Genomic DNA, 72,089 nt, shown 5'->3' with positions numbered 1-72,089 from the left:
GTATTTTTCCCTTCATATGTATCTTTATAATGATACAAACATTGCAAATAAACATTATAATGGCCCTTGGAAGATTTCAATGGTAAATGTCTGCTTTATGTAGTTTGGTATACTTTGAATCCATCTTATTTTTTGAGTCATGCCCTTGGAAGATTTCAATGGTAAATGTCTGCTTTATGTAGTTTGGTATACTTTGAATCCATCTTATTTTTTGAGTCATGCCATAAAGTGATGTGGCGAAAATAAGGTAAATTGACCATATTGGCCTTGATGTTTGGTCTACTTCACTTTGAATTTATCTTATTTTATGCCATAAAGTTTGCCATGTCACGTGAGTGGCAGCTGGGCTGAATAAGATAGATAAAAGCTAGACGCTGAACCTGAAAATATGCAATGCGTATGCTTTTTTATTTCTTTCAGTGGCAGTGGGCTTTCAACAAAGACGGTGTGAATATGGCCAAATGGATAAACGTTGCGCTTAAAAATTAAAACCCATACATCAGGTCAAAGACCCTGCCCGGAGCGGGTAGGGGCAACCCCAATCCGCGTTCAGCCAAAACTCATTCAATCATTTACTATTACTAGCAACGTAAGCAATCAACGGTTTTTTTTTTTTTCTTTGTTTCTATGGGCGCGGCTTCGGTGGATCCGGGGGTGAGATCCTTGACTGTGGAGTCCACCTTGATGTATTTTTCATAAATCCACGTCATCCAATTGTTTTGACAGATCATTTTAGGAAAGATCCATAAAATTAAGTATATCCAAATCTCGTTTAGATCACATCACAGGAAAAAGTGGTGAATGACAATCAAAAACTTCTTATGGGCCACGATAGTTTTGGATCAAGATTATATTAGTTTGGGACCTTCGTCCAGGTCTTTATGACCTTATCAAAAGGTTGGATGGAAAATAAACGTTTTGGTGGCCCCCAATATATATATATATATATATATATATATATATATATATATATATATATATATATATATATATATATATATATATTTTATGGTGGGGATTCAATCACCACTGTTTTCCTGTGGTGTGATCTATCTAAGATTTAAATCTGCTTAATTTTTTGTTTAAAACACTAAAATGAACTTTCAAAACAGATGGACAGCATGGATGTAAGTTATATAAATAAACATGTCCCCACAGTTGGGGATCCATCCAGGATCCACGCGCTCTATAGATAAGAAGAATCTACTCTGTATTTGCTTCCTCACTCTGGCCTTCCTGCATTCAGAAACTCTATAATGGAACTCCAGTCCATGAGCCTATGGGCATTCTGGTTGTTTCTCCTTCTCTCTTCCATGCACGTTCTACGCTTCTTCGGATCTGCTGCTAACTTCTCCAACGAAACAGATTATCTTGCTTTGCTACACTTCAAACATCTGACAACCGAAGACCCTCTCAATTCCTTGAGCTCATGGAATCATACTCTCCACTTCTGTCACTGGCAAGGAGTCACATGCGGTGGTCGCCTCCATCCTCAAAGGGTCACCGCCTTGAACCTCACAGGCCAGAAATTGGTGGGACCCATATCTCCCTTCATACGGAACCTTACCTTCCTCAGGAGAATCGAACTCGCGAATAACAGCTTCAACGGGCGGATTCCTGAAGAGATGGGTCAGTTGCTCCGCTTGCGGTTTCTCGGTCTGGACGATAACAAATTCACCGGAGAAATTCCAGCAAATCTGACCCGCTGTTCTGAACTCCAGCTCCTTTATCTTGTTCGGAATCAGCTTATAGGGAGTATTCCAACTGAGCTTGGCTCTCTATCAAAGCTCACCGTATTAGCCCTTGGTATCAACAATCTTATCGAAAACATCCCACCTTCACTTGGAAACCTTTCGTCTCTCACACTCCTTCTCTCAAGAAACCGTCTGGAGGGCAACATCCCAGACGATCTCAGTCAGTTGGTGAGGTTAAACATTCTTGGTATTCGTGAAAATGAACTTTCAGTACGATTCCGCCCTGGCTATTCAATCTCTCCTCAATTATCATTTTCGACGTGGGATTGAACAGATTGCATGGAACTCTTCCACCTAACTTAGGCCTCACTCTTCATAATCTCTAACAGCTTCTTTTCGGAGTAAACCAATTCACAAGACCCATACCAGTTTCATTATCCAATGCTTCTGGACTTGCACTTGTTAACCTTAATAACAATAGTTTTAGTGGATCGGTGCCTCTGGATTTTGGAAACCTCAAGAATCTCTCTAGGTTACGTTTGTGGGGAAATGAACTTGCAATTGGAAAAGGTAGTGACTTGGGTTTTCTTGATTCTTTGATCAATTGCATTAGTTTACAACTACCGGATGTAGGCATTAATAATCTCAGTGGTTTGTTGCCCAACTCCATAGGGAATCTTTCAACCCAGCTGAATGAACTATCGTTAGACAATAACATGATATTCGGAAGCATCCCATCTGGGATTCGGAATCTCATTTGCTTAACAGTAGTCAATTTGGGGTATAACTTTCTAACAGGTAGAATTCCCATTGGTGTTGGAATGCTTAACAAGGTGGAGCAACTTGAGCAGTAATGAATTATCAGGGCAAATTCCATCTTCCTTGGGCAACATCTCTCAATTATACTGACTCCGTTTATCTAGAAACAATCTAATGGGGAGCATACCTTCAAGTCTTGGAAATTGTAAAGACTTGAAGTTTCTATACCTCGAAAATAATAACTTTAGTGGTACCTTACCCAGACAACTTTTCAGCATTCCTTCTTTGATAGAATTCCATGTTCAGAATAACTCTTTTAACGGTTTTCTACCACAAGAAGCTGGTTACTTCAATGCTCTTGGAAGCTTCATTGTTTCTAATAATAAATTGTCGGGTGAATTCGTTTTGCGATTTTTCGCAGATTTCGTGTCGCAAGTCCTTTTGCAACTGGGATGCGGAAAAAGAGTTTCCTAAAACTTTAAATAGGAGGTACACAGGGCTTTCTAGGTAGGACAAGAGGGTTTCCTAACGCTTTACAAGGGATTTGTTAAAGGGTTTAGGGCTATCAAAGTTGAGAGAGAGAGAGAGAGGAAGAGAGAGAGGAAGCTTATAAAAGGGAGGTTATGCTCGTGGAGGTTATCTACTATGCAATCTATATCTCAACATCTCTATATCCTCGTAATTGGTTAGATCTCTCCGTTTTCTTTATTTCTCTTATTGTTTAGTCACTCCTGCGTCAGTGAAGAAGGTTGTAACGTTCTACTTCATAGTGGATTGTTGATCTGGACGAGGTCCCGTGGTTTTTACCTCTTTGAGGGTTTTCCACGTAAAAATCTCTTGTGTGGTGTGTGGTTTATGCTTTGATTTATTTCATTGCTTTATTATCCATAATTCTAGTTTGTTTCGGGAGGCTAGATCCTAAGGTTTTGTGCAAGGCATCCCAACAAAGTGGTATCAGAGCTAAGTTCATTGAACAGGTAGGATCAGTTTTTTGAATTATGGAAGGTGGCTCATCAAGGATGATCAGCCTCAATGGTCCTAATTGGACCATATGGAAGGCTAAGATGGAGGACTTGCTTTATTGCAAGGACCTATATTCTCCAATTTTAGGCATATCAGCAAAATCCAAGGATATGTCTGATGATGATTGGAAGAAGATGGACCGAAAGGCGGTAGGGTTTATTAGACAATGGTTGGATGATTCTGTGTTCCACCATGTGTCTACGGAAACCTCAGCCGCTAGCCTATGGCTGAAATTAGAAAGGCTGTATGAGAGGAAGACAGCCGGTAATAAAATTTTTCTGATAAGGCGACTTGTGAATCTCAAGTTCAAGGATGGTGGTTCTGTGGCCGAGCACATGAATGAGGTCAGCAATATAGTGAACCAACTCTCCTCTATGAAGATGGTCCTGGATGATGAATTGCAGGCTTTACTTTTGCTTAGTTCATTGCCTGACAGTTGGGAGACATTGGTGGTGTCTCTAAGTAACTCCGTGCCAGATGGAAAGATATCCATGGAACAGGTAACTAGCTGTCTCTTCAATGAAGAGACAAGGAAGAAGTCTCAGGGGTCTACTTAGCAAGAGACCCTTGTGATACAGGAAGGGCGGGAAGGCCCGAGATAAATCAATAGGCAAGTCGAGTAACAGAAAAGATGTTGATTGCTGGAATTGTGGCAAGAAGGGCTACTATAAGCATGAATGTCGTGGTAAGAAGAACGACAAAAAAGGAAAAGGAAAGGAGAAGGAAGATGAATCAGATTCCACTGCGATTGCTTCAGATGGCAACATTGTAGTTATTCTTTCAGCAGATCATAATATATGTTTCACGGCTACGAGTTAGGACATCGACTGGGTGATAGACTCAGGAGCCTCTTTTCATGCGGCTCCTTCATAAGCTACAAGTCAGGTAACTATGGGACCGTGAAGATGGAAAATTCTGGCGTATCGAAAATCGTGGGAGTCGGTGATATTTGTGTAAAGACCGATGTAGGTTGCACATTAGTTCTCAGGAATGTGAGGCATATCCCAGACCCTCGCTTCAACTTGATGTCGACGGGAAGGTTGGATGATGATGACTATGAAAGTCGGTTTGCTGGTGGACGATGTAAGCTCATCAAGGGTTCGTTGATCGTGGCCAAAGGAAAGAAGTGTTGCACCCTTTATAAGGCAAGTGTCAGTATGTGCAAGGGTAGGTTGAACACAGCGGAAGATTCAACTATTGTCATGTGGCACAAGCATCTAGGCCACATGAGTGAAAAAGGGCTTTAGGTACTAGCAAAGAAGCGACTCCTTCCAGACATGATAGGTATACCTCTCAAAACCTGTCTTGATTGTTTATCAGGAAAATAGCACAGAGTTTCATTCGTTAAATCTGCTTCTCATGTTAATAAAGTGCATACATTAGATTTGGTTTATTTTGATGTTTGTATCCTATGAAGACAAAAACCTTGGGTGAGACATTGTATTTTATCACTTTTATAAATGATACATCTAGGAGGGTTTGAGTTTATGCTTTGAAATCCAAGGACGAGGTCTTTGGTGTGTTTAAATTATTTCATGCTATGGTCGAGAGAGAGACAGGTAGATCATTAAAGTGCATTCGCACTGATAATGGTGGTGAATACATTAGCGACTTTCATGAGTATTGTAAGTCCCTGGGTATACGGCATGAACAGACGGTTCCCAAGACCCCCCAGTATAATGGTGTGCCTGAGCAAATGAATTGCACCATTGTAGAGAGAATCAAATGCATGTTATCCCATACGAAATTGCCCAAGATGTCCTGTAATGACTCGAAAAATTTCGTGCAAAGACCCGAATATTACCTCAAATTCTTTAGAAGTTAAATGTGGGTTAACTAGTGCTGAACTCGATTACTTGTGAAATTAGCACCAATCACTTTAAATTTGATCTGCAAGACCCAAAACCTGTAGAATCGTTAGCGCTATGTTACCCTGAAATCTAGGATTCAACGCTAAATCCAGTTGCTCTCGGAAGTACTTGGAAACTTTGTATCGGACCTGGACAGCGCGTCGAAAGTCCAATAGTGATGATCTTAGACAATTATGATCACCTTGTTGGGTTTGACAATCGCCTCAAAAATCAAGTCCAGATGATGTCCTTAGACGATTTGCTTGAGTCTGGAGTAAAGAGTGTGAGAAAGGTGAGAAATTAAATATGAATTTATGAAATCTGAGTCGTGTCGCTTGCGCGCAGATTTAAGCAATCTAACTGTTGGATTCTGACCCAAATTTACCCTCGGATCAGGGAAGATGGCCCAGACATGTCAAAGTGCCGGTGGACCCGATCGAGTTTCGGTGACTGTTGAATTGAAATTGGTCTGCCACGGCTGCTCTGTAAATTCGATCGGTACAAAAACTCAGCCTGACCTAGATCCATGGTCAGTGAGCTTAAGTCCGACCGCACGTGGAAAAAGGACCACCAGAAATGCTCTATTGGATCGAAATAGACCCGATTTGGTTATAACTTAAGTATACCTTGGCCCTGGGGCTATTTTCATCAATATTAGGCCTATATAAAGACCTTAAACCCTCACTCTCAAATTCCATACAAATTTTCTAAACCCTAGCTAAGAGAGAGAAAGTGAGAGAGAAGTTGGTAAATCATCTTGAGATTTTTCCCTGTTATTCTGTGTCCTTAAATCATCACTTCTGAATCATTATTCTGGCGATTCTAAGTTCATTCTTGAGTAATTCAATCAAACCCTAGCCTGTTTTGGAGCTTAGAATAGTCTAAGTGTTGATGTAGCTCATTTTTATTCATGCCTTAGGTTATCTAGTCGCCGTTAACGAAGACTTATCGTCTGAATCAGATCTGTTACACACTTCCTGGTTTAAGGTGCGGACTATATTCGTATAGGTTATGGTTTTCAAGGCTTTCAATGTCGGTTAATGGTTTATTATTGTTGTGGGTGCAATTTCACATGTCAAATACAATATTTATATTGTGTTCCTAATATATATGAGTTATATTGAGATTTGTGTATTCCTTGTATATGTAGAAAGTATCGTATACGTCTGAAATACGAACATGTGTTTGCCATGATTAATTGTCATGTATTTGTGCTAGTTGTATGTGTATCAACTCCTTGGCGAAAGGAATTGTCCAAATGTGTGTTATCACCAACATACGTCATGTATGTTGGAATATGTAGCCTAAGTGTTTGTAGAAATGTCTGAATGATCAAGTGTGTAATATATTATCCTGTTTACTGGCGTTGAGAAGAGATTCTCAACTATCTTATTGGTGTGTATGATTTCCTACATGCAATTTACATTCTTTGTTGTTTAAATTCAGGCACTACTTATGTGTAAATCCATGTTAAGTTGATATTTATCAAATGCTCACATACTGTATGATTAGAATTGTTGATCCATTACTGTTCTGAATTGCTGGTATGAATATCTGTTATACTTGAATGTGTTTGGGACTATGAAATAGTCCAGGGAATCGGTAATAAACCTTGAGTTCGTGGCCGAGGTTGTTTTCGCCACGTAGGACGTGTTTGACGAACCCGAGTCGTATTAGGGTTGTCGGCAGTGGTTTGGCCACACGGAGTGTTTGCGCACTCTATGTCATTCAACTCAACGTGCGCTCGTGCTAGTCGAGTTCGTCAAGTAACCCGATTGTCCCGGTGGATGTGCACCATGTATGGACGCTATTGTTTGAATCTAGGGTACCAAACTTACCAATGCAATCCCGTTAACCATTGTACCTTGATCCGCTAAGACTCATGAGCCGGGCATGGTGGTATGGGACACCGTGGTCGAGCTGTCGGCCTACGCTGGGGTGACGAGCCTCCCCGTAGTGACCAGTGAGCACACCAGACTCGTGAGCCGATTATGGTGGTATGGGACACTATATTCGCGCTGTCGGCCTACATTGATTGGTGACGAGCCCTTTGTAGTGACCTCGAGCATACCTTGATACTGCATTGAGGTGACGAGCCTTAGGGTAGTAACTAAGGTATGATAGGCATGCATTGATTGGTGACGAGCCCTTTGCAGCGACCTAGAACCATATGATCGTATGAGATTGTCTAGGACTGACGACCCTAGAATGGATCACCGTTTGAAAATTGATATGAGGAAGGTACCTTAGCTTCCCAATCCTGCTGTATGAAAAGGACTAATAACAACTTGGTAATCATGTTCATGCACCGCATTGCATGTGCTTTGGCGTCGTGGGCACTGCGGGAGGTTGTCATGCGTACCGTAAGATGAAGACGCTGAGGGAGTGCAGGCGAGAGCATGCATCATTTCTACATACATCCTTGCATTAACAAGAGTAATTAGGATGTGTTTGATTGTATTGCCTTATCATTACTGCTTGATTGATTTGATAATATGTTAACTTTTACTGTATAGTTCCACTGAGTTGATCACTCACTCCCACATTCTGGGACGGTGTTTCAACACCAACCAGACTCTGTCTTAGATGCAGATGATGATGCGACCCCCGAGGCAGAGCAGGAGTATGAGGATGACGAGGACGCGTTTTCTTTTATGCAGTTCTCAGGCGGGTTCATGTGAGCCGTGCCCTGAGCTACGGGGATTTTGAGTTTCTTTTGTAATGGATGATTTCATTTTGATACTGATATTTTGAAGCAAACACTTGTAATTATGACCTGGCAGAGCATACATATCTCAGGGACTTATATAGATGTACATATATGTTTCTTCAGTCTTCCGCTTGCAAATTTCACCTATCCCTGGATTATGTTTGCAGTTTGGCTTAATCTACTCCATGTTTTATGCACTCATACAAACAACATACAACCATCATTGCATATGTTGCATAAGTGATGTTTTGAAAACTCGGGAGCTGAGTTATGCTCGACCTCCGAATTTCAGGGCATTACAAGTTGGTATCAGAGCATGATTTGGATTAAACCGGACCTGGATTATGGTCACACAATGTACGCTTACGCCACCTTAGTGTAGGAGGGTGCGAGATTAATCGAGAATTTGTGTAGGTTTTTCAGTTGCTCTTATCGGCGAAAGTTAATTGAAAACGATCGCCGAGATCGAGTTCGTGCACACTCCTGATCACACACAGCGACCCCAAATCTCTTCTAGACTGTCCATTGATGGGTTTAGACTGTGTATCATCCCTTTCCAGCCATTAGGAAGTCGGTAAAAGTGTATATGTATTAGATTCTATTCAAAGTGACCCGATAAGCGTCGAATCGGACTAAGGGGCCAATCGGGGCATTTATAGGGGGACCCAGGGTGGGACCCACATCAAATGCTGACTTAGGGGGCAGGAGGACCTTGCCTAAATGGCGAGTCCTCGCCGAAGTGTCCAGATACCGGTGATGACCTTGCTGGTTCGGCGAGCCTTCGCCGCCCAACGGGCCAGGCTGGGCGGGCCGGCTCGGGCCGACGCATGTGGGGACTAGTGTGGCCCACTCCTCCACGGTTGCACGGTTTTAACCCCCCCCCCCCCCTCCAAAACTCTCCTTCCTTCACAAAGCTACCCTCCAAGCTTCCCTTTTCTTGAAATTTTTCTCAAAACCCCACAAAAATTGCTCCCCAAACCCTTTCTTCTTCTATTTTCGTGCATCCTCATTCTACCCATCTCAAAACCCACCTCCATTGTTGTTTTCCCTCTCTTTTCTTTCCATTTGAGTACTCAAATCCTTCCTTTGAGTCTCAAATTCGTAGGAGCCTCACCATTCCTTCAATTTTCCTTTTTTCTCTCATTTTTCATGGCCCTATTCGAGCTTATCACGGCCATATTTTCCATTTCTACCATTCTCTCTTTCATGGGAAAGAAAAGAGCTCCTGTTGATGAAGCCGGGCCTAGCCGCCCAACCCGTTCATGGAGGCCGAGAGGTGGCGCCGTGAGCTCAACTGCCACTCGAGAGTTTCAGACAAAGCGGGATCTCGATCCTCAGTCTCCCGTTGAAAGAACTTTGTTAGTGGAGCTATCTCATGGAATCTATGAGGGCCGTAGGGTCCTTTTTGAAGCTCATGTAGATCCGCGGCTATTTGGAGAATATCTCTTATTAGAGCGCCTGCAAGGGGCCGGTTGGTGTCCGCTATTCTAGGGTGAATACCGCGCCAATGTGGGTACTGTCTGAGCTTTCTATGCCCACATTCGAGAACCTTCGCTGGAGCCATTGCAGTTCAAGATCCCTTGCGAAAGAGATCGGGAGGCCACAATCAACGTCGCTTTGATATCCCGACTTCTGAACGTGCCACTTGGCGAGGTTCATGCAAGTGAGAAGAATCTGAGTAGTGCGTGCGAAAGGGATCGCCGCACGCGGTTCCTTTGTGGTCGTCTGGTTGAATGACAGCCTAACAGAAGCCTTTTAGCGACCAACATGACGGACAACTTCCGCTTGCTTCACCACATCTGCACATTCAATATTTATCCAAGGTGGAGCAACCACAATGAGTGTACGCACCTAATGGTAGATTTCCTATATCAGGTGGGGCAAAGAGAGAAGCTGTGTGTGCCAACGTACATCTTACGTTAGATTATCCTTATCGCTCGTTCGAATAGGAGGACCGAATCGCTCCCATTTGGCTGACTCATCTGTAAGCTTGCACATGAGTTTGGCTACAGACTCAGGGTGAAAAAGTCGGTACCTGTCCGTTACATTAATGTGACGACTCTTAATCAGATGGATATCGGGCCTCGTCGATGACAAGCCTTACTTGAAGAAAGTGAGGATGAGACTGAGAGCGATGAGGAAGAAAGTAATGGCGAAGGTGGAGCTAAAATAGAAGAAGAAGAAGAGCAGGATGAGGAAGAAGTGGAGGCCCAAGACACAAGTGAGAGTTCTTCTCCTGTGGCACCAGAGCAGGGCACAGATCAGGCCGCCAGGGACGCCGTATAGTTTGGCTTGAGGAGGGTCAGGCTGTCCTACGGTAGGACATTATAGACCTTCGAAGCCTCGTGAAACATAAGTTCAAGAAGGTGTCTCACACTCTGAAGTCCATCCTGTGTTGCCTGTAAGATAAGGGTGCCCCTCCTCCATCTCCTGATTCCGACGAGTAGTTGCAGATGTAGTCATCCCTTGCTCTGTTTTGTTGCTTGTTATTGTGTGTAGCCGTTATAGGCGTAGTAGTTTAGAAGTTATTTTGTGGTTTGAAGCTTAAGATGTATTAGCTCGCATGCTTTCTCTGTCGCGATCCATGTAATGTTGCACTTCTTGTATTGCGACAATTTTGTTAAATGAAATGCATGTTGTTTTTCCATGAGTTGTGATGTAAATGCTGTGTGGGTGGATTATGTGGATGTTGAAATCTCACAGGTTGCATCCTCTGTTGAATGTAGGGTATGCCTCCTAAGGGCTCGAAGACTTCGGCCTGTCTCTCTTTGGGCGAGTCGCTTGCCGGGGTTTTCCCCCTAGGCGATAGCCAGACGGATCCACAGTCGGGCCCGTCTCATTTTGGTGCTGGGCCGGACTCTCAGCCAGCTACTGGCCCCGCTGCTGGGCCGACTCCTGTGATACCACCCATGGCTCCTCCAGTCACGCCTTCGGTTCCTGAGCCGAACCGTGCATCTGCGTCGACGCCTTATGCATCTTCGTCCGCTCCGCCTCCTGATAGGCTTGAGCAGATGATGTTGTTGATGCAGCAGCAGCAGATCCAGCAGCAGCAGCACCAGCAGCAGTAGCAGCAACAGTTTTTGTCTTCCATGGCTGGCATCTTTGCTCAGTCGATGGGGGCGACTCCACCTGCTTCACCTATGCACCCATCTGGGAACACTAGTGCTAGCGGCACATTTAAGCGATTCTAACACTTACGACCTCCCACATTTGTGGGTTCTTATAGACCCGAGGAGGCCGAGTACTGGATTGATCGCATCTCAAAGATGCCGAGGATGCTTCATTGTTCTGAGGCTGAGCAGGTCGAGCTTGCCTCCTTCATGTTCGAGAAGGAGGCCAGTCTATGATGGGACAGTGTTCTCCGCACTGTTGCAGAGGGTTTTGAGTGGACGTGGCTGGCATTTGAGGCTCGCTTCCACGAGAAGTATTTTTCGGTCACTTACTGACACGAGAAGGAGAGTGAGTTCCTTCGCCTCCGTCAGGGAGGGATGTCGGTGACAGAGTATGAGAACCAATTTACTGAGCTAGGTCGGTATGCTCCATTGCTTCTAGGTGATCAGCCGATGCGGATGCGGCGTTTTTCTTAGGGGTTGAGGCCTGAGATTCGATCGAAGATGTGTTGTGCTAACATATCTTCTTATGTTGAGTTGGTGAGCATGTCCCTGCGAGCTGAGCAGGACGGGGACAGGTCGCCTCGTATGCGAGCACCTATGGTTCCTAGACCGTGACTTGACTTTCCGAGTACACCATTTCTCGGCAAGAGGCCGCGGGCAGATTCTCCTCCGAGACGTGTAGCGTCGCTGGCTTAGCCGATTCGTTCTGACTTGCACTGTTCATACTGTGGAAAGATTGGGCATTCGGATCGTAATTGCTTCACGCGAATGTGGGACAGTGGATTTACTCCGCCACAGAGTATCAGTCGTCCGATGCCTCAGGTCATATCAACTCCACCCCTTTGTTCAGCGTCAGCTCACCCATCCTTCAAACCTTCTGTACCTCACTTCAGGCCACCTCAGCGGCCCATGGTTCCACCACCGAATCACCCACAGCAGGCTCGAGTTCACACGCTTACAGCTGAAGCGCCTGGAGCTAATTTGGCACCGAGATCTTTTGAGGTTACAACTCACATCCAAGGTATTCCCGTTTCCTTGTTGGTGGATATCGGGTCCACTACCTCTATTATATCGTATGCGGCAGTTAAGCACCTGAGTTTGGGCACTGTTACTATGAAGGGAGTGACACTCACTACCGCTACAAGGACCTCATCTGATATTACCAAGATTTGTATGGGTTGTTTGATTGATCTAGGGAGCAGATCGATTCTAGTTAACCTGTTTGTCGCACCTCTATATCATTACGATGTTATTTTGGGCATGGATTGGCTCACGAAGATGCGAGCAGAGATTGATTGTGAAGCTAGGCTGGTGACAGTTCATGGACCTGAGGGCGAGACATTTACTTTCCCTATTCAGGTCAGTTACCCTTTCCGTTTTGGTTATTATACTTCTCTGTTGGAGAGTATTGTTGGTTCGGTGTTTGAAAGCACGCCAGTAGTTCAGGATTTTGAAGATGTGTTCGAGTCGATTCCTGGATTACCCCCTCAGCGCGAGATTGATTTTACTATCGATCTCATGCCTGGTGTGACACCTATTTCATTGCCCACCTATCGCATGCCTCCGAGTGAAATGGAGGAATTGAGGAAGCAGATAGATAGCATGTTGAATTTGGGCTTTGTTCTGTTTACCAAGAAGAAGGATAGTTCCTTGCGATTATGTATAGATTATCGCAGGTTAAATCAGGTGACAGTGAAGAACAAGTATCCTTTGCCCAGGATCGATGATCAATTTGATCAGTTGAAGGGGGCACGGTACTTTTCGAAGATTGATTTGCAGTCAGGGTATCATCAGTTGCGCGTCAAGGATGAGGACGTGTAGAAGACCGCATTCAGAACTAGTTTCAGCCATTATGAGTTCCTTGTGATGTCGTTCAGTTTTACGAACGCACCGGCCGTGTTCATGGATCTGATGAACAGGGTGTTTCGGCCATTTTTGTTCCAATTCGTCATTGGCTTTATCGATGACATTTTGATATACTCTATGAGTCGAGAAGAACACGAGGAGCACTTAAGAGCGGTCTTGGATGCTCTCAGGAAGAATTAGCTTTTTGCGCTGAAAAGTGTGATTTTTAGAAGGAGGAAGTCAAGTTCTTAGGACATGTTGTCTCCAAGGAAGGATAGCTGTGGACCTTACTAAGATAGCCGTAGTGCAGGACTGGGAGCAGCTTGGTTCGGTTACTGAAGTGAGGAGTTTTCTTAGCCTGGTAGGTTACTATCGTCGATTCATTTGAGATTTGTCCAAGATAGCCAGACCGTTGTCTCAGCTGAAGCGGAAAGATCTCAAGTTCGCCTGGAATGAGAAAGCAGAAGCAACTTTTCAAGAGCTGAAGGATAAGTTGACGTTCGCCCCTATGCTAGTATTTCTAGAGCAAGGGGTCAAGTATACTATATACACCGACACCTTTCGTGTGCGTTTGAGTTGTGTTCAGATGCAGAAGGACAAGGTTATTGCCCATGCATCGTGACAGTTGAGGAAACACGAGGAAAACTATCCTACACATGACCTAGAGTTAGTGGCCGTCATCTTTGCATTAAAGCTTTAGAAACATTACCTCTACGGAGAGGAGTTCGAGCTCTTTTGCGACCACAAGAGCTTTAAGTATATCTTCACACAATATGACTTGAATATGAGGCAATGCCGATGGATGGAAACATTGAAAGACTTTAAATTCGATGTCTCTTACCATTCGGGCAAGGCAAACCTTGTGGCAGATGCGTTGAGTCGCAAGAAGGCTGTAGAGTTTGCAACTCCGCTAATGATAGCAGAATGGGACATGATGGAGTTTGTGTGAGACTTTGAGCAGAAACTCACGGTGGAAGAGCCGTATGAGGTTATCGCACACATTCGAATACAGCCCCTCATTGACGAAAGGATCATTGTAGCTCAAGCAGATGATGAGCTATTAGCGAAGATGAGAGACCGGGTTCGTACAAATGAGGACTCCGAGTGGAGTGTTGGTTCAGATGGGGGCCTACGATATCATGGCCGGCTATGCATCCCAGACATTCCCAACTTGAGACGGGAGGTTCTCGAGTCAGCCCATAATTCTAAGCTTGCGATGTATCCAGGTAGCACGAAGATGTATCAAGATATGAGGAGATCCTACTGGTGGGACAACATGAAGGTTCACATTACTGAGTTCATATCTCGTTGTCTCACATGCCAGCAGGTCAAGGCAGAGCATCGCCGACCTCCTGGACTGTTTCAGGCCATACCCATAGCAGAATGGAAGTGAGACTTCATCTCTATGGATTTTATTTCAGGGCTACCGAGAACGAGGAAGGGATATGACTCTATTTGGGTGATCGTCGACCGATTGACGAAGTCAGTTCATTTCTTACCAATCAGAGTCACAAAATCTACAGATGAGTTGGCTAGGTTGTACATCAAGGAGATTATACGTCTGCACGGAGTTCCCTTGGAGATTGTGTCTGACAGAGACGCGGTTCACATCTATCTTCTGGACTCGTATCCAAGAAGCGATGGGTGTGAAATTGAAGTTCAGCACCGCGTTTCATCCGCAGACAGACGGGCAGACGGAACGTGTGAATCAGATTCTGGAGGACATGTTGCGAGCTTGTGTTTTGGATTTCAAGGACAGTTGGGATGACTGTCTCCCTTATGCAGAATTCGCGTATAACAACAGCTTCCAGACGAGTATCGGCATGACTCCTTATGAGGCATTGTATGATCACCCGTGTAGAGCACCGCATTGCTGGGCAGATGTTGACGAGCGTAGTTTGATTGACCCAGAGTTGGTTCAGGCGACTTCAGAGAAAGTTGATATTATTCGGCGTTGACTTCTGACAGCCTAGAGCAGGCAAAAGAGTTACGCTGATACGAGGCGGCGACTGCTTGAGTTTGAGGTTAGAGACCATGTATTTCTTATGGTTTCCTCTATGAAGGGAGTCCTGTAGTTTGGCAAGAAGGGGAAGCTCACGCTGAGATTTATTGGTCCATTTCAAATACTGGATCGAGTTGGAGAGGTAGCGTACCGCCTTGCTTTGCCCACACCATTGTGGGCGTGCATAACGTATTTCATGTTTCTATGCTGAAGAAATACGTTCCTGATCCTTCGCATATTATCAGTTGGGAGCAGGTGCAGTTGAGCGAGGATGCCACATATGTACTGCGACCGACGCGTATCCTAGACAGGAAGGAGCAGGTATTGCGTAGCAAGGTCATCCCTCTTGTGAAAGTACTGTGGACGCATCACAGTGAAGAAGAGGCTACTTGGGAGACTGAAGCTGAGGTCAGAAAGAACTACCCTCAGATCCTTGAGGAGTATGAGAAGGTACGAATTTCGAGGATGAAATTTTTCTTTAAGGGGGGTAGATTGTAATGACCCGAAAAATTTCGTGCAAAGACCCGAGTACTACCTCAAATTCTTTAGAAGTTAATGTGGGTTAATTAGCGCTAAACTCGATTACTTGTGAAATTAGCACCAATCACTTTAAATTTGATCTGCAAGACCCAAAACCTGTAGAATCGTTAGCGCTATGTTACCCTGAAATCTAGGATTCAACGTTAAACCAGGTGCTCTTGGGAGTACTTGAAAACTTTGTATCGGACCTAGACCATGCGTCGAAAGTCTGATAGCGATGATCTTAGACAATTATGATCACCTTGTTGGGCTTAAGATCCAATATTAGTGAGCTTAAGTCCGACCACACTCAGAAAAAGGACCTCCAGAAATGCTTCATTGGATCGAAATAGACCCGATTTGGTTATAACGTAAGTATACCTTGGCCCTGGGGCTATTTTCATCAATTTTAGGCTTATATAAAGACCTTAAACCCTCACTCTCAAGTTTCATACGAATTTTCTAAACCCTAGCTAAGAGAGAGAGAGAGAGAGAGAGAGAGAGAGAGAGAGAGAGGAAAAGAGAGAGAAAGTGAGAGAGAAGTTGGTGAATCATCTTGAGATTCTTCTCTGTTATTCTGCGTCCCTAAACCATCACTTCTGAATCGTTATTCCGGTGATTCTAAGTTCATTCTTGGGTAAGTCAATCAAACCCTAGCCTGTTTTGGAGCTTAGAATAGTCTAAGTGTTGATGTAGCTCATTTTATTCATGCCTTAGGTTATCTAGTCGCCGTTGACGAAGACTTATCGTCTGAATCAGATCTATTGCGCACTTTCTGGTTTAAGGTGCGGACTATATTCGTATAGGTTATGGTTTTCAAGGCTTTCAATGTCGGTTAATGGTTTATTATTGTTGTGGGTGCAATTTCACATGCCAAATGCGATGTTTATATTGCGTTCCTGATATATATGAGCTATATTGAGATTTGTGTATTCCTTGTATATGTAGAAAGTATCGTATATGTATAAAATACAAACATGTGTTTTCCATGATTAATTGTCATGTATTCATGCTAGTTGTATGTGTGTCAACTCCTTGGCTAAAGGAATTGTCCAAATGTGTGTTATCACCAACATACGTCATGTATGTTGGAATATGTAGTCTAAGTGTTTGTAGAAATGTCTGAATGATCAAGTGTGTAATATATTATCCTGTTTACGGGCGTTGAGAAGAGATTCTCAACTATCTTATTGGTGTGTATGATTTCCTACATGTAATTTACATTCTTTGTTGTTTAAATTCAGGCACTACTTATGTGTAAATCCATGTTAAGTTGATATTCATCAAATGCTCACATACTGTATGATTAGAATTGTTGATCCATTACTGTTCTGAATTGTTGGTATGAATATCTGTTATACTTGAATGTGTTTGGGACTATGAAATAGTCCAGGGAATCGGTAATAAACCTTGAGTTCGTGGCCGAGGTTGTTTTCGCCACGTAGGACGTGTTTGACGAACCCGAGTCGTATTAGGGTTGTCGGCAGTGGTTTGGCCACACGGAGTGTTTGCGCACTCTATGTCGTTCAACTCAACGTGCGCTCGTGCTAGTCGAGCTCGTCAAGTAACCCGATTGTCCCGGTGGATGTGCACCATGTATGGACGCTATTGTTTGAATCTAGGGTACCAAACTTACCAATGCAATCCCGTTAACCATTGTACCTTGATCCGCTAAGACTCATGAGACGGGCATGGTGGTATGGGACACCATGGTCGAGCTGTCGGCCTACGCTGGGGTGACGAGCCTCCCCATAGTGACCAGTAAGCACACCAGACTCGTGAGCCGATTATGGTGGTATGGGATACTATATTCGCGCTGTCGGCCTACATTGATTGGTGACGAGCCCTTTGTAGTGACCTCGAGCATACCTTGATACTGCATTGAGGCGACGAGCCTTAGGGTAGTAACTAAGGTATGATAGGCATGCATTGATTGGTGACGAGCCCTTTGCAGCGACCTAGAACCATAATATCGTATGAGATTGTGTAGGACTGACGACCCTAGAATGGATCACCGTTTGGAAATTGATATGAGGAAGGTACCTTAGCTTTCCAATCCTTCTGTATGAAAAGGACTAATAACAACTTGGTAATCATGTTCATGCACCGCATTGCATGTGCTTTGGCGTCGTTAGCACTGCGGGATGTTGTCATGCGTACCGTAAGATGAAGACGTTGAGGGAGTGCAAGCGAGAGCATGCATCATTTCTACATACATCCTTGCATTAACAAGAGTAATTAGGATGTGTTTGATTGTATTGCCTTATCATTACTGCTTGATTGATTTGATAACATGTTAACTTTTACTGTATAATTCCACTGAGTTGATCACTCACTCCCACATTCTGGGATGGTGTTTCAACACCAACCAGACTCTGTCTTAGATGCAGATGATGATGCGACCCCCGAGGCAGAGCAGGAGTATGAGGATGATGAGGACGCGTTTTCTTTTATGCAGTTCTCAGGCGGGTTCATGTGAGCCGTGTCTTGAGCTACGGGGATTCAGGGTTTATTTTGTAATGGATGATTTCATTTTGATACTGATATTTTGAAGCAAACACTTGTAATTATAACCTGGCAGAGCATACATATCTTAAGGACTTATATAGATGTACATATATGTTTCTTCAGTCTTCCGCTTGCAGATTTCACCTATCCCTGGATTATATTTGCAGTTTGGCTTAATCTACTCCATATTTTATGCACTCATACAAACAACATACAACCATTATTGCATATGTTGCATAAGTGATGGTTTGAAAACTCGAGAGCTGAGTTATGCTCAACCCCCAAATTTCAGGGTGTTACACGTTCTGGGGAGAAGCAATGCACACGACGGTGTATCAGATAAACAGGTCTCTATTAGCCTCGTTGAATGGAGAAGTACCTAAGAAGGTGTGGACTGGATAGGATCCATCATACAGTCATCTCGGGGTATTTGGATGCAAGACATCCGTTCACGTACCAAAGGACGAGAGGTCCAAGCTCGATATGAAGATCAGACAGTGTGTGTTCTTGGGGTACGGTGATGAAAAGTTCGGTTACAGATTGTGGGATCCGACCGAGATGAAGCTCGTCAGGAGCAGAGATGTCATTTTCTTTGAAGATCAGTGTATAAAAGACATTGGTAAGCTAAAGAAGAACCAGCCTAGTTTAGGTGAGCTAGAGGACATGGATCCGATTATTTCTCTCGTGGTGCCTGATGACGGGGGAGTACAACAAAGTATAGAGGACGAGGGAGTTCCTTTAGAAGATGGACCAAGGGAGCAGCCCCCACTTGATCCACCTGTTGAGTCACAGGTGAGGAGGTCATCTAGGGACAGATAGTCATCCAAAAGGTACTCGCTGCATGAGTATATTATGTTGACTGATGGGGGAGAGCCAGAGATTATTCTGAGGCCCTAGCCGACGAGGATAAGGGGGAGTGGTTGAAAGCTATGCAAGAGGAAATGAAATCCTTGCATAAGAACCACACCTATGATATGGTGAAATTGCCTAAAGGCAAGAAAGCTTTAAGCAACAAGTGGGTGTTCAGAAAGAAGGTTGGGCAGAAGAATCCACAGACAAGGTTCAAGGCCAGACTTGTGGTGAAAGGGTTTGGTCAGAGGAAAGGTATAAACTTTGAGGAGATATTCTCACCAGTGGTGAAGATGACATCTATACGTGTGTTGCTTAGGTTGGCGGCTAGCATGGATTTAGAGATAGAGCAATTAGATGTCAAAACTGCCTTCCTCCATGGTGACCTGGAAGAAGAGATCTATATGCACCAACCAGAGGGGTTCGAAGTCAAGGGCAAAGAGCATATGGTGTGTAGGTTGAGGAAAATCTTATTTGGGCTAAAACAAGCTCCACGGAAATGGTACAAGAAGTTTGACTCGTTTATGTTGAAGCATGGATATGACAGAACGGAGTCGGACCACTGTGTGTTCACGCGCAAGTTCTCAGATAGTGATTTCTTAGTTCTGTTGTTATACATTGATGATATGCTCATCATGGGAAAAGACATCAAAAAGATCGACAGGCTGAAACAGGAGTTCCCAGCTAAACAGATCCTATGAATGGAGATAACCCATGACAGAAGCAGCAGGAAGCTCTGGCTGTCACAAGAACGGTATATTGAGAAAGTCCTAGAGCGGTTCAATATGAATGCAGCGAAGCCGGTCAGTACCCCACTGGATGGGCACTTCAGATTGAGCGATAGACAGTGTCCCAAGACGAAGGCAGAGGTGGAAGTGATGTAAAAGATACCTTACGTGTCAGCTGTAAGAAGTTTGATATATGTTATGGTATGTACACGCCCAGACATAGCATATGCGGTTGGTGTTGTGAGTCGGTATCTTGCCAATCCTGACAAAGAACATTGGGCAGCGGTGAAATGGATACTACGGTATCTAAGAGGCTCATCCAAGTTGAGCCTATGCTATGGTGACAGTAAACTTGTGTTAGAGGGCTACACAGATGCAGATATGGCAAGTGACATAGACTCTAAGAAGTCTACATCGGGGTTCATATTCACGTTTGCAGGAGGAGCGGTTTCTTGACAGAGCAAGCTACAGAAGATCGTAGCATTGTCGACGACAGAGGCTGAGTACATTGCAGTCACAGAGGCATGTAAAGAGATACTTTGGATGAAGAGGTTCCTATAGGAACTTAGCCTGAAGAAGGAGGAGCACGTGGTCTATTGCAATAGTCAAAGTGCTATACACTTGAGCAAGAATTCAAGTCAACATTCCAAGTCGAAGCACATAGAGATTCGGTATCACTGGATCAGGGATACTTTGGAACAGAAGGCGTTACAGCTTGAGAAGGTCCACACGGACGATAACGGGTCAGACATGATAACCAAGGCCTTACTCAAGAGCAAGTTTAAGGTTTGTAGAAACTTGGCTGGCTTGAAGAAGGTGAATCCCTCCTGAGTCGGAAAGGGGGAGAGTTGATGGGGTTTTTCCTCCTCAGATCAGAGGAGAGATGGAGCAGCGGGTGCAAAATCCGGAGTGGTTCATCGCGCTGCTCGACCGGTCGTGGGTGGTGCATGACCAGTCGTGGATGGCGCTCGACCAGTTGTGGCTTCGAGTCCTGTCATGACTCAAAGTCTATCGACTTTGAGTAATTATTCTCCGGGGTGTTCGACCGGTCGTAGGTGGCTCTCGACCGGTCATGGACTCGGTACGACCAGTCGAGGTTACGCAGATTCGTTTTGTGATTTTGCGCGGATTTCGTATCGCAAGTCCTTTCGCAACTGGGATGCGAAAAAAGAGTTTCCTAAAACTTTAAATAGGAGGTACCTATGGCTTTTTAGGTAGGACAAGAGGGTTTCCTAAAGCTTTACAAAGGATTTGCTAAAGGGTTTAGGGCTATCAAAGTTGAGAGAGAGAGAGAGAAAGAGAGAGAGGAAGCTTATAGAAGGGAGGTTATGCTCGTGGAGGTTATCTACTATGCAATCTATATTTCAGCGCCTCTATGTCCTCGTAATCGGTTAGATCTCTCCGTTTTCTTTGTTTCTTTTATTGTTTATCCACTCCTGCGTAAGTGAAAAAGGTTGTAACGTTCTACTTCATGGTGGATTGTTGATTTGGACGAGGTCCCGTGGTTTTTACCTCTTTGAGGGTTTTTCACGTAAAAATCTCTTGTGTGGTGTGTGGTTTATGCTTTGATTTATTTCATTGCTTTATTATCCATAATTCTGGTTTGTTTTGAGAGGCTAGATCCTAAGGTTTTGTTCAAGGCATCCTAACAGAGCATACCTTCAAGTCTTGGAAATTGAAAAAACTTGCAGTTTCTATACCTCGAAAATAATAACTTTAGTGGTACCTTACCTAGACAACTTTTCAGCATTCCTTCTTTGATAGAATTCCACGTTCAGAATAACTCTTTTAACGGTTTTCTACCACAAGAAGCTGGTTACTTCAATGCTCTTGGAAGCTTCATTATTTCTAATAATAAATTGTCGGGTGAAATTCCAAGCTAGCTAGGCAATTGTCTCAGCCTAGAGTATCTCCTGTTCGATGGGAACTTCTTTTGCGGATCAATTCCTCCAACATTTGGTACTCTAAGAGGCCTTCAAATCCTGGATCTTTCACGCAACAACATGTCTGGGGAGATTCCAAAATATTTGGAGAAGCTTGCTCTATGGTCTTTAAATCTATCTTTCAATCATTTCGAGGGCGAATTACCAAAACAAGGGGTTTTTGGAAATGCTAGTGAAATTTCTATGCTCGGAAATAGCAAGCTTTGTGGTGGTATTCAAGAATTACAATTGCCTCCATGCTCTAGCAAAGCTTCCAAGAAACGGAGGATCTCTTTTGCTTTAAAAGTCAAATTCTCAGTAATTGGTGTTGTCCTGGTTCTTTCATTATCATGTTTCTTTACCACTCTTTATTAGGTAAGAAAGTGCAGAAGAAAACCTTTCACTGCACCTTCCACAGAGGATCCTTCTATGAACGTGTCTTATGCGGAGCTCTTTAAAGCAACAGATGGGTTCTCTTCTGACAATTTGGTGGGCACTGGAAGTTTTGGTGCTGTATATAAAGGGATTCTGGATCGTGATGCAACAATGGTAGCAGTAAAAGCCTTCAACCTTCAACGACAAGGAGCTCTGCGGAGCTTCATGGCCGAATGTGATGCCTTGAGAAACATTAGGCTTCGGAATCTTGTTAAGATCTTGACTTGTTGCTCGAGCATTGATTTTAAGGGCAATGAGTTTAAAGCTCTAGTTTATGAGTACATGCCCAATGGAAGTCTAGACGAGTGGTTGCACAGTGATGATGATGACCAGCTGAGAAAGAACTTGAAGTTTACTCAAAGGCTAAACATAGTTGTAGATATGGCTTCTACACTGGATTATCCACACAATGATTGCCAAACATCAATCATTCACCGAGATCTAAAACCGAGCAACATTCTTCTTGATTATGACATGATTGCTCAAGTGGGTGATTTCGGCCTAGCCAGATTCTTATCTGAAGTTGCTAATACTAGCTCAATTGGGATGAACGGATCCATTGGGTACATCGCTCCAGGTAACAATTTCATCCCTTTCCTCTTAATTTTCTTGGACATGCGTGCAATGTGCGTACGTGAAAGGGCCCACTGTAATGTTTATGTGAAATTCAATCCAATGAACAGATGCATCAGCCCATCTTAGGGCTAAGACTCAAAAATCAAATCGATAATTATTCTAGTGACCATACTTAAGGGAAGTAGTTGGGGCCTGCGATGCTCACCCTTGATCTTTACATTGCCTGCTACGATGTTCACGTGAAATCTACTCTGACAATAAGATGTTCGAAAAAAAAAAAAAAAACCTCCTCTGACAATGAGATGTTCATCTCAAGTGAGGTCTAGCGCCAAAAGTCAGGCTGACTTGAGATTAGCACAATAAAGGAAGCAGTTTGGAGTGTGGTGTCCACCCTTCACCTTTTTTAGGCCCACCATGAAGATAATTTGAAAATCACTCTGACCATTAGATGATACATTGAAATATAGACCTGTGGCAAAAAATTAGGTCCATTCGAGCCGGTAAAACGAAGAGTAATAGTTTTGAGGGTGTACTACTTTTTATATTATTTCCAATCATGTGGTCCACTTAGATCAAGGGATCAAGCTGATTTTTTTTTCCTTGGGCACGCACCTAGCAGTCAGAGTGACTTTCACACAAGCATTAGGGTGGGGCCTACCTGAGCCTCCAACCTCTTTGGTCTCACAAAGGGTCAAGTTACAGTGCAGAGATAACTTGTAACCTTTCGTGTACTTGCTTTATTTAATCTATGCAATAGGTTGGTCATATCATGATGATTTTCTTATGCAAAAATTAGCTTCTTTCATCGGGTGATCTTCTATCCCGCTATTTATCAATGGTTAGACGTTTCCTAAGCGTGATTCATTTGAAGAATAGATGGGACTCATTTTTGCACTAGTTGATACTCATGGTAGGCCAATCCTATTGGATGTCCCGTTCACTTAATAAGTTGAAAGTTATCCATTCGGTGGATCATATCTTGTGGTCCAACTGGACATAAAACCTATATATATATATGTGTGTGTGTGTGTGTGTGTGTGTGTGTGCGCGCGCGCGCAGTCCATCAGGGAGGGTCCGGCTGGTGCTGGGCCGAGCAGCTGAGTGGCCCCTGTTTTATGCTCTGTTGCTGGTTCCCCTGCTCTTCAGTAGATGGTCCTTCCCTTGCTGAGTGTTTCCAGTTTCTCTGTTCCTGGTGCTCCTGCATCTTTCTTTGTTAGCTAGCTTCTTTGTGTACCCTTCCTTTTCTTGGTATACGATAGGTGAGGTCCATTCTTTTTGTCTGGACCCGCCTGAAAAGCTGTAAATCCTGTTTCATCAATGAAATTCTGGTGGAAAATGTCCACCTTTCTTTTAAAAAATAAAAATAAAATTGTAGGGTCATGCTCTCCTGCGCACGTGCGCATTTGCACACATTTCATGGGCGTCTAATCCAAACGGTCCATGTAATGCGGAATCCCGTGAAACTCTAATGTACAAATTTTCACCCTAATCTAAAATTCTGGTGGGCCGTAACAAAGAGAAATGCAAATCAAGGAAGGAAACTGTTTTCATTTTTCATGGTCCACCAAAGTTTTGGATCAAAGTAAAATTTGGGCCCAAGGGGTTTCATGAGGTGCTGCTTCATATGGACCGTTCAAATTTTGGATTGCTGCCCATATATATGCGCGCACACACACACATACATATACGTAGGGTTATCAATGGGCAGGGCCTAGAATTGATCTTAGCCCAGATTTTGAACTGTTGCTGGCGGATGCGCATGTCAATATATATATATATATATATATATATATATATAGGTCGTGCAAGTGCACGCACAAATAAACAAATATGCGTACGGCCCCTCCAAAAGGTGTGAGCTACGAGGCATATTAATGCTTTTGGGAGGGGGAAATTGTCAATTATTTTCAAAAGGTATTCCAGCCCCACATACAGCTGTGCCTGCTTGACTGCCTGGGACAAGGTAGCCCACAGCATGGAGGCAGCCATTTGCAATAAGTATGGCTAGGCTTTTTACCATTTCTCAATTATTTGTTTCATGAAGAATGGCCACCATTTAAAAAATGGCTGTGATTTTTTATTTTTTATTTTTTTTGTTAAGAAAAAAAAAAAAAACAGAATGTACAAACTAGATTTTCCCGCGGGATCCACACAAAATAATTGAGCCTCACCTATCAAACCTGCTAAAAAGACAACAAAAATAATTGAGCCTTGCCTATCAAATCAGCTAAAAAGATAACATAAAAAGTGACTTTCCCACGGTGGGACCACACAAAATAATTGAGCCTCACCTATCAAATCAGCTAAAAAGATAACAAAAATAATTGAGCCTTACCTATCAAATCAGCTAAAAAGATAACAGAAAAAATGGCAGTGATTCTTCAACCGTGTACATGCATGAGACTACAGGAATCCAAACTTTCTCAATTATTTGTTTCATAAAGAATGACCACCATTTTAAAAATGGCGGTGACTCTTCAACCGTACACATGCATGAGACTACAGTAATCGAAACTGTGCAGATAACCCAATTGTAAATTAAGCATAAACCAAATTAAGTGTATTGATAAGATAAAAGAAGCCATCTGATTTTACCCTTGGAATTCAGAGCACTAATTATTTTAATTTTAAGCATTTATTTGATCTCCATAAATTGAATGGCTACGAATGCTCTAACAGTGTGGACAACTTAAATGGATAGGAGAGATGTCACACAATACCATGTTGAACAACACACAAACTATTTAGATGTATAACTAGCTAGTTGTGTATAAGCATTTCTAGTATGTATGTATGTGTGCATGTGTGTATAATTTCTCTGGAGAACCCATTCTTACAAGAACTTATGAGAACCAAGAGCTTACGAAACTCTTTAGGGTCCAAAAATCAGGTGGGACTCATCACAGTCGGGGATGCCCACCCTTTGATTTTTACAAGAGTTGCCTGAATTGCAAAATAGCATAATTTTTTCCTCAAAGTCTTCATCAAAAACAGCTGAAGGGTGAGGTGGCCTAGATTGCATGAACATACATCTTGTGAAATGAGGTTTGCTGATCTACAAGCATGTATAAGACCCTATTACACACCATGCATGGATAAATATGGTGCACATGTGCAATTTATTCCATGAATCGGGTGGACCCAATCAAGTACTTGACTTAGATCAGATTTGAACCTGACCTGCACCTAATCCAAAACGAAGGTCCCAGTACTTGATGGCCACCCAAACCTGATTTTATCTGGATCCAGGTCCTAAAAGAATGACCTCAGATTTGATGGCCCACACATGGCAAGAATCAAACTTGATGGCATCGAAATCTAATTGATTTCAAAGATATGAATATACAAAGTTGTACGCACTTGCACCCCCACATGAATCACACTAATAAGGTACGAAGAATTCTTTTATGATAATTGCTTTAGTTGAGATATGTGTTACATAAAAATCATCACTATAACCCGTGTTCACTTGATTGAGGAGTTGAGTTCTTTCATTTGAGTAGTAGTCTTGTTCAACGTAGAATACCTTTGCAAGAACTCACAAGTTCATAGCACACCAATTGATGCTAGAAATTTCGATATAAAAGCAAAATTGTCAATTACTTCTGTCTCAAAATTCAACATTTGATATTATATGTAGATAAATGGTCTCTGCCACTTTAATTTGAGATGTATAAATTGTAGAGTATGCGATGGCTAGTAAAGCATCTACACAAGGAGATGTCTACAGCTATGGAATCTTTTTATTGGAGATGATCACTGGAAAGAGGCCAACTGATGACATGTTTAAGGACAATCTAAGCCTTCATCATTTCGCTAAGTTGGCTTTGCCTGATCAAGTAATGAAGATTGTTGATCCACGACTGCTCATAGAAGAAGCTGAAGTTACTCAAGGCAACAAAAATCATATCAATATAAGAACTAGAATGCAAGGCTGCTTGATTTCACTGGTCAAAATCAGTGTGTTATGCTCCAAGGAATCTCCAAGAGAACGAATGCAGATGAGAGATGTTGTTGTAGAAATGCATACAGTCAAGGACCTGTATCTCAGGGTCAAGATTCACTGAGACAGATAGGTTACATTGCAAATGTTAGATCAAGGTTCATCTTTTCTCAATAATTATTAAGTTATTATTGGTAGCTATGTTAAGAAATATTTCAAAATAAGATGAGCTCGTTGAATACTTTTTAAACAAGCTCTTTATATGTTTAGCCTTGGCTTAAGAGTGTGCTTGTATTGATATTGAATATTTGGAAAGATGTGTGTTAATTAAGAAAAGGGAGAATGTATCATGGATTTAATAAGAGAAAGTCATCATCTCATAATAATAATAATAACAACCACAACAGCAACAATAACAGCAGCAGCAGCAACAACAACAACAACAATAATAATATTGAGCTACTAAGATGTTTACTCACTTATACTATTTATGCAATGCTTTTCAAAATGACATTACAATCTTAAGGAATTAGTTTAGCTGTTGGACTACCGACTGGATATTAATCTGATGAGTTATTCATCCAGTGAATCCCACTACTGATTTGGCAGAAAAAAAAAAAATGATTGATCTAATAGTTCCATCTAACTGATGCAGTTTTTATACCTGGTGAATGTGAATCATTGCTTTGTTTTCAAACGTATCTTGATGCATCACTAACCAGATGGCTAGAATTATCAAACCATAGTAATCTCAGACATAATGGATGGTACAGATAGATTCCCTCTGTAAAAATAGATTGATAGGCATTTGAAATGATGAATTCGTTTACGGTGTTTGAAGAAATATCACCGGAGGTTTGCAGGAAGGGTTGGCACAGCATGTCCCTAGAAAGCACAGGTTGGTTGGACCCACACGTACACAAATCATTCCCATCTATGATTCGGCTGGACCACACATTTCAAAATAATGTATAGGGCAACACTCCCCTCCAAACTGTTTCCCTTCAAGTGGCCCACCTGAATTGGAAATGGCATAACTTCTGGCCCCGAGCTTAAATTTTAGTATACATGTCATCTAATGGTTGGATTGGATTTCATATTATCATCACGATGGGCCTTGTAAAAATCTAGGGTGAATGTATTTCTCCCCCATTGCTTCCTTTTGTGTGGCCCACCTGAACGACAAATCATTCTGATTCTTTGGCCCTTGTCGTGCTTCAGATGATGCATCTAATGGACAAAGTGGATTTCATATAAACACCATAGCTGGCCATGTAAAAATCAAGAGTGAGCATCTCTCCAACGGTTTCTCTCATAATGGCCTTCCTAAAACATGGGCCAGTCTAATATTTTGGCCTTGAGCCTAACAAATGCATCTATTGGATGAAATGGATTTCACATAAGCACCGTGGTGGGGGCCACCCAAGGCCACCCTCACTTTGTTGGCATGTGATGTCTCCTACGAATAGACTAGGACTATATATAATATAAAAGGAAATAGATGAGATTGTTACCTGGAGCGATATACCCAGCAGATCCCGTTATCACAACCGTCCTAGTTTGAGCAAACTCAGAGAATAACTTAGCAAGCCCGAAATCGCCCAAATGAGCCACCATATCATCATCAAGAAGAATGTTGCTCGGTTTTAGATCACGATGAATGATTGATGTTTGGTCTAGGTAATCCAAAGCAGAAGCCACATCTATAACTATGTTTAGCCTTTGGAGAAAGTTCAAGTTCCTCAGCAGCTGTTCCTGGCCATCTCTGTGCAACCACTTGTCTAGACTTCCATTGGGCATGTACTCATAAACCAGAGCTTTAAAATCATTACCCTTAAAATCAATGCTTGAGCAACATGTTACGATCTTAACAATATTCCGATGCCTAATATTTCCCATGGTTTCGCATTCGGCCATGAAACCCCTCACAGCTCCTCGGCGTTCGAGGTTGAAGACTTTCACTGGTACTACATATCTGTAGCCATCTAGAGACCCTTTATACATAGCAGCAGTTCTCCCTGTGCCAACCAAATTGGCAGAAGAGAACCCATCCGTTGCTTTAAAGAGATCCGCATAAGACACGGTAATATAAGTATTCTTCATAGAAGGCACAGAACAAGGCTTCCTTCTTGACTTTCTTACCCAAGAAAGAGTGGTAAAGAAGCATGATAGAGAAATTAGACACACCACAACAATTATTGAGATTTTTACTTTCGATGCAAGAGACTTCCCCTGTTTAGAGCATGGACGCATTTGTAATCCTGGAATACCCCCACAGAGTCCCACCACTGAAACTCGACTGATATTTCCGAAGACCCCTTGTTTTGGTAATTCACGCTCGAAATTGTTGAAGGATAGATTTAGATACTCTAGAACAAACTTCTCAAGATATCTTGGAATCTTCCCCAATAAGTTGTTGCGTGAAAGATCCAGGAGTCGAAGGCCTTTTAGATTAGCAAATGTTGGAGGAATTGATCCTTGAAACAAGTTCCCATCCAAACAAAGATACTCTAAACCAAGACAATTGCCTAGCGAGCTTGGAATTTCGCCTGACAATTTGTTATTAGAAACACTGAATCTTCCAAGAGCATTTGAATAACTGACTTCGAATGGAAGATCGCCAGTAAAGGAGTTACTTTCAACACGGAGTTCAGTCAAAGAGGGAATGCTGAAAAGTGATCTGGGGAAGGTACCGCTCAAGTTATTATTGTCAAGTTGTATAAACTGCAAGAATGTAAAATTTCCAATGCTTGAAGGTACGGTTCCCCATAGATTGTTCCCAAACAAATCAAGTATGTACAATTGGGTGATATTGCCCAAGGAAGATGGAATTTCCCCTGATAATTCATTCCCACCCAAGGAAAGTCGTCTCACTTTGTTAAGTTTCCCAACACCAATGGGAATAGTACCTGTAAGAGAGTTGTACTCCATTCTCAGTGTTGTTAAGCCAACAAGATTCTTAATCCCAGATGGGATCCTTCCGAATATCATGTTACTCCCTAACCATAGTATTCTCAGCTGAGTTGAAAGATTACCCATGGATTCGGGTAACACACCGCTGAGACGATTATAGCTTATGTCCAATTCTTGTAAGCTACTGCAATTGGTCAAAGAATCAAGAAAACTCAAATCATGAGCTTTTCCAATTCCAATTCGATTGCCCCCCAAATATAATTTGGAGAGACCCTTGAGGATTCCAAAATTCATAGGCACAGATCCGCTAAAATTGTTGTTGGTGAGTTTAATAAGTAAAAGTCCCGGAGCATTGGATAATGAAACTGGTATGGGTCCTGCGAATTGATTTCCTTCGACATAAAGCTGTTGAAGATTAGGAAGCGTGAGGCCTATATTAGGTGGAAGGTTTCCTTGCAATCTGTTCCATCCTACGTCCAAACACTTAATAGAGGAGAGATTGTATAGCAGTGGCGGAATTGTACCTGAAACTTCATTTTCACTTATGCTAAGAAGCTCCAAGATTATCAACCGGCTGAGTTCATCCGGGATGCTGCCTTTCAGACTATTTCTTTGGAGATAAAGCTAAGTGAGAGACGAAAGGTTTCCAAGTGGAGGTGGTATGCTTCCTATAAGATTGTTGTGACCAAGGTCCAATCTTCTGAGATTCAATAGAGATCCGAACTCAGTTGGAATCCTCCCTGACAGCTGATTCCCATAAAGAAAAAAGGCTTCGAGTTTCGAACAATGGGTGAGATTTGCTGAAATTTCACCAGTGAATGTGCTATTTGTGAGACTGAGATACCGCAGGCAATGCAAACGGCCAATCTCTTCAGGAATCGTGCCGTGGAAGCTGTTGTTTGAGAGATTGATTATCCTGAGAAAGGAAAGGTTCCCAATCTAGGGAGAACAGCAAGTTCTGGTCAGTGAGGTTCAAGGCGGTGACCCTATCAGGATGCCGGTGACCGCACGTGACACCTTTCCAGTGGCGGAAGTGAAGAGTATCATTCCAAGAACTCATGGAATGGAGAGGATCGTCGGTTATTATATGTTTCAAGTGAAGCAAAGCAAGGCGATCGGTTTCGTTAGAGAAATGAGCAGCAGATCTGAAGAAGCATGGAATGCTCATGGAAGAGAAAAGGAGAAATGACCAAAATGCCTTTAGGCTGATATGTGGGAGCTCCATTACATGGAGTTTGTGAATGCTGGAATGGAAAGGGAATGTGAGGAGACGGACATGGAGCGGACGGAATCATGTTTATAAAATAATATTAAATAAAAGCGTGTAAAATTATCAAAACTTTCATAAATCTATCCTTCAACAATTTCAAGGGTGAATTACCACTTACCGGAGATATAGCCCGTTGACAAATATTCGGATGGACCACAACACTGCAAACAATGTTTAATAAAAACTTCTTGCAAGTGACAGGAGTCTTGGATGGGGGTGTACACCGAGTTGAGCCAGCCTCAGCTTGACTTTGGCTCCACCACTACCTGACCCAGCTCGAACTTGGCTCATCAGCTCGGCTCAGGTCCATCAGCAGCTCGGGATAGTTCGAGTCGAGTTAGAGCTAAAATCAAGCCTATGAGGCATTTTCACCAACACATGCAGTGTACTTTTAAATTCTTAGTGTATGCAAAACAGCAGTAACTAATTATAAGTATTTCATCAAACACCTTAAGACAACATCTATAAAAAAAATTAAAAAAAAAATAGTATTTGTTTCATATACATGCCTTCATTACTACTACCCGGCACTTAAGATTTCACCAAACATTTGGTGAGCAACATCAATATCAGATCTGGAAAGTAAGTGTGCAGAAATCAACCGTTCTTTTCCGTATCATCCTAGGTGAAAACTGAAAAGAAGGGTAAGGAATTCATCCCATGCTGAGAGAAGTGTCCAAAGACGGAAACGGATTGGCTACTCACCCTGCCACTAGCCAATGGCTAGTGGTCGGTGCTCTGTGGGCCCTAACATGATGGATGTGTCTCATCCATGCCGTCCATCCATTTTTTTCAGATAATTTAATGGCATAAACCCAAAACTGAGGTAGATCAAAATCTCAAATGGTACACACTGTTGATTGAACTCTCACCATTAAAAACTTCTAGAAGCTACAAAAGTTTTGGATCAAGTGATATTTGGTTTTTTTTTTTATTATTATTGCTTTCATCCAGGTCAAATAAACATTACAGTGGGCCCTAGGAGTTTTTAATGGTAGACATTCAATCACTACTGTTTTCCCATGCTGTGGTCTACCTGAGATTTTGATCTGCCTCATTTATGGGATAAAGTATTAAAATGATGTGTAAAAAAGGATAGACGGTGTGGATAAAACACATAGATCATGGTGGGGCCTACAAAGCACTGACCACTAGCCAGTGGCTAGTGGTGGCGTCACTAGCCAAACCGCGTCCTCCCAAGACAAGCATCCTATCTCTTACGCCAATCCTCCTGGCCTGGCCCATTTGGTAATTAACCATCATTTCAGGGTTAAGCCGACAAAATTAAGGCCAGGCCAGGACAGGCTGGCCCTTAGTAGGAAATCTTCTGCTAAATATCTCAACCTACTAAACTGGGCTAATTATCAATTAATCAGGCCCCGGGGTTGCACCTGGCTGCTGTTGTATGATGGTCTAAAGATCCCAACACTGGTCTTCGCCTAGCTGTTAGGTCTTCAAGATGGGTAAAAAGCTAAGGCCCAGCATAGCCAGCCATTGGGCCTAAAACTCAGGCCTAAGACCAAGCCGGGTTCCTCTAGAGGTTCGAACAAAGGCACACTCAGACTAGGCTTGGGATATAGCCCAGCTCAGTTGCACCCAAAACCTTCATAATCAAAGTTTTAACGACATGAAATCAGTGATATCTATTAATTAAAGCATGTCAGAGATGATTAAATGATGCATAACAAATCAAGTTTTCCCAAGTACCAAATCTAATTCTATAATGAACTCAAGGACTACTTGGGATGCAATGCAGGCAGATTGGGCTCATGCTGACCGGTTGGATAGGTTGCAGGTAAACCTGAGCCCAAACTAACCTCAAGAGGACCCAAGCTGCAACCCAAACCCAACTGATGACCTTGACAACCCAGCCTGACCCAATCCACAGACCTCTACAGCCCAACCTGACCCAACCCAAACTCAGGTTGCATTAATCAGTTTCGGATTGACCCAACCCAAGTTGCAGTTCTAAGTACTTGTCCAACAACTGATTTCTAAGTTATAAACCTTCCAACAGTGAGGACTTGGGAAGTTAGATATTGCCTGTGAAAATTGAAAATCCATGCCTAGAGGACTTGAAACTCAAGCTTTAGCCTTAAATCACTTTCATCCATGTACAATGCACATCTAAATAATTTACAAACAGCATCATCAGCTGCAGGCCTGAGGGATAGATCCCAGACAATGAACCCACCCAAAATGCAAGTGTTGGGGATGGGCAATCCTATATGAGAGCAAGTGCATGATATGAACCCAGTTCCCTACCACCTGACCTACAAAGTTCCCACCATACGATGGAATAAACCAAATTGCAATCAGTGATGCAAAACCAGTCCATATTATTTGGGGCTTTCAAGCTGAGAAATACCAATTTTCAGAATCTAGATGGTCGAAAGAACAATAGAGGCAGCTGTACAGTTAAATGGCTGAATGTGACAATTGGGTCGTGGTTAATCAAGCATCATCTGCATCGCTTCCACCAACCTGAGCTTCTTGGCTCGCCCAGTAATTGGATCCATCAGGCCCCGACACCTTAAAACTGTAAAATAACAAACCCACCTCGGCAACTCGATGTACACTAATAGTAATCTAGACAACCTGTGGTATGATAAATAACATGCTCTTACCTCTCAAGGAGATCCTCAATCACTGCTGCAAGAATTTGAAAAGATTCCCTTCTAATCTTACATATTTCCATCCCACGATTGATCCACAACCGACGCAGAATATGTCAGTGACAGTGTGTAGTCCAGTCATCATCATCCGATCTTCATTCGGACCAACTGTGACATTGACACTGTCAAACATAAAAAGAGGAAAAGAAATACATCATTCATAGCCATGGGAAGACTAAGTGGTACGTGATGCTTTGAATAGAAAATATCTTTGTAAACTACAACAATCCATAAATATAATTTACTGGAAAGATGAATATATGCAAATATATTGCTTTTCGGTCACTATCATCCTGGCATACTGCTTAAGGCATTCCAAGATGATTAGTAAAGATCTTGTCAGCTTCTTAGTATTATTTATATACTTATTTACATGTGTTGTGATTGATATGATTTCCACATATATTTATAGACATTGCCAATACACTCATAAGACAGAGCACACATGGTTGGAAGGCTTTTATTACATTCCAGGCCATGTTCTGGCGGAGGCCCTCAATTACATTCCATGGGAATGACCCTTGGTTCCAAGGCAAGAACCCAAAGAGGGCTAAGCTGTCTTGACCGTGTTGCGCATTTCCAGTGATGCCTGGGAGCTCAGCGATTATGATCATTAGGGAGTACTCATGTGCCTTTCCCTCAGCTTAGATGGGAAATAAACATCATGGCGGGCCCTAGGAAGTTTTCAACGGTGGCATCATTGTTCCCACTGCTTTATGTGGCGTGGTCCACTAGAGGTTTGGATATGCCTCATTTTTGGGCTCATGACCTAAAACTATCCCAAGAAATGGATGGACAGCGTGGATATAACATATACATCATGTTGGGCCCACGGAACTAGGTGACATCAACACACCACTGAGGTCAGTGGTGTGTGGCACACCACGCAATCCACCTCCCTACCATCCATGGCAGGACCCAGAATGTGAAGGATTTGTATCACAAGAGAAATGCCACACACGATCCATTTATCAGCCCAAAGCATTGTAGTTTCCTTCCTAATTCAGTTTTAGTGCAGTGGGGATATTTTACCATCTTCCACACCAGTACTAATGAAAAAGAAAACTAAAAAATACGAGAGCCATAATTAACAATGAGGAATGATCTGGTGGGCTAAGTGCATGGAAACCTACCCATGAACGTAATTGCATTTGCACTTGATGACATTCAGATGCTCTATCCGGGCGTGCATTTAAGTTGGGCTGCAGGACATTTCCATATTTTTATGATTCTAACCATCTTGTTGGTGGTCTATCAACAGATATTTGAAAGTAGAGCAGTGTTTCACATTCATCAGGCAAAACAACATAATCTTTTAATGGGACTTAGTAGATGACTACTTCCTCAGACTACTCTCCAGTGGGTAGCCCAATTGCTAAAGCACTTGATTGGATTGTAATGGCATTTTGAAAAGGGTTTAATAAAATGCTTTGGTGATTAAACATCTTAATGACCCAATAGTACTCTTATAGGAATAAGATGATGCCTTTGTCTCATTACATTCATGATACAATCTCCCTTTGACTCACATGAAATAAAAAAAAAAAAGAAAAAAGAAAAATGGGGTAAAAAAAAAAAGCACATCTTGCAATATATTCACCATCAATACAAGCCCACTCCTAAGCCAAGACTAAATATATCTAGAGCTTATTAAAAAGTGTTCAACAAACTTATTTTGTTTTAAAATTTTAAATAGGTAAGACGGACCTTCGTCTAACAGTTGTGACCAAACTTGTTTCTCCGTGAATCGCGTTGCCAAGATACAAGTCCTTGATTGCATGCATTTCCGTGAAACATCTTTAATATCCATTCGTTCTCTTGGAGATTCCGCAGAACAGATCACACCGAATCGGATCATTGAAATCAAGCAGCCACCCATTCTATTTCTTCTATCGATATGATTTCTGCTGCTTTGAGTAACTTCTGCTTCTCCTTCAAGCAGTCGTGGATCAACAATCTCCATTACTCGTTCAGGTAAAGCCAATTTACGAAATGATGAAGGGTTAGATTGTTCTTAAACATGTCATCAGTTGGCCCCTTTCCAGTGATCATCTCCAATAGAAGGATTCCATAGCTGTAAACATCTCCTTGTGTGGATGATTTACCGCCCATCGCATACTCTGCAATTCATGCTCACATATAAGCAACCATTTAGAAACCAAAAGTTAAATTTTGAGAGAGAGAGAGAGAGAGAGTATTCTATTTGAACAGGTATTTGCGTTTTTACTATTCTAAGGATCCAAATTTCTAACATCAATTGGTGTCCTATGAACTTGTAAGTTCTTGCAAGATGTTCTACATTGAACAAGACTCTACTACTCCAATGAAAGAACTCAGCTCCTCAATCATCAAGTGAACATACAAGTTATTGTATGATTTTTATTTCACACATATCTCAACTAAATCCTTCATCAGATAAGAATTCGTCATACCTTATTATGGCGTGATTCATGTGAGGTGCAAGTGAGCACCACTTTCGTATATCTGGATCTTTGAAATTGACGTAGCGAAGAGCGTGGGAAAGGGAAGAGAAAGATCACCATCTTCCTTAAGTGCATAAAACCTTGAATCCACAAGGATATTTTCTTGAATCCACAAGAAAAAGAGAAGAGAGAAAAATCAAGTTTATTGAGTAATGTGTAATTGTGTGATAATGTCCATCAACTCTCGATTCTCTCTTACCAAAGAAAAAAATAAACTAAAATTCATAATTACCAAAAATAGTAAATTTCTAATCCTAACAAAAGTCTTAATTCTAGTAAAACTCTTCTAAAGCCTAATTTCTAAAAATAAAAATTCTAGATAAACTTTTGCTAGAAGCATGATTACAATTTATTTCTAAAAACGGAAAAAAAAAAAATCCTAAAACTCTAAAAATAAGGAAATATGACTAAAATCGAAAATATTAAAAATAGTATTTCTTTTTTTTCTTTTTTTTCTAAAATCCAGCTTTTGAGTTAGAAGCGCGCATTTTCTCGCAATACGGACTAACGCAACCATTAAATGGGTTGGTTAGCCCCGGATGGCCTGTTCCAGTTAAAATTCATAGGTAGTGTGTCCCGTAACGATACCCGAATCAAAAGTTGTGGCTAATTTATGGTTCACCTTCCTTTTGTCCAACCATACGAAGAATGTATCTCTACCACATCCTACATCAGACCCCTCTACTTGAAAAACCTCGTCCTTGAGTTACACATGTATAGTGTGTAACTGATGTGAACATTAGTGGTGCACCCTTTAGAGTATACCAGAAAAGGAGGCGTCACTGATAGAGTACCAGAGCGGATGAGTTGATGTGGATGGACATTGGGTCCATTAGACCCATTTTCTAACACGCTACGAGTGCAGGAGCGACATGACCACACTCTGACCATAAATTTATGGGTCGGATTTCACACCCTACCACACGAGTGTTTTAATTTTAGGCGTTTTTGTTCTTTTTTCTTGTTTCTTGTCTCAAAGACTTTATTGCACTTTCTTTATATTTTTCATTTTTTTTGGTTATTTTCTTGTTTTCAGGGGCTTCAATATATTTTTGCTTTTTCCATAGCTTATATATACGTTGTGAAAAATTCTATTTTCATTATTATTGAATGAATAGAAATTTGTATCTTTTCTTCCTCTTTATTCAATAGATTAGGGTTTTGGGATTGGCCCTTGAGTGTTAAGGATTCCACCCCGATTTTAGGTTTCCTTCTTTCTAGATCTTCGAGGTGCAAGAAAAGGTAATAATTATCCTCATTTTCTTTTAACGACAAAAGGATCTGTACTTTCTTCATCTTGAACCATTCATTCTTCACCCCTTTCATTCCTCTCTGAAATCCCATTTTTAGTTTGAACGGAAAAAATGGATGGTTAGTCAATGGAATTAGATCCAAAACTTACCGTGGATTGACTTCTGCTAGATATGGGATATCCTCATATCCCAAGGTCCTCCATTTTTATTGTTTATGTGATTTTATGCTAAGGGGCATGATCCTGACAGAATGACCTCATCTTTGTGTTAAAATTTACCAAATCCCTTTGATTGTAAACAGTTAATTGATTCGTGTATTTATTAGAACATTCTTTAACCTGATTATACATGCATCTAGAATTAAGTCATCACATGTCCCTGCATCAATAACAAGCTCTAATACGATTCTTGTAGCCTAGCAAACCCTTCATCTGGCTTATTAGATGAAAGGTGGGCAAAAAATCAAACTTTTTTTAACACACACTCACACTACATGGGCACTCAATCCCTGGTCTAATTGTTGAAATTCATGTGAGTCTACCACTGAGCCATGAATGGAGACCCAGCTAAAAAATCAAACTGTTTTGCAACTCAGGTAGACCCAGATAAAAATCAAGGGTAGGCATCTCCTCCCACTTTGTTGTGTCCCACCTGCTTTTTAGGCCCTAGGATCACAAGGTAATTCATCCAATGAATGGATTGAATTTTGTACAGACATCATATGGGATGAGGATCTTTTTAGGTAATCTGATATCGAACTCGAGACCTCACGTATGCATTCCCAAAGGTTCTCACTAAGTTCTTGTGAGAACTGGCTCTAGGGGGAAAATTTCATACGCACACATATGAGAAATGCTCATAGACAACTAGTTGTACGTCTAACTAGTTGGCATGTTGGGCCAGCACGGTTTTGGTTTGATAACTTGCCTGCCCATTTAGGTTGTCCCACCAAGAAAATGGGATGCCTAAAAAAACGACAATTAGATGATTTACTAGTGTTCCACATTCAATGCACAAGATTAGCCTACTTGATCATAAGAATGATAAGGCCAAGGCCACTTGCCAGATCCCACCTAAAGAACATGCCTCAGTCATATGTGCTCCACTTGAATCATAGGTCAGCCTGATCTTTTGGCCTTGAACCTAACTCGGGATGTTGCATCTAATGGTTGGAGTTAGGGGTGTACATCGAGTCGAACCAAGTCGAGCTGGCCTCAGCTCGACTCGGCTCGGCCACTAGCTAACCTCAACTCGAACTCGGCTCGACTCGGTCCTAGAGCCTGACTGGCCAGCTCAGCTTGGGCCAGTTCGAGCCGAGATCGAGCCAAGTTCACCATTGCAGCATTTTCACAAACACCTGGACTGCACATTCAAAATATCATTGTATTTGAGACAACAACAATGGTTTTACAGGTATTTTATCAAACACCTTCTAAGCAACATAAAAATCAAGAAAAAAAGGGTGTTGGTTTCATACACATACCTTCCTTGCCACTAGCCACACTTCTTTGAGTCATTTCATCAAACACTTGGTGAGCAACATCAATATCAAAGTAACCGAGTCACCGAACTGGTTCGATCTGAGTTCGATTCGAGCTGGGTTCGATCCGAGTCAAATCGAGCTGGGGCCAGCTAGAACTCGGCTCGAACTCATTTTCGAGCTTAAAAAATCAGCTCGACTCGGCTCGAACTCAACTTCAAACCGAGTCAAATCGAACTTTTTCGAGTCGAGTCGAGCGAACTAACCGAGCTAGCTCGGTTCTGTGTACACCTCTAGTTGGAGTGTATCTCACATAAACATACAATGGGTCATGCGAGAAACCAAGGGCATGCATCCCTCTACCCAATGGTTTCCTTTGGTATGCTCCACCTGAATCACAAACCAGTTTGATTTTTGGGCCTTAAGCCTAATAATAATGATGATGGTGATTACGATAAGAATAACAAAAATAACAACAAATATAATAATGATAGGAAATATATGAAATTATTACCTGGAGCAATGTACCCAATAGATCCCTTCATCCCAGCTGAGGTAGTTTGGGCAACCTCAGATAAGAACCTGGCTAGCCCAAAATCACCCATGCTAGCAATCATGTCATCATCAAGAAGAATGTTGGTCGACTTTAAATCTAGAGGAATGATTTAAGTTTGGAAATGATTATGTAGATAATCCAGATCAGAAGCCACATCTATAGCTATGTTTAACCTTTGAGTAAACTTCAAGCTTCTTCTCGGCTGGTCACGGCCATCTTTGGGCAACCACTTCTCTAGACTTCCATTGGGCATGTACTCGTAAACTAGAGCTTTAAAATCATTGCCCTTAAATATCAATGCTCGAGCAACAAGTTAAGATCTTAACAAGATTCCGATGCCTAATGTTTCTCAAGGCATCACATTCCGCCATGAAGCTCCTCAGAGCTCCTTGTCGTTGAAGGTTGAAGACTTTCACTGCTACCATAGTCCCAACATGATCTAGAATCCCTTTATATACGATGCCAAAACTTCCAGTTCCGATCAAATTGGCAGGAGAGAACTCATCAGTTGCTTTAAAGAGCTCCACATAAGAGACGTTCATAAAAGGATCCTCCACAGAAGGCACAGAAAAAAGTTTCCTTCTCAACTTTCTTACCCATTTCTTGGAAGCTTGGCTAGAGCATGGACAACACCAATAATTGAAGAGTGGTAAAGAAAGACAATAATGATATAAGACACAGGACAACACCAATTATTGAGAATTTGACTTTTGAAGCAAGAGGCTTCTCCCATTTCTTGGAAGCTTGGCTAGAGCATGGATGCAATTGTAATTCATGAATACCCCCACAAAGCTTCCTATTTCCGAGCACTGAAATTCGACTGGCATTTCCAAGGACCCCTTGTTTTGGTAATTCACCCTCGAAATTATTGAAGGATAGATTTAGATACTCTAGAGAAAACTTCTCCAGATATCTTGGAATCTTCCTAGATAAGTTGTTGCGTGAAAGACCCAGGTATCGAAGGCCTTTTAGAGTACTAAATGTTGATGGAATTGATCCTTGAAAGAAGTTCCCATCCAACCCAAGATACTCTAGGCTGAGACAATTGCCTAGCCAGCTTGGAATTTCGCCTGATAATTTGTTATTGAAAACACCGAATATCAAGTAACTGGCTTCATGTGGCAGACTAGTGAAAAAGTTCTCTTGAGCTCAGAGATCAAGCAGAGATGGAATGCTGAAAAGTTGTTGGGGTAAGGTACCTCTAAAGTTATTATTGAAGAGGTATATGAAGTTCAGGTTTAGACAATTACCAAGAGTGGAAGGTATGCTCCCTGATAGTTTGTTTTCATGTAAATTGAGGAGGTACAATCTCGTGATGTTGCCCAAGGAAGATGGAATTTGTCCTGATAATCCATTTGAATCCAAGTACAGTTTCTCCTCTCTTTTTTTAACACATGCAAACACACACCCACACACTCACACCTTAGTGGGATTTCACCACCTGTGGATCCTTGAACCCTTGACCGGGTGATGAAACTCCTGAGAGTCTACCACCGGAACAAGAGTAAGGATCCTAGTTTCTCCAACTTGTTAAGCTTCCCAACACCAATGGGAATTGTACCTGTCAGAAAGTTACACTCCATATTCAGTACTGTTAAGCCAATCAGATTCTGAATCCCAGATGGAATGCTTCCGAATATCATATTACTTCCTAAAGATAGGAATGTCAGTTGGGTCGAAAGATTTGCTATGGAGTTGGGCAATGCACCACTGAGATGATTTCTGCTCACCCCCACCACTTGTAAGCTACTGCAATTGGTCAAAGAATCAAGAAAACTCAAGTCACGAGCTTTCCCAATTCCAAGTTCATTTAACCCCCAAAACTAATCGGAAGAGACCCTTGAGGTTTCCAAAATTCATGGGCACAGATCCACTAAAACTATTCATAGCAAGGTTAATTACTGCAAGTCTGGAAGCATTGGATAATGAAACTGGTATGGGTCCTGTGAATTGGTTTCCTCCAACATAGTCTTTGGAGATTAGGAAGAGTGAATCCTATATTAGGTGGAAGATTTCCATGAAATCTGTTAAATCCCACGTCAAACATGACAATAGAGGAGAGATTGTAGAGCCAAGGCAGAATCGTACCTGACAGTTTATTTTCATCTATGCTAAGAAACTTTAAGCTCACCAATTGACAAAGGTCATCTGGGATGCTGCCCTCCAGACTATTTCTTGAGAGATAAAGGTCAGTGAGAGACGAAAGGTTTCCAAGTGAAGGTGGGATGCTTCCTGCAAGACTGTTGTGATGAAGGTTTAAGTAGGTGAGCTTCGATAGAGAGCCAAGCTCAGTCGGAATCCTCCATGTGAGCTGATTCCCGGAAAGATCAAGAAATTGGAGTTTCAAACAGTGGGTCAGATTTGCTGGAATTTCTCCAGTGAATGTGTTATTGGTCAGACGGAGATACGTCAAGTGGAACAACCGGCCGATCTCTTTAGGAATGGTCACATAGAAGCTGTTGGTTGAGAGACTGATTATCCTGAGAAAGGTGAAGTTCCCTATGAAGGGTGATATGGAGCCCACCAAGTTTTGGCCTGTGAGGTTCGAGGCGGTGACCCTTTGAGGATGCCGTCGACCACCGCAAGTGACACCTTGCCAGTGGCGGACGTGGAGAGTATGGTTCCATGAGCTCAAGGAATGTAGAGGATCGTCGGTTATCAGATGTTTGAATTTGAGCAAAGCAAGGAGATCCGTTTCGTTGGAGAAATGAGAGGCAGATCCGAAGAAACATGGAAGGTGTATGGAAGATAGAAGGAGAAATGACCAAATTGCCCATAGGCTCATACGTGGGAGCTCCATTTTGGAGTTTGTGAATGCAGTAAAAAGGAATAGTGAGGAGAGAAATACAGCATGGATTCTCCCATATATTTATAGTTGGGTTGGGCAGCCTGCGGGTGGCCTGACCTGCTCGCCTCCCGTTTTCCTTCCATATGATAGGTGGGCCAGTGGGCATTTACGTTGGCCCTGCCTGAAATTTTTGTCTTGTATAGTGTGATGTGTTTCACATCCTTTTCAATATAAGCTATCTTTGCCTTTATCACTTCCAGAAGATGGTTTCTATGCTAGCGATAGCTCAGTGGTTTTAAACAAGTTGATGATCATAATCTGGTATCAACAATTAGAGTTGACCCGATGACATCATGTGAATATTCAGCTTTCATATTTCATTGTGAGATAAAAATGAAGTTATGTTCATCAAAAGAAGAGATTCACAGAATTTGTGGTATCAGAATGTAAAGAAAGACGCAAAAGCAAAAAATCTGTTGAAAGTAATAAAAGCACCTTGCGTTTGCATAATTTACAGAAATGATTTTATAGAAACAAGAAATACCACGACATCAAATGCCTATCTGCCATTGGGGAAGCATTGCTGCTTGGGAACTAGTCAACTAGTTGCACATTCACACCGCCACCAAATTGAATAACAAAACTGTAGCCTGTTTGTAACATAAAAGCATTATCATTACGATTTTACAACATTTGTTTAAACACGTAATCCGACTGTCAAATGCAAACGAAATAGGAGACAGGTAAAGAAATTTGTAATCATTACAAATTTTCATTATACTACAATGGTAATCTCCCGTCCAAACATGCACAGGTGTATTTTTCTTGTTGATTTTTGACATTTCAGTAATAGAAGTATCATCATTATGATTTTACCATGCCTATCCAAACATGGGAATTTTCGGTCAAATTACCTGCTTTCCAAGAGACGGTTATTGTAATTTATAACCATTGCACTTTTACAATGAATTGCTGATGTAATTCGCAAGCCAAACAGGCCCTAAAAATTCTACTGGGAATTATAGGATCCTAAGGCATATCAACACATAGTGATTTCCCACCCTTCGTCCTATTCATTGCATTGATTTTTATTTTATTTTTTTGAAAGGTGAAATTTTATTAAGCAAAAAGCAAAAGGGGCACACAGGCAAAACAGACTAACAACAGCACAAGACAAGAAAACAGAAAAGTAAATAAATAAATAAATAAATAAAAAGAAAGGAGAAAACTAAAGGATATAAATACAACAACAATCAGCGCCCTGTCTGGAACAACCCTCAAAAAACATTACGGGTCCAATCCCGCATAAATTGGAGAACCCTGGAGAAAACCCCTGCTTCCACTCTTGTTGCGGAAACATTGACCGTTCCTTTTATCCCATAAAGACCATAATACCGCTAACAAGGCTACACGCCATCTCCTCCTCCTCAGCTTTCCCCCATCCGAGGCATGCCAAGCCAGGAGAAGGTTGTCAATAGATTGTGGCATAACCCAATGGACCGATGCATGATCTAGGATCCCGTTCCATACACCCGGCAAAGGAGCAGTGAAGGAATAGGTGATTGATAGTCTCAGCTTGATTATAGCACATCAGGCACACGTTTGGGAGTACCAATCCCCTATTCATTGCTTTAATGAGAACCAAAAATCATCTATGCCCTTGCAGAATACAGGTGAAGCTCTCAGAACAGAGCAGTCTACTGGAAACATGCAGAAAAGGCAAAAAGGGTACTGTTTGCCTATTTCAACAGGGAAATAACAACATGCACGAGAGAGCACAAGAAATCAAGAAATGCTATATTTTGATAGATTCGTGAATAAGAAATCATAAGACTTAAGGGAATACTAAACTACTCACAAAATACAACATGAAAAAGATCGATGCACAAAATGTAGAAACATACATTTTGATAACATTATAGAATGAAAGTTCATGAAAAGCCTGTCTACTAGGTAAAAGGAACAAAACCATACTAAGATTAAAAGGTTGACCCTAGGAGACCAACCCTTTCCTTGAGAATGTATAATAGCATATGTGGAGCTCTAAATGTTAAGAAACAATAACATCTGTTTCCAACCAATTCTTTATTGCCCAAGCTCAGACAAGGGCATTTTCTAATGTCCCTACAGTTAGGTTCAACTAAATAAATATCCAAGTGTAACATGCAGGGTTCTCGCATTAAATTAATTTCACAAGACAGCTGCATGAAAACAACGAGAAAAGAAAAATACACCAAGAAGACAGATTCATAGCTATCCCATTAGAGATGCTGTCACAGAACTTTGTAGCATTCAAGTAATGCAATTGCAAGGATTGATAACTGAGAATCCACAAGTCATACTGAGGGCTCACCCTAGACTTCAGTGCAGTTGGACGAGCTTTGGGGGTTACAATCTGACCCAGGGTGGATTTGTTTGACTCCATTTCCAGAGAAGGAAAAAGAGGAGTACCAGGTGGCGTAAGAAGCCTGGAATCAGAAAAGAATCCTCGGTAAGTCTCAATCCACACTCATTTGTTTAACCTCACTCGCATCATGCATAAGCCACCAATAAAATTGCAAATAAAATATTCCACTTCCGATGCAGATGCATCTCGAACAGGCACACATGTGAAAGCAAAAAAATCAAGATGCTTAACAAATAACAATGATTAAAAAAGGTAGAATATACTTTCCATCTTGAAAGGAAGTAAATTTCCGCTTTACAAGGAAAAAAACAGAGAAATGAATTTCTCAATCAATTTCACAACAATATTTCCGGAAGAACTAATGCAAAAGAGAATCGTTACTGAGAAGATTGTTCTACTTTTATTATTATTTTTTTGAAAGGTAAGATTGTTCTTTTAATAATTTGTGATATAAGAAAATGCAACATTGCTAATTTGTAGTAGTGCAAATTATATAAAAAGGAATTGATTTTCTTGAGGTTTTAGGCAAGGGAAACACAAAACTCATACTACTAACCCATTCACTCCGGGCCACCTACAGGAATTCTTAACTCAACGATGACATTCAATAACCCTTAACTCCTAAATCCAGGATCAAGCTAGCCTTTTCCTATCAGTTGTAGCAGCCACAAGCCATTTCAGCCGTTCTATACATTACATGGGGTGACATGATGCTTCAAGCATAATTCCTCATAAATCATTCCAAGCGCTGAAACTCCCAACATTTATGCTTATCAATAGCCCTTGACCTTGAGTCAAAATTTCAAATACGAAAAGATTTCACATCCACCAAAGTTGGTTGTTGCCTCAAACATTTTAAAAACTTGTTTCTCCTTGTTTCAACTATTAGAGAAACAAAAAACAATCTCAAATGTTTGTTGCAAGCATCTTGCTATGCAACTTGATGAACCTAAGGAAACCATCCTTATCCCACCAAAGTGCATAATTAGCTTCCACATCAGTGTTTACACGCACAAGACAATTAGTAAGGTTGAAGATCTAATAATTGCTTGGGAAACAATCACCGTTTCCAACATAGATGACATCAAAAGAAGTTAATCAGCACACTTCTCTCTAAATCCATGGATGTATGTTCTAGTTATTGTGTTCTGGGTTTAGTCTCACATTGGTTTCTTGTTACAGGTAACTCTATTTGCTATCCTTAGGAATTTAGGTTCTTGAGTTGATGTGCTCCATTCTAGTCAAGATGTAGCATCTTCAATTCTCTGGAGTTCTATTTTTACTGCAGTTCCTGTATGATTTTTTTGAACTGCAATAATAGTATTGAAAGAAAGGCCGAAGCCAAAAGAATACAAACATAAAAGAAAACAGATTACAGATCTAACCAAATGACTAAAAACTAGGCTGGATTGACAGCTTTTGAAGCTTTCGCCCATCCCATCGCATGCAATTTAGCCAAACTGAAAATATCTGAAGCTTCCCTTTTTGTTAACAATCCCGGGTGTATTGGACTGTACAAACCCACAATTGGTGATATAGGCCTGTCTCAGCTTTTTCTTCCCCCCCCGTAAATTCTAAGAAATTTTTCCAGATATAAGGAAAATTGTAAAATGCCTAAATCTATTATTTTAAAAAAATAAAAATAAAAAATAAAAAATAAAAAAACATGTGTTCAATGGAGAATCGGACCATTCCCTGACAAGAATGTTGATTGTTAGCTTCACCACCTAAAAGTCAAGAAAATATGCCCTAACCAAACCCAAACCAAGCATGATTTTGGTGGATCAGATATACTATATTGAAATATATAAAATAAGGATGAAAAAAAGTGGAAAGCAGTGGACTGATGGCTTACCCCTTCTTCCTATTCCCCCCACCCCCCCAAATGATCTATTTTGCTTGGATTAATCAACCCCCACTAATATCTTATGTTTTGATCCCAAAATAGGCCTGGATGCAGTAACAAATTGAGTTTCTCTGCTTCCTTTAAAGTTTGAGTGAGGAAAGAAGTGGGAAATGAAAAAGGCTTTTTCTTTTGTAATGGACCAGTTCACCCTGTATCACATAACAGGCCGGCCGGATACGGCCATATAATAACCAATTTTCAAAACCGTGTGCATGCATCTCTAGATCACGTATGTGAAAAGCACTATTGAGATGGGAATTGTAGCTGCAGGGAGAAAAAAAAAAAAAACCACATAAACACCCCCAAGCAAGCTTTTCTACGTATATCTCATTGTTGAGTTGTGGCAAATTCAATTGCCATCTTTAAAAAGGATGACATGCTTGCTATAGAAGAGGCAAACGTGAAGTGTTGCCCCTCAAAAAGTTTGCCTTGCACAAGATACAAACTATGCCCAAAAGTGATTCTAGTGCAGTACATGATGCAAACAACACGTTCCAACAAAGAATCTCGCACCAAGGTACTGCTTCAGAACCTCATTCCTGCTTTTGTTCCAGAACTTATCTTACACCCATCTTCAACTGCTGTGATTAATGATTCTACCAAATAAATCTATTTTCTACTCATATGCAACTTTCATTCTAAACTAAATATTACTAGTTATACATACACAATCCATAAAAACCTTATCACTATATTAAATATGGATGCATGCTTTACATTTAACTCTATAGTACACAACTAGAGGGCTGTCGAAAATTGTCTTCACAGCTTCTTTACACCACCATTTTTAATTCCACTGTATGTGAATTTTCTCAAACTTTTGGTCGTAGAAGTGCTGCAATACATGGTATGCACGTGCATATCCAATCCTTTGCAAGTAGTTTTGTTTGATTCTAGAGTGTTTTTTTAATTATATATAAATAAAGTGCATAACAGTTCACAACTCAACTTTTACAACAAAAAAAACTGCTAGAACTCTTAATGTTAGGGAAAATCTTGGCGATCTGATTCCCAGGCCAATAAGATGCTGCTGCCAAATTATGAGATAAGAATGACACCTCAGTTGTGATTGGGGAAGGAAGGGGTGGGAAATGCTAACATGATTAATGGGTTCTTCCCAAGTACCAAATGTAATGACTGCACTTTGGAAGCCCTGCCAACCACAACTTGGTGGTGCACCCAAATATTCCTTATCATCAATGTTTTTCAGCATTCCTTAGTAAGTGGATGAGATGCTGTAACATTACCAATCATAATCATTTTTCTCGCTGTCGGAGTTTAGGAAGTCATCAGAAGCAGTTTTATGTGGTGTTGATGACACTATCTTGAATATGGGAGAACCGCCTGGTTTCGACCCTGTTATCCAGAAACATTTGCAAGTTAGAAGAAACAAAGAAGATGGAAAAGATCTACATGTCAAAATGGATAAGTCCAGAGTTACAAGATTGGTAACACCAATTAACAATAGGTGATTTTGATATGCACATTTCCAAATACAGCCATACATGTCAAAATGGCACGTGTCTGGGACATCCAAGCCTTGCATCAGGTGGCCCCCACCTCGTAGATGAGGCAACCTAAAGAGCAGGCTGGTCCACCCATCTTGTGCGCTACACTTGTATGCTTAATGTAAACAAGATAGAAACTTGCTACCGAACATCTATTCTTGTGTCCTACACCATATCTGATGAGTAGACTGGCCCAATGTCGGGAGTAGGTCATCTACATGGAGGGGTCCACCTCAGGAAATCACATGTATGCCGTAGATACAAAAATTACAAAGGAGATTCAAACGTTGCACTGTCGAAAACGAAATTCGAATAAAAAAGAATATCTGAGTTCTGAAGCTATCACTCACTGGACATTGAAATCCGATTCATAGAAACTAATAAAGAAACCAAAAAAAAAAAAAGATGATGCGAAATAGCAATTTGGCAGCATTTTCAAAACCTAAGGTCTGGAAAGAATTGAATCTAACCCCAAGAAGTCTGAATGTTACAGTGGAAACCATCGGAGCGCATACCTAAAGGAGGATCGAAATCTTCGGAGGTGTGGAGGAGAAGCAAGCTATTCCGCTCCTTCTCGCGCTTCCGCATCTCGAGAAACAACGCAAGATCCTCTTCCTTGTCCTTCATCACAGCTCCAAGGCTCCTCCCTTGCCTCTGCTGCTCTACGGGCTCTTACATTTTCGACTCTGCAGCCCTGAAACTCCGATTCATTGCCGTACGGCAACGAAAACGACAGCGAAAAATAGCGATATCCCGATCTAAACCCTAACTCTCAACCACTCCATTAGATCTGTAAACGAGCTGCCAAACTCCCATTTTCTACAACGAAACTCCGTTAGACTTCATCGCGACCGTTCGATTGATCCGGACGCGCGAGAGAGAGAGAGAGGGAGAGGCGAAAATAGGTGAAAATGGAAAGGCATTTCAGAGCGAGCGGAGAAATGGGGCAATCGCGAGATCAGGAGCTCCTTTGCTTTGATTTATCGACGCGACAGCACATCTCCCTCTTTCTCTCTCTCAGACGCTACTTTCTGGATTACATTAAGGGAAACTAGCGTCAAATGCCCCCGCTTCCATGGATAACTACGGTAATGCTACTGTAGATTTATTTTTTTTATATCGGGAAAACGCTTGCGTGTCTACCGGGGTCTAGGGTGTACATTGGCCGAACCGAGTCCCGTGACCGGGCTCAACCCGGCCCGGTGATCGGGCTAACGTGTCGCGCCCAAACTCGGCCCGGTCAGCAATCGGACGAATTCAGGCCGAGTTTGAGCCAATTTCGGACCTTACATTAAGTTCACGAGTCAAGTGGCATTCTCACTTCTCTGCCTCAAATAGTTAAGATAAGGATTTAGAAATATATATATATATATATATATATATATATATATATATATATATATGGAAAAGGTGCTATGCACTCGACCTTACAAGTTCGTCCCATGAGGTCGAGCTGTGTGGGCCCCACCATGATGCGTTTCAAACATCTACCCCATCAGTCGGATGCATCATTCCATCGTGGACTTAGGTCTCAAAAATCAAGTCAATCTGTGACTTGTGTGGGCCACACCACATATAGAAGTGGGGAGGGGTCGTGCACCATTAAAACATTCATAATCATTTTTTGGGCCCATCGAGATGTGGTTTGCAAATTCAGCCCATTCATTATGTGTGTCCCACTTGGATGAGGGTTCAGACCAAGTTTCAGCAGCATTCAAAACTCAGGTGGGCCCCACCAAGTGCTTTTATATGTTTTAACGGTGTCTTCACATGATTTTAGATGGTATGGCCCACCTCAGTTCCGTATACGACTGATTTTTGGGATGTCCCATAATTTAGAGGGGACCCATCAAATGCACGGTGTTGATGGTCGACACGCATCACGGTGGGGCCCACACAGCTCGACCTCATGAGAGCTTATCGTGAGGTCGAGCGCATAGTACATTTTCCCTATATATATAAACGGTCAAGTTAGGCTAGGTCGGGCCGAGTCAGGTTTCAGACCAAGTCGGGCCGAACTAGGACCTGTTCGAACTCGGCCCGAACTCAATTTCGAGCTGAAGAAAATGACTCATCCCGGACAAAACTCAGTTCTAGGTTGGGCCAAGTCGAGCTTTTTCGGGTCGAGTCGAGCGAGTTAACCGGGCTAGCCCGGTTCGTGTACAGCCCTACTGGGGTCACTATCTCCATAAACGACCTAACGTACGTGCATGGAACCTACCGTGTCCATCAAGTACATCACCCCCCTTCTTTTTCTTTTCTTTTTTCTTTTTTCTTTTTTTCTCTTGATTAGCAAATCAAGATGATTCAACGGTAAACACACGTGTCTAGTATATGGGATTAAATGGTATTGAATTGTATTCGATGGATATTACACAATGATTATTGTGTGTCTGAAAATATGACGGTATTTTGATCATCAATTCATGCTTTAAAGATAAAATTCTTGATATGGCAAAAAAATATTAGATTAAGCAAAATTCTGCTTGGTGGACCGTGGAATTGTAATCAATGAATTAAAATTCACTTACAAATAAACACATACATCAATGTGAGGCCCACATGTATAATAGATTTCAAAATTTATGAAAATCGTAAATAAGATCAAATACAATTCCATTCCACTTATCCCAACCTTTACTATTCTCTCCAAAAGCCGAATAGAATTTGGAGTGAAATACAATTCCATCCCACTTAATCTCATTCGATGGTTTATGATCAAAATTTAAATACGTTTTTAATTATTTAAAATTACTTAATCACTTTAGCTTTATAAGTAAAAATCAAGATTAACTTTTCTTAAATAATTTATAATCTAAATGTCACTTAAATTCACATGGAATAACTCACCTGCATTTTGAGATCTTTGTTATGATTAGACATATCATGTAAATGGATTTAATTCCATGTAAACTCCACAATAGGCCCGACATACATGTCCTTTGGATGACTGTAATTTTAGGCTTTCAAGGTTAACTTGATACAACTTGCCTAATGACAGTAGTGGATCTTATGGCTTTTGGTTAGACTAGTGCAGCTATTTTTACTAGATGAAGAGGGCTATTTGAGAGCTTTGGTCTTGGAATATCTAAATTCCAAATCAAGGGGATTTAAAGTCAAGAATAATTTTAAATTATTTAGCTGTATTTAGCAACTTGTATATAGAATTATTAATAATTCAAAAATACTAATGCATTGAAATTATGTAGCATATTTATGGGAGTTTGAATGTAATTAGTAAATTAATATTAATATCCTTAATTAGGGGACATGTAATGTTTGATATAGTGATTGTAATAAATTAATTAAAATATATACATTGGCAAAAATTTTTTTTTTATGAAATTTCATATTTCGAATTGACCACAGCATAGGATCACAACTGAACCACTAATTTTTTTAATCATTGATTTATAGGGCTAATTTCCAACAGCTCAAATCATTGCATTGATGTAATTTTAGTTATGCAGTCAATAATGGATTAATAGCTTAGTGACAACTATATATGTTAAACATTCTACTCTCTTTCTTTTAAAAATAAACAAAAAAAAGAAAAATAATTGATAACTCACTAAAAAGAGAGATCTCAAAATCAGTACGAGAGAATATTGGCAACTCCTTAATTCCCAACTGTATACCATGCATGCTTTCAAAGACTTCTGGATTTGAAAACCCTTCAATGCCGTCAAGTCGTCCCAATCTATGCTGCCAAATGAGACTTGATTTGCTGCACAGGCCTGCCCAGGTGACGTAGACACGTGCTAATTTGGGGATTTGTTAGGGCACGTGGCAATATCAACGTTAATGCTTCTCATATGGGTGGGGACAATGTGTTAAACAGCAGCCCGTTTTACTCGCGTGGGCCACAGTGTCCCTGGTAAACTTAAGCTAGTGGTTTAAAGGAATTTTAGGCCGTCCATTAGTCCATAAATGAAGCAGATTAATTTCTTATTGTGGACTATACTAGCAGTGATTGATCATTAATGTGTCAAAAACATTGAGATCAAGCCAATATATGTTTTTTTTTTTTTTTTCCCCTTCACTCAGGCTTATGCCATCTTATCACCAAGTTGGATGGAAAATAAATCTTATTAGAAACTTTACTATGGGGCCTAAAGAAGTTTTTGATAATAGAGTGTTCTATCAACACTGTTTCTTATAATATGGTCCACCTGAAATTTGGGTGTTCTTTATTTTTTAAGTTCATTCCTTAAAATGATGTTGGAAAAAGGGATGAAAGACGTGGATACAAAATCACAAATGTTCCAAAATGGTAACAATGGCTATAACAGACACCACTGTTACTGTTATGATATGAGCCGTAATGGCTCATGTATTGCCCATTATAGTCTTTTTTATTTTTTAAAAAACTATTAAAGGGCCGTTATGAGAACGCTAAGAAATCGTTATGGAGCCGTTACGGAACTGTTAGAGGATTGTTACAAGACCGTTATGAAACTGTTATGGAGCCGTTACAACTTGTTTTTTTGTAACGATCATTTCGGTTGTTTTGACCACACAACACATAAAGGTTATGACCGTTATCACTATGGCCATTTTACGTGACCGATTTTGAATATCCTTATATACTTCAAGTTGAGCTCGACAATAAGCACCACACCATCTAGGGTGAGGTCGGGCCTGGTGATCTGCTCTGTTTTAGTTGTGTATGCATGGGTGATGAAGGCTGCAAATGCACTTTAAAAATTTTCTATAACCAAGCTACCCTTCAGATAGCATTTCAAGTGCCCATTAGATGAATAGGATCATAGCCCAATATCATAATGACATCACATGAAAATATATTTTTTTCTCACAAATGGCCCCTGGGTGTACCACTTAAGAAATTTGAGGGCGATTTGAAAAACGCTTCAGTGGGCTAATAAGTGTATGGGGACCTTTCAATGCACACTAGAAAAAGAAAATTTGAGCCTCATTCCTAAAAGTCTAATGTTTGGTTTCTACATTTCATAAGAGGCTGAGTACTAACTCTTAATAGATCTATAAGCAGACTGTGCTGAGATGATGCAGAATCATCTTTGATAGATCCACCTATATGAGTAGAGAAGTGAGGCCGCTTTTGAAGAGATTGGGATCGTTTCTAGAATACTCATGTAATAAGGATACGCACAAGGCCAGAAATGTGTGAACTTTTAAGATCTCCAGTTATATATGAATAGATGTGTGTTATGTGTCCGGTGAGTCATATAAGGTCCTTAGTTCAAGACTAATGGGTCACTAAGTACTTGACATAACTTTGAGACGTATACACTAAAGTAAAGGTTCAAATCCAAGAGATACCTTTATTTATGCACCTATTTATACTGATATGTCATTCGTTCTAGTATTTGATTTTATTTTTGAAATTGTGGGGGATTGTTGTGGTTTCAAGAATAAAAATAAATTTTAAAAATAAAAGTTATTTTTAGAAAGTAAATAAATATATTAATTATTTAAACTTTCCAAAAATAGTGTGTATAGCCAGTCGGTAAGAGAATGGGTTTTTGCTTATGCAACCTGGGTTCAAATCTCCTTAAGTACAGTGTGAAGCACCGTCTGCGTACGTGCACGCGGCGTTGTCTGTAGGGCTGCTTGGGCATTTTTTGGCCCTTTATTAGGCGCACTTAGAACTTCGCACGTGCGCCTTGTCGAAAGGAACTAAGTCAGCCTTAGTCTTTTTAGTACTCGATTCAAATTTTTTGGGCCATGGTACCCTAATATTTTATTACCCTTTTTGATAATTGAGAGTAATTGTGACATAATTGTACATTGACACCTAAGCCACGTGTTGCATATGTGGATACGGTTTTTCCTGTGGGATAGCTGCTTCTGTCTGAATGGGTACAGAAATAATTGTTATAGGACAAATAGTCATGTCCTTTCATGAAAAGGCAATTATTTGCTGTGAATGGGTATGGATTTCTTGAAGAGACACTTTAGCACCTCTTCAGGTAGAAATCCATAACCTTTCAGTTGATATAAATCCTGGATACTATAATCGAGAAGAAAATACTCTTAATCCTTGAGATTATATCATCTTCTGTGCAATTACTCTCGATCTAATCTCTTGCTGAGTTTTTCTGAATGTTTTAAGGCATATCGGTGTTAAAACTAGAGATTTGTTCAACACTTAAATGTGCAAAATTTCATGTTGGAAATTGGATTGAGAGTTCATTGTATCCTGAAGACAATTTGTAGATTTCTTTCATTTGCACTTGCTGGAACTTCCAGAAAAAGGGCAGCAAATCTGTCTTGAGAAATTGACTATTCAAGTCGAGCCTTGAACTTGATAGATTTGATCATTTCGTTATCGTTTTCTTCTATCCTCCGTTGTGTACAAGATACTCTTATTATTCTAACATCAAGACAGAATTTATTATCTTTTCACAATGGAGCCAATTCATTCCATTCAAGTTATGAACCAAGACTTTGTACGACTAGATCGTTTCGACGGTCAATTCTTCTCAAGATGGCAGTAGAAGATGTTTTTCTTTCTAAAAACTCTGAAGCTACCTTACATCCTAGATGATGATCTGCCTTCTCTGACCGAGCCAAAAGATGATGACTCAGAACAAGTGAAGGTAGAACGGAAGAAAAGGAAGGAGGACGATTTTCTATGCAAAGGTCATATCTTAAACGCCCTCTCTAATTCCATCTATAACTTATACCGTAAAATATCCTCTGCTAAAGATCTGTGGACAAAATTAGATGAAAATATAAAACTGAAGAGATCAGTACTCAGAAATTTCTGATCGACAATTATGTCCACTTCCAGTTTAAAAATGATCAGCCAATTCTCTCCCAAGTAACTGAACTACAGAACTTGGTTGATGAATTGAAGATTGGTGGGATAGATCTTCCTGAAGAATTTCTGGTCGGTGTAGTAATTGCAAAATTACCCTCATTATGGTTTGATTATTAAAAAAACTAAAATATGATGAAAGGAAGTACACTCTTGAAGGGCTTCAACGATATCTTCGTATAGAAGAAGAGTCCAGAAACCGAGACAAGAAAGAAAGTGCTTCGAAAAATCATTCCAAAGCAAATATAATAGCAGATGACAAGCCAAAATCTCAAAACTCCAAATCTATTGCCCCAAAGAAAGATACAGAGTTTAAGAAAAAGGGAAAGAAAAAGAACAAGTGTCACTTCTGCAATAAGCCTGGACACTATATAAAGGAATGTCGACACAGGAAGAAACAACTAAAAGCTCAGGATAACATGGCAGAAGACCAACTTGTAGCAATGATCACTGAAGCTAACACAGTAATATCCGATGGTGGATGGTGGCTAGATACTGGTGCAACCATTCATATATCAAAGGTCCGAAACATCTTCAAGACCTATGAAGGTATAACAACTGGACAAGAAGTGAAGAAGAGTAATAACGTTCGTGTGAACGTTGTTGGAAAAGGAACAATAGAGCTTCAGTTTACATCAGGCAAAAGACTGACACTAACAAATGTATTGCATGTACCTGACCTGTCTAAAAATCTAGTGTCAGGCAATCTTCTCAATAAGAGAGGATTCAAAATAGTGATTGAGTCTAATAAGTTGGTTATTACCAAGAATGGTATGTTTGTTGGCAAAGGATATTCATGTAATGGTATGATTAAACTAAATATTAATATTAATAATGATGTTTTCGTTTATATAGTGGATTCAGTATCTTTATGGCATGCTAGACTAGGTCATGTTAATTATCATTCAATGAAAAGAATGATGAACTTGGGACTTATACCTAAATATGAAATACAACAAGAAGGAAAATGTGATGCGTGTGCCCATTCTAAAATAACTAGAAAACAGTTTGGGATTGACATGAGAAAAACACGACCCTTGGAGTTAATTCATTCCAATATTTGTGATTTAAATAATACCTTAACTCGTGGAGGAAAAATGTATTTTATCACATTTATCGATAACTTCACTAGATTTTCATATGTATACTTGATAAAATCTAAAGATGAAGCCTTTGAAAAGTTTAAGCTTTATAAGGCCGAAGTGGAAAATCAGTTGAATGTAAAGATTAAAACCCTCAGAAGTGAAGGATGTGAGTACTCTTCTAATGAATTCAAAGAATTCTGTGAATCAAATGGTATAATCCATGAATTTACGGCACCTTACACACCTCAACAAAATGGCCTAGCGGAATGCAAAAATAGGACATTAGTTGAGATGATCAACTGTATGATATCAAATTCTAGATTACTACTGAATTTGTGGGGGGAAACATTATTAACAGCAAACCGTATTTTAAATGCTATCCCACACAAAAAATTGGATATCTCCCCATATGAATTATGAAGAAAGAAGAAACCATATCTTCATTACTTTAAAGTGTGGGGAAGTATAACAGAAGTCAGGATTATTGATTTTAAGAGAGTAAAATTAGGTCCTAGAGGAATCAGGTGTGCCTTTGTGGGTTATGGGATTAATAGTCCCGTATATAGATTCCTGGTTCTAGAACAAACTTCTTTTGTTGACAAAAATATGATTATAGAGTCTAGGGATGTTATATTTTTTGAAAATACAATATACAAAGACTATATGAATAATTATACAAAAAGGCAGGTTGATGAAAATATAATAGAACTAATGAACGAAGAGCTTAACAACTTTCATGATAAATCTAATACTCATCTAGAAGGAAATGAACCAAAGAGATTGAAAAGGGTAAGAAAAGAAACATCTTTTGGCCCAGATTTCTATATGTTCGTTATATAAGGGGATACAAATGAAATAAAAAAGGAAATTACTCTACCACTAAGGATTGAAAGTGATCCATCAACACTTAGTGAAGCTCTCTCATCTCCTGATGTACAGTTTTGGAGGGAAGTCATTGGCGATGAAATGAATTTCATAGTCTCTAATAACACATGGTGTTTGGTCGATCTTCCACCAGGTTCAAAGCCTATAGGATGTAAATGAATTTTTAAAAGAAAGTTCAATCCTGATGGAACCATAAATAAGTTTAAAGCTCGATTGGTAGTCAAAGGATTTAGACAAAAGGAAGGTATCGATTTTTTCGATACATATGCTCCTATTACTCGAATATCTACCATTAGGACTTTAGTTGCTCTTTCAGCAATTCATCACCTAGTAATCTATCAAATGGATGTCAAAATGGCATTCTTAAATGGTGATCTAGATGAAGAAGTCTATATGGAACAACCTGAAGGGTTTGTTCAATCCAGGCAAGAGATGAAAGTGTGTAAACTAGTCAAATCTCTCTATGGGCTCAAGCAAGCTCCTAAACAATGGCATGAGAAGTTTGATCAAGTAGTACAATCTAATGGTTTTAGAGTAAACCAAGCAGATAAGTGCATATATATTAAAGGTCAAATCATTATCTGCCTATACGTAGATGATATGTTAATATTTAGACCAAATGAGGACTGTGTGAAAGAAACTAAAAAGTTTCTAAGTACCAACTTCGACATGAAGGATATGGGCAAAGCCGATATAATATTAGGTATTAAGATTTATAATCTTAATGATGGAATAACCTTAACACAATCTCATTACCCAGAGAAAGTGTTAAAGAAGTTTAATCATTATGATGATAAACCGGTTTCAACCCCATTTGATCCAATTATTAAATTGGTTAAAAATACTGGTAGATGTAAAGCCCAACAAGAATATGCGAGTGCTATTGGGAGTTTAATGTATGCAATGAATTGCACTAGACCCGATATAGCATTCACAGTAGGAATATTAAGCAGGTATACCAGTAATCCAGGACAAGTACACTGGAATGCGATTTTCAGAGTTTTAAAGTATCTAAGAGGAACCATAGACTATGGACTCCATTATAAATCATATCCCGCTGTACTTGAAGGGTATAGCGATGCAAGCTGGAATGCAGATAGCATAGAATCTAAATCTACAAGTGGCTGGATATTCACTCTTGGAAGAGGAGCAATATTATGGGCATCTAAGAAACAAACGTGCATATCTCACTCTACAATGGAAAGTGAGTTTATTACATTTGGTGCTACTTGTAAAGAAGGTAAATGGCTAAGATACCTACTGTTGGAAATCCCGTATTGGCCAAAACCTACTCCTGCCATTTCTATCTTTTGTGATAGTCAGGCTACTCTTTGTCGTGCAATGAATAAGACTTATAATGGTAAGTCTAGAAATGTAGGTCTAAGGCATAACTTTGTTAAAAGATTGCTCAGAGATGGAGTAATCACAGTGGAATATGTTAAATCCATCCTGAACTTAGCAGATCCCTTAACAAAAGGTTTATCAAGAGATCAAATAAGAAGAACCACTAAAGGAATGTGACTAAGATCTATAAAGATGTAACTTTCACTTTTGATGGCAACCCTACTTATGTTTTGAAATACAGGCTAGGTTCAAAGGGACAAACAAGTCAAGTATGTGACTGAAATATACACTAAAAAAAGAAAATTTGAGCCTCATTCCTAAAAGTCCAATGTTTAGTTTCTGCATTTCATAAGGGGCTGAGTACTAACTCTTAATAGATCTATAAGCAGACTTTGCTGAGATGAGGCGGAATCATCTTTGATAGATCTACCTATATGAGTAGAGAAGTGAGGCTGCTTTTGAAGAGATTGGGATCGTCTCTAGAATACTCATGAAATAAGAATACGCACAAGGTCAGAAATGTGCAAACTTTTAAGATCTCCAGTTATATATGAATAGATGTGTGTTATGTGTCTGGTGAGTCATATAAGGTCCTTAGTTCAAGACTAATGGGTCACTAAGTACCTGACATAACACTACAACAAAAACTGGATTAGCCGACGATTTATGTGGCTAATTCACCGGCGCTAATTAAAATGGGCGTCGATTAGCGATCGGGTATATATACCATACCAAAAGCCCTAGCCCTGTTTTTCTCCCCTCTCCTTGCTCTCTCTCTCTCTCTCTCTCTCTCTCTCTCTCTCTCTCTCCCTTTAGATGCAATGACAGCCTCGTTCCCTAATCTATCGTATTCTATATCCTCGATCCCGTCCCTCTCTCATCGCCCTATCCTTCTATCTCCCTCCCTCCTTTTCTCCTCCTCGATCCCGTCTCTCTCTCTCTCTCTCCAACTTTCCTTTTGTTTGAAAAGAAGCAACGCCTTAAGATCTGGCGATCTATGATCGCTACCCTGAAAACGTCGCTCGATGCCACTGCACTCGAACGCGTTTGCTATGTCTGCTGCACTCGATCGGTACTCTCTCTCTCTCTCTCTCTGTGCACCTCATTCCTCTCATGCATCTCCCAATTTCTCCAAATCTCCTAAAACCCTAGAGATTTTAGTTGATTTCTCTAAATCTTTTAAAACCTTATTCACATTCCAACTCTGCAGCTGCCTGAACCAAAGAGACTGGTCAGTGGTTTTTTTCCTCTCTCTTTTAATCATTAATGGATTTATTTTTTTACTTCACTGCATTTGGGATTTTACAGGCCACATATTTCTTACACAAAGCATGCTTGTATAGAATTTGAGCTATAAGCATGTCACATGTTTGACAAAATTCCTAAAACATGCATCTCTTTTTTTTTTTAATGGTTTTGTTTTCATGTTTTGTTTATCTGTACTTGTATAGTACTAACATGCATCTCTTTTATTCTCCCATCATGCTGAAAACACTTACCCCAGTGAGGAGAAACAATCAGGCCAGAAACTATAGGGGGCTAAGGCTCTTCAGGACCTGCTACTGGTGAGGAGGCATGGAGCATATCACTATACCTGCACCATGGACCAGAGCACGATTACACAAGGAGACCACAGACATAAAACTTTAGCTATGAAATCATGAGAATTTCTGTTTGGTATATGATTGATAGAGCATAATCATACAGCCAACCCCAAAATGGTGGGATGAGGCTAGGATGATGATGATGGTGATGTAAATAAGTAACAAAAAACAAATTCAAACAAAGATTAGTGACTGACCAGGGAGTGAAAAGAAGCAACACCTTCATTGTCTTTGGGATTACTTTTGTCTGCTTTTCCTAGTGAAAATCTAGGAGTAACTTCCTATATTCATCTTTCAGCTCAATTGTGTTGGGATTTGGGGCTTCTAGTAAGTATATATTTCCTAATAGATCAAGACTTAATTGTAGGTTTAGTGGTGTCTGTTGTGGATCCACAACCTGGAGAGACCATTGTTGACTGTTGTGCTGTGCCTGGAGGAAAGACTCTATTCATGGCATCACGTTTGAGAGGCCAAGGTGATCTTCAATGAAATCTGATCCTCTGTATAGGATGGGTGAGGAATTATTGAGTCCTGAATCTCTCAATGCATTAAGATGTGTATAACGTCTAAACTCCTGATGTGCCATGTCATATAAGAGGTCCCATGAAATGGTCAAGGACTGTAGATGTAAAGGGAAGGGCCCTGCCATGGATGGGCATTCCTCAAGAATCCCAAATACAAATGTCCTAATTAAAATAAATAAATTAAATTTTAAATGGTTGTTGATGGTAGAAAGAAGATGATGCCGCATCGGTGGATAAAAAAGGTTACAGATTGGACATCTAGAGTCATCAAGTCTGAATGATTTTTGAATTCACCATCCACAATGGGGCCCATCCATGCTTTAAATTTTTATTCCTTGTTTCATGTCAAAATCGAGTCTTCCTGCTTTTGGTCCATCTAAGATGAGTGAAGGGCCAAAACCTGCTAAAACTACCCAAAATAATTGCTTGTTCAGGACTGAAATCACATCAACTTGGTCGTGACCGAAACTGAGTCGATTCGTTTTTTTCCCTGATATTTGATTTCATAGGCCTATCTAGTCAGCAATCTAGATCTGGGGACTGTGGGCTTCAACTGTATGGATTGCCTGCATCAGGTCACTAATCCTGTCCTGATGCACAGGATCCTGTAATTCTTATCTATATGTGAATATAGCATCTAAACATTTCATTCATAGCTTTATGAGCTGTACCTGTGCACAAGGCATACCATTTACACACCATCATACATTCTACGATGGCAGAAAGGTACAATATCCATGCCCTTCATTAAGCAGGTTCGACGGGATTATTGTTCTTAACCAAAAATAAATCTGGTCCAGGTGGACCACTATATTAGAAACAGTTGATGGGTTAGAAAACTTCAGCCTAGTTTTTATCAGCCATAAATTTGTATCGTGAACTATTGCCCGCCTGACTAGTGGGCTGACCTGATACTTGGCCCAGGGCATCTATGTAGAGGTAGCCCTATGATGGGTAGATTGTATCTCATTCCTATTTGCATGTTGGTACACCTGGCATGTACATGGGCTACCTTTAACATGTGTGTGAGCTTAGCAAAGCTCTTTCACTAATGCCTTGTCATGATGTAGGGATGGTGTATGCAATTGATGTCAACAAGGGCTGCTTAAGAATTCTTGAAGAGACAGCCAAGTCACACAATGTCAATGATGTCATCACTGTTGTACATGCTGACCTTCATATTTTTTTTGTAAGTTATTTACCAACAGAAAATTAATGAATAAAGTAAAGGAAATTTTGAGTTCATCATGATAATCCACATTTTCAATTTTCTCCTTATGCTTGCAATGTTTTCAATCATCTATTACATATTAAGATGGGTACATTGTTTGTATTCTAAACTTTTATGCATTATACTTGGGGAATGTACCATTTGAGATGCATCTATTTTTTGCTTTCTGCCTTTTTATTGTTTGGTATTTATTGTTGTAGATATGTATATAAGGGGCCATGCCATCAGCAGAAGATCATTCACTTTCATGCTAATTCTTAGTTATGTAGCTGAAATACTTCATTTTCTTTAAATAGCCATGTTGGAAACACATCTGCAACATATTAGGAAAGCATGTTATTTAAATAGCCATGTTGCAAAATTGTGGTTTTTCCTGATAGCCATTGCAATGTGCATTCAACATTTGGCATCCAGCTGTCAACCACTATATGCCAAAGGCTAGTTCCTTTCGTTGTATTTTTTGAGAAGCCCGATTCCTTTTGTTGTACATCCGTTCTTTCTAATACTTCTCAATACGATCGAGTATGCCTAAGGAAAACTAAAAGTCTGAAACCTATAATGTATTTGTTTCTTTCCAAAAATGATCCAGACTTGGAGAGAAGTATCAAGGGATAATCTTGCAAGTTGAAGTGCTGACTAGGTCTTGTATGGTAATGTGCCTTCAAAAGCTTCAACTGTCCAATTGTGGGGATTACAGATTTCAACAAATCATGCCATAACCCCACTGTGTAGATTCCTTTCTCAAAATTCAAGTGATTCTAATCATCAAGTGGGGCCTATGTGTACACTGAATGGGAATCATTGGTCAATTTTCTCTTTACCATCCATTTCTTTTGTACCCACGACCCACCTGATGATCAGAACAGCATGACTCTTGAGGAAAGGTATCTAATATTTCTTTTGGATAAGCACAGGTGGCCCACAGAAGGCGATTGACTATTTCAACAAATATGATTGTCTGCATTTAATTAAGAAATATTTGATTATCATATTGTCATATTGCTAGACATATACAGAATCAAAATCAAGATACAATAGAAAATGATTAATTCTGAGATGCCAATTGCAGAAGTTTGGATAAATGAACATCATGTGTTTCAAACTTGTGCTATCGGGCACCAGTTGGAAAATGTGGCAAATGGCAATTGTGTGACACCCACTTTAAGTTGAAGTGGTACTCTGACAAATTGTATAAACCACCTGCAAAGTCTTGATTGGTACTCTGACAAATCATGCTTTTTTGGCCTTACCATATACTTTTGCTATGACAAATCAATTATCCTCATAGCATCTAGCATGTTTTATTTAGATGTCCTTGTGCAACCTCAAATTTGGTGATATATGGTCGTCTTGATGGTCGGTTCCAGCTTGTGCAGCCTCAAATTTGCCAAGTTGGCACAAGTTGTGTGTAATTGTCCATGTGGGGTGCACAGACCTCTTGTAGATCATGATTCTCTCATACTTTCCCTGTTTATGGATGGAGAGGTTGAGTTGACATTGAAAAATTGTATTTCTAGAAAAAAAGGAGAAGAAGAAGAAGAAGAAGAAGAAGGGTTTTGAGGGGCTTTTTATGATTTTCCATTGCTAATGCATTTAAAAGAGTGGTCTTTCTTATTTTAGATATGTTCCCCTAATCTTGAGGTTCTCTTTATAAAGATAATTCCCACAATGTATCTCGACGTGAGTGCCACATAACTTCATTCAACTTTTTTCCCTTACATCTTTATGATACTCATTATTTACATTCAAGTTTCAAGCTTTTATTTAACATCATATAGTCTTAATGGCAATTATCTGATTTTTTCTGAATAAGATGCGAAGAAATGTGTCATTGTACTATTGTGGATGCTGTTGAGGTGTTTCTATAGATTGGGAGTAAGGAAAGCAAGATGATCTATATGCTTCTGTTTCTGATCATAAGGGCCGTTTTGCATCGGTAATTACCTGACCGATGCTCAAGCACTGAATTTTCAATGGATTTTTTTGTTCAATGTAAACCATTGGCCTCTGTTTTTGGCTGTCCATATTTGGGCCAACCAGTCAGATGGTTAAGAACTTCTGAAGGATGCTGCTCTTTTATGTGGCCCATCCAAACTGAGTCCACTAGATGAATGATTTTACACCTTATGCTGTCATGCCTCTGCCGGAGTGGCAGGCCAGCAAATTTGATGCACTCTACCTGAAATTCCAACATCAGTTGCCCTGCCCTTTGGAGTTTTTGAGAAGGTTTTGTTAGATGATTCAAACCAGGTTTGTCTCATCTCATCTCATCTCACTTAAGTGTATCCAAATTCAATGGAAAATCCAAATTCATTGGTTGTGTGGGAAGCAGTTGATGCATGTCTTGTTGTCATCTGATAGGGAAGAAGACAATTGAACTTGAAATATGCATTGGACAGAATGGTAACATTGGAAATATAAAAGCTACCAGGCGTAGCATGTCATCAGGTTTAGAGATGAAGTTTGATGAGCTGCGGAAAGAGCTCTCTTCAAGTCATGAAGGAATATTGCTACATACCATTCTTTCCACCCAACAGATCAGCACGTTAAGCGCCGAAAAACCAACTTCCATGGAGCAGCTAAGGACTAGCCTGGTTCTGACTATTATAGGAGCAGTTTTCAAAGGGCTAATGGTGGGTGATCCACTCTTCTCGTTGCATACAAGTGGGGCAATCCAGAGTTCAAATCACTTCAACCTTTTGACGCCACTCGTGCTAGGAGTAGACCATGTAGAGGATTTGTTTTTATTTATTTATTTATATTCAAGACCATTTATTGTAATAAATTTTGTTTAATATTCAATTTTATTTGTATTGCATCATTTTTATGTTTCAAATATTTTAAAAATAAAGGTTTTGATTGAATTTTATATAATAAAAAATTACTGGCATGCTAGGGCCTCTCAAATCCATGCAAAGGCTTTTACAGGCGCTTGTGCAAAAATTACGACGCTTTTTCATGAGAAAAAGTGTCCACAAACCACTTTTACCGGCGCTCTGAGTATTTTTAGCAGCGCTTATTCGCATCGGGGAAAAACTACAATTGCGGCGCTCAGAAAAGTGCCGCGAAAAGGTGACTAGCGCCGCTATTACTTTTAGCGACATACCCATTTATCGGCGCTTGACTAGCGCCGCTAATAGAATGGCCAGCGCTTTTATGGATCTTTAGCGGCGCTTATGAGCACTGGTAAAAGTCCCACTTGTTGTAGTGTAACTTTGATACGTATACACTAAAGTAAATGTTCAAATCCAAAAGATACCTTTACTTATGCACATATTTATACTAATATGCCATTCGTTCAAGAATGATTTTATTTGTGAAATTGTGGGGGATTGTTGTGTTTTTAAGAATAAAAAAATAAATTTCAAAAATAAAAGTTATTTTTAGAAAGTAAATAAATATATTAATTATTTAAACTTTCCATAAATAGTGTGTATAGCCTGTCGGTAAGAGAAGGGGTTTTTGCTTATGCAACCAGGGTTCAAATCTCCTCGAGGACGATGCAGAGCATTGTCTGCACACGCGCGCGCGTGGCGTGGGCTGTAGGGCTGCTTGGGCGCTTTATTAGGCGCACTTAGCACTTCGCACGTGCGCATCGTCGCGAGGAGCTAAGAGAGCCTTAGTCTTTTTGGCACTCGGTTCATATTTTTTGGGCCATGGTACCCTGATGTTTTATTACCTTTTTTGTTGATTGAGAGTAATTGTGACATAATTGTACATGTGTCACCTATGCCATGTGTCGCTTATGTGGATACAGTTTTTCCTGTTGGATAACTGCTCCTGTCTGAATGGGTACAGAAATAACTGCCATAGGACAAAGAGTCATGTCCTTTCATGAAAAGACAATTATTTGCTGTGAATGGGTATGGATTTCTTGAAGAGGCACTTTAGCACCTCTTCAGGAAGAAATCCATAACCTTTCAATTGATATAAATCCTGGATACTATAATCCAGAAGAAAATACTCTTAATCCTTGAGATTATATCATCTTCTGTGCAATTACTCTCGATCTAATCTCTTGCTGAGTTTTTCTGAACGTTTTAAGGCATATCGGTGTCAAAACTAGAGATCTGTTCAACACTTAAATGTGCAAATTTTCGTGTTGAAAATCGGATTGAGAGTTCATTGTATCCTGAAGACAATTTGCAGATTTCCTTCGTTTGCACTTGCTGGAACTTCCAGAAAAAGGGCAGCAAATCTGTCTTGAGAAATTGACTATTCAAGTCGAGCCTTGAACTTGATAGATCTGATCATTTCGTTATCGTTTTCTTCTATCCTCCGTTGTGTACAAGATACTCTTATTATTCTAACATCAAGACAGAATTTATTATCTTTTCACAATGGAGCCAATTCATTCCATTCAAGTTATGAACCAAGACTTTGTACGACTGGATCGTTTCGACAGTCAATTCTTCTCAAGATGGCAGCAGAAGATGCTTTTCTTTCTGAAAACTCTGAAGCTATCTTACATCCTAGATGATGATTTGCCTTCTCTGATCGAGCCAAAAGATGATGACTCAGAATAAGTGAAGGCAGAACGGAAGAAAAGGAAGGAGGACGATTTTTTATGCAAAGGTCATATCTTAAACGCCCTCTCTAATTTCATCTATAACTTATACCGTAAAATATCCTCTCCTAAAGATCTGTGGACAAAATTAGATGAAAAATATAAAACTGAAGAGATCAGTACTCAGACATTTCTGATCGACAATTATGTCCACTTCAAGTTTAAAAATGATCAGCCAATTTTCTCCCAAGTAACTGAACTACAGAACTTGTTTGATGAATTGAAGATTGGTGGGATAGATCTTCCTGAAGAATTCCTGGTCGATGTAGTAATTGTAAAATTACCCTCATCATGGTTTGATTATAAAAAGAAATTGAAACATGATGAAATGAAGTACACTCTTGAAGGGCTTCAATGACATTTTCTTATAGAAGAAGAGTCCAGAAACCGAGACAAGAAAGAAAGTGCTTCGAAAAATCATTCCAAAGCAAATATAGTAGAAGATGACAAGCCAAAATCTCAAAACTCCAAATCTATTCCCCCAAAGAAAGATACAGAGTTTAAGAAAAAGGGAAAGAAAAAGTGCAAGTGTCATTTCTGCAATAAGCCTGGACACTACATAAAGGAATGTCGACACAGGAAGAAACAATTGAAAGCTCAGGCTAACATGATAGAAAACCAACTTGTAGCAATGGTCACTAAAGCTAATACAGTAATATCCGATGGTGGATGGTGGCTAGATACTGGTGCAAGCATTTATATATCGAAGGACCGAAACATCTTCAAGACCTATGAAGGTATAACAACTGGACAAGAAGTGAAGATGGGTAATAACGTTTGTGCGAACGTTGTTGGAAAAGGAACAGTAGAGCTTCAGTTTACATCAGGAAAAATACTGACACTAACAAATGTATTGCATGTACCTGACATGACAAATGTGATCAGGTGGTTCTCATCATCCAACCAATAGCACGAAGAAACGATTGAATGCCTTCTTCTTCTTCTTTTTTTGCCAAGGGACAGGCGGGATCATAAAAGCCAATCATACTTTGGAGGGTCATTTCTTGGAGAATAAATGCGGACCACTTGATGGGTGTCTCCTAAAATGAATGCAGAAAGGGCCAAGTTAAGGACTAGAATAATTTAGTTTGTGTGATTTCTCACCTAGAAAGAGTGTGCTGGACCCATGGATGGTCCAGATCAATGATCTGATATACCCAAATCCAAATGCAACTATAGGTTTGATGGTTGGCCCACTGTTTTGTGTCAGGGCCGAGTAAAGAAAAAACAACAACAACAGCCGCATACTTTACGACATCTTACTTGGAAATTGGGTGGAATTTTTGAGTGAAATGATAGAATTGACCTCAATTACCTTTAGGGCACATCGCCGAGCAGATTAAATGGTATTGAATGGTTTTACAAAGGATTACACATGTTTTGATGGAATGATTGCAGCGTCAGTGGATTGTCGGCAAAGCCATGGGATTGCTATATCCCGAGACAAGTGCACCGAGTCTGTTTGGCACGCCTGGCCAATCCTGGGATTTTACCTTCAAATCCCTTCCAATCCGTCAAACCAAACACGTCCCAAGCAAAATTGAACGGGATTAGGAGGGATTGGATGGATTTTAAGGTAATGATGGTGATGTCAGTGGATTGGTTAAGATCCATGGGATTGCTATAACCCGGGAGAGGTTCACAGAGTTTGTTTGGCATGTCTGGCCAATCCTAGGGTTTTATCTTCCAATCCGTTCCTATCCCTTTCAATCCGCTCGGACAAACGGGCCCTTAGCCATTAACTAAAAAAAAAAAAATCACTTCAAACCATTAAAGCATAATGTTGGACGCGGATTGCGTCCTACCCCGGCCCATCTTAGCCCTGAATGGGCAGTTCTATGGGTTGGTCCACCGTAATGTATCTTTACATCAAAGCCGTCCATCCCTTTTCTCATATCATTTCAAGGCATAAACAAAAAAAAATTAAGGCAGATCCAACGCTCAAATGGACCACACCATGGATGACTCTTGAAATGATATGAGGAAAGGATTGACGGTTTGGATGTACAGATACATAATAGTGGGCCCGCCCACAGAACTGCCCGTTCGGAGCTATAGACGGGCGGGAGTGGGACGCACTGTCTTCAATTATTTGCACGTGTGAAAGTTCATGCCGGGGAATCGGATTGGCTACTCCCCCTTACACCAGCCAATGGCTGGTGGTCGGTGCTCTGTGGGCCCCACCATGATGTATGTGTTTCATCCATGCCGTCCATCTATTTTTACAGAACATTTTATGGTATGAGACCAAAAATGAGATATATCCCATTCTTAAGTGGACCATGTTACAGGAAACAGTGTTGAATGAGCGTCGACCATTAAAAAATTTTTGGTGGCCATAAAAGTTTTGGATCAAGCTGATTTTTGGTTTTTCCCTTCATATGGGCCTGTATGACCAAATAAACAGATTGGATGCCAAATAAACAATACAGTGGACCTTAGGAGGATTTTAATGGTGGATATCCAATCACTATTGTTTTCATGTGGTGTGGACCACCTGAGATTTATATACCTCTAATTTTTGGCATAAAGTACTAAAATGATCTTTAAAAATGGATGAATGGAATGGATGAAACACATACATCATGGTAGGGCCCACAGAGCACCGACCACCAGCCACGGGGCTGGTGGCAGGGGAGTAGCCAATCCATTTCCATTTTAGTCTGGCCTCGTTGGCGTCCAAACTACCTACCTGGACCGTTCATTAGGTCCAGTGCACTCTCTCTGTAGACTGCCTTGAAAAATTCATACTCATCATATGATTGAAATCGTCCAATCAGAGACATACAAAACGGATGTACTATTTTGTTCTTGGAAGATAGAATTAGTCATGGACGTATAGAACCATCTGATTGCTATGGTTTTTTCGTTAATAGTGGAAGAAGTGGGACCAGATCTAATGGACGGTTCTGATAGGTGATGTGAATATCAACGAGTCCAAACGCAACTATGTCCATTGTGCAACCTTGTCCAAACGCAACTATGTACATTGTGCACCGCAAGGTTTTGGTACATCAAGGTCGCTGGATCATTAGTAACATAGATCACATGTTGTCACATCATCAGTGTCATAACTGGGAACCATCACGATGTTTGTGAGAAATTCATTGTTGTCCATTTTGTGAGCGGACATTAGGCCAAAAAAATGAGCAGAATCCATACTTAAGTGAACTGAAAATAAGAGAATTTAACGTCCACAGTTGAAATTTTCCTGGGACTACAAAAGTTTTCATTCGGACTAATATTTATGTTTTCAATTCATCCCAATGGGAATGTCGTTATGAATGGTCCGGATGGCATGTAAACATCACTATCAACCTCGGGGAGGTTCCGATGGTAGAATTTCCTACCCACCTTTTCCTCTAGCTCAGCCCACTTGAGGCTTTTATCTTCCTCAAGTTCTAAAATGAGCTTACAGAACGGATGGACAAGGTGGATTTCTCACAAACATCACTATGGCCCCTTCAGGTTTCCAGCACGAGAACTTTTTGGAAAGCCTTTGGCAGGAAATCCATTTCCCTCGGAAGTTATTGCTAGGCATTAAAGTAGTGTTGTAGTTTAGGGCTAGAGTTTAGATGTACTACATAAAGTGTCATGTGCAACTCACACAGGGAGGGAAGAGGAAATTGGGGAAGAGATTTTGTCATGGGAGAGAAAAGTGAAGGAAAATAATGCATAAGGTATAAAGAGAAAGAGTTTTTATTAGTAGATGGGTCATCCTACTTTTTTCATTTTCTGGCTTGCTTGAGATCTAAATCTATCTTTTGCTTGGACTAATGTCCCAACATTAGCTAACATTAGGTGTTTGCAACAAGTGCGGATGGATATTACATACACATCATGGTGGGCTATGTTGCTGACAAAATCTGGATGACTCTCCGCTCGGATCATTGAACTCCAAGCCGCTTCAATGTCTTGAACCTGCACAATCACGGTGAGCAAAGGAGACCTTGGTCTAGACAGGGGACCCTCCAATGCCTAAGTCAGGTCAAGGGAATCTGTGTCTAAGTTCGTTTGTAGAAGGAGAGTGTGAGATATTGCGTACCTGTTTCTTCCTCCCCAGATGCTATTTATACCCTCATACTAAGAATGGTCATGTCCGCATAACTCAGCGCGTCTTAATGCATTTACCCCATCATGCGAGTGATTCGGCCACTCGTAATACAGTCATGCTGAAGTGGGCGATTGAGTAACCGTCACCAGTCGTGTGATAGTGAGATATTTCACAACCTTCTTCATTAGTGGATCCTGATTCGAGGTCTTATCCGAATATCTCGGCCCCAAATGACTCCGAGCCGACACCTTCACCTTCGAAGTATTACAGGATTCCGTTCTTGTCACGCCTTGAGATTCGATATCCGAGTTGGTCAGACTCAACTTCGAATCCCAGGTCATGATTTAATATTAAACATTCACAACCACACTTAATTAATCTCATTACAATAACAACGTTCATCAAATACAATCTTTAACTATTACAGCCTAAACTCACTTCTAAATTCTTATTATACATTTTTTTTCCATCAGTACAAATAAAAGATAAGTAAATTGATGATTGAATCTTCACTCTACTTTGCCCTTGACTAAACTCTGATGCCCTGAAACATTGTTATTTTGAGTATGAGCACAACCACTCGTGGGATCTTATCTAACCAAATCTGAAATTTTTATATTTATATCGAACAAATAAATAATAAAAGTACTTTCTTGATATTCAAAACATAAATCAAAATATTGAATATTAAATATGACATGAATGCGATACTAGAATCATAAAGACGTACTGAATGCTACATTATCATGAATTCATTAATAAAATTAAATAATCATCACATCTTACAACACCGTACCTAGGTGTATGGTCATGTTGTATTAACACCCACACACTGGTATCTCGTGGTGAGGAACCCATTTATACGTTAGCTGGTCAAACTACTACTCCAGTTGTACCTCTGACGTATGTTCGCGCACACAATTGTACTCATACGCCGTACACAAAGGATACTCCGAAGAATCCAACGGGTTCTAGGGTCTTTCACCTAAGGGACACGATTGCCTTACTTGCTAGCTTTGGGGTCTCTCACCTAAGGGACACGATTGCCCTACTTGTTGGCTTTAGGGTCTTTCACCCAATGGACACGATTGCCCTACTTACTAATACCACAATCATTTCCTCATTTTTCTTTCTTTTTCCATAAATTTGTAATTATTAGAGATGACTGCATGTTATGAATTATTCCAAAATCAGTAGCGAAATAATTTAATTATTTAAATCCCGATACAACAATGCAAGTTCTATATAAATGTGCAAAAATTCGATGCCGTAAAAATTTAATTCCTGAAATTTACTGAAACATCAAGCTATTTTTGCCCTTTATTTTTAAAAGAAAACCAAAATTTAGAATCAAATTAATTAATATGATTTTAAACCAATTAATTTAAATCAATTACTTTAACACAAATTTAAGGTATAAATCTTAACGCCGAATTTCAGTAATAAAAGTTAGATTAAAATCTAACTCTACAAGTTAATAAGATTCAGTAAATGCTAAAATTTAGAAAAGTAGATATTAGGTATAAAGAAATTTGATAATATTAATTTAAAGTCATTATGTCAAAAAAATAAAATTTCAAAAATACATAAAATCAGAAAGTTCATAAACGGAGGAGAATCACCCACCTGATATTTGGACTGTCGATTTCTAGACTAGACTATATGCCCACAACCTACTTAGCGTCGCATGCTAGACCTGACTCACGCTTACGCTCTCAACAAGTTTCTCCCACTGATGCAACACATAACATTAACTTGTTGTCTACACTCGCTGGATGCGTGAGAAGTTGAGTTTCAGGACATCATCTACCAAAAGAAAATAACACCTAAGTGGTCTATTTGATGAATGGTTTGGATTTCAGGTTAGTCTATTTAACCATGGTTGTTTCCAATCAAGGTTTTCTACTGTTCGTGTTGTTGGGCTGATATGGTATGTAAGATGAATCACTGTTTTACAATCGAAAATATCAACAATATAAATTTTTATTTCTAATTAATAATTCTAGATATCATTTTGTTAAAACTTTAATAATTCAAATACTTAAATAAAATATTATTTTTACTATTATTTAATTTAGGAATTACAGTGAAATAATGTACAAGAAATTTTATTTAAATTCTAACTTTAATTAAATTAATTTTTTTACTTAAATAATGTTAAATATTAGCATAAAAATATTTATTATTTTTATTCACTAAATTCTAAAATTAAAATTTTTATTTTATTTATCACATAAACTTAACAAATACACACACACACACACACACACACATATAT

At 40.2% G+C, this 72,089-nt stretch overlaps 4 protein-coding genes across 11 annotated transcripts; 2 read left to right on the top strand and 2 right to left on the bottom strand.

Moving 5' to 3' along the window:
- Positions 1-1,256: 1,256 nt before the first annotated feature.
- Positions 1,257-2,548, top strand: LOC131254216 (putative receptor-like protein kinase At3g47110). The gene is made up of 2 exons (XM_058255214.1): positions 1,257-1,964; positions 2,084-2,548. The coding sequence occupies exons 1-2, from the start codon at positions 1,257-1,259 to the stop codon at positions 2,546-2,548; spliced, it is 1,173 nt and encodes a 390-aa protein (XP_058111197.1).
- Positions 2,549-21,838: 19,290 nt separating this feature from the next.
- Positions 21,839-26,729, top strand: LOC131253221 (probable LRR receptor-like serine/threonine-protein kinase At3g47570). The gene is made up of 2 exons (XM_058254130.1): positions 21,839-22,534; positions 26,218-26,729. Exons 1-2 carry the CDS (start codon positions 21,952-21,954, stop codon positions 26,598-26,600), a joined length of 966 nt encoding a protein of 321 aa, XP_058110113.1. The 5' UTR covers positions 21,839-21,951; the 3' UTR covers positions 26,601-26,729.
- A 376-nt stretch (positions 26,730-27,105) lies between these two features.
- LOC131254215 (probable LRR receptor-like serine/threonine-protein kinase At3g47570) lies at positions 27,106-33,357 on the bottom strand. Its single transcript, XM_058255213.1, has 5 exons — positions 33,287-33,357; positions 30,400-30,534; positions 30,234-30,305; positions 27,991-29,999; positions 27,106-27,140 (listed from the first exon to the last, which is right to left on the bottom strand). Exons 1-5 carry the CDS (start codon positions 33,355-33,357, stop codon positions 27,106-27,108), a joined length of 2,322 nt encoding a protein of 773 aa, XP_058111196.1.
- LOC131253218 (uncharacterized) lies at positions 33,333-48,728 on the bottom strand. 8 transcript variants are annotated; one of them, XR_009175025.1, is made up of 7 exons: positions 48,231-48,728; positions 47,455-47,563; positions 44,248-44,362; positions 39,738-40,667; positions 39,065-39,697; positions 38,554-38,940; positions 34,736-35,454 (listed from the first exon to the last, which is right to left on the bottom strand). XR_009175025.1 is itself a non-coding variant. In XM_058254124.1 (6 exons), exons 1-4 carry the CDS (start codon positions 48,340-48,342, stop codon positions 40,620-40,622), a joined length of 384 nt encoding a protein of 127 aa, XP_058110107.1. In that variant the 5' UTR covers positions 48,343-48,706; the 3' UTR covers positions 34,785-35,454; positions 38,554-38,940; positions 39,065-40,619. The 8 variants fall into 8 exon arrangements, 7 of the variants coding, with proteins under 7 accessions (XP_058110111.1, XP_058110107.1, XP_058110108.1 ...); XM_058254124.1 differs by having other exon boundaries at positions 34,785-35,454; positions 39,065-40,667; positions 48,231-48,706; XM_058254125.1 differs by lacking the exon at positions 38,554-38,940 and having other exon boundaries at positions 34,785-35,454; positions 39,065-40,667; positions 48,231-48,706.
- Positions 48,729-72,089: the final 23,361 nt, after the last annotated feature.

Source organism: Magnolia sinica, chromosome 8 (assembly GCF_029962835.1).
Source record: "Magnolia sinica isolate HGM2019 chromosome 8, MsV1, whole genome shotgun sequence".
NCBI classification, from domain to species: domain Eukaryota; kingdom Viridiplantae; phylum Streptophyta; class Magnoliopsida; order Magnoliales; family Magnoliaceae; genus Magnolia; species Magnolia sinica.
The sequence above is the reverse complement of the archived record's forward strand: the minus strand, read 5'-3'. Positions and strand labels throughout refer to the sequence as shown.

Coding starts and splice junctions, on each gene's coding strand:
- LOC131253218 (XM_058254121.1), bottom strand. CDS start 48,342: ATGAAGGACAAGGAAGAGGATCTTGCGTTGTTTCTCGAGATGCGGAAG. Junction 47,564..48,230: donor AGATTTCGATCCTCCTTTAG/GTATGCGCTCCG, acceptor TCTGGATAACAG/GGTCGAAACCAGGCGGTTCT. Junction 44,363..47,454: donor GAGAAAAATGATTATGATTG/GTAATGTTACAG, acceptor TTCTGATTCCAG/GCTTCTTACGCCACCTGGTA.
- LOC131253221 (XM_058254130.1), top strand. CDS start 21,952: ATGAACGTGTCTTATGCGGAGCTCTTTAAAGCAACAGATGGGTTCTCT. Junction 22,535..26,217: donor CATTGGGTACATCGCTCCAG/GTAACAATTTCA, acceptor TATAAATTGTAG/AGTATGCGATGGCTAGTAAA.
- LOC131254215 (XM_058255213.1), bottom strand. CDS start 33,357: ATGGAAATATGTAAGATTAGAAGGGAATCTTTTCAAATTCTTGCAGCA. Junction 30,535..33,286: donor ATTGAGGATCTCCTTGAGAG/GTAAGAGCATGT, acceptor ATGCTTCTTCAG/ATCTGCTGCTCATTTCTCTA. Junction 30,306..30,399: donor CGCCACTGGAAAGGTGTCAC/GTGCGGTCACCG, acceptor TTCCTTTCTCAG/GATAATCAATCTCTCAAACA.
- LOC131254216 (XM_058255214.1), top strand. CDS start 1,257: ATGGAACTCCAGTCCATGAGCCTATGGGCATTCTGGTTGTTTCTCCTT. Junction 1,965..2,083: donor TTCGTGAAAATGAACTTTCA/GTACGATTCCGC, acceptor AATCTCTAACAG/CTTCTTTTCGGAGTAAACCA.